This window comes from Nuphar pumila, chromosome 13, assembly GCF_984573655.1.
Source record: "Nuphar pumila chromosome 13, dmNupPumi1.hap1.1, whole genome shotgun sequence".
In the NCBI taxonomy this organism is placed as follows: domain Eukaryota; kingdom Viridiplantae; phylum Streptophyta; class Magnoliopsida; order Nymphaeales; family Nymphaeaceae; genus Nuphar; species Nuphar pumila.
Window position 1 is genome coordinate 68,760,509 of NC_143261.1, and position 72,089 is coordinate 68,832,597.

General features: G+C 38.4%; 1 protein-coding gene across 1 annotated transcript; it reads right to left on the reverse strand.

Moving 5' to 3' along the window:
• Positions 1-17,208: 17,208 nt before the first annotated feature.
• LOC149818614 (ricin B-like lectin R40G3) lies at positions 17,209-19,403 on the reverse strand. The gene is made up of 4 exons (XM_089984944.1): positions 18,795-19,403; positions 18,557-18,679; positions 17,790-18,018; positions 17,209-17,504 (listed from the first exon to the last, which is right to left on the reverse strand). Coding segments are annotated over exons 1-4 (861 nt in total). The 5' UTR covers positions 19,302-19,403; the 3' UTR covers positions 17,209-17,502.
• Between the last annotated feature and the right edge of the window lie 52,686 nt (positions 19,404-72,089).

Consider the following 72,089-nt stretch of genomic DNA (forward strand, 5'->3'; position numbering starts at 1 on the left):
TTAGGAACGTGGTAATAACTTTAACTAAAAAACTAAAACATTTTTCATGTCCTAGTTTTTAAAAAAAATGTGCATACATGTCTCGAACTCAGAGTCTGTGTCCGTGTCCTTGTGACATAACTTTAAGCTGTGGACACGTGACCATCAAAGGTTGAGATATCACAAGGATCAACAAAAAGTGATGTTAAACATCTGTCCGTAGCTTTGCAAAGTTTGCTAAAAAGCGTTTCTTGCTGATCCATGCTAAGCTCATTGACTGCACAAAACAATGATTATAATTCTCGACTTCAAATTACTTTTGAAGTTTGAAATAGTCCATCAGAGTAATCAATGTACTTTCTTTACAGTTTTTTTTTAATACTGAATGATTGATTTAGATTGGGTACCCTGTTTGAGTAGGAAATTTTGAACTCCTTGATTTCCCAACTAGGTCTTAAGTTGCTGCATGCTACTTCAACTACGGGCCCAACCATATCTGGAATAACTTTTCTAGCACTTCCAACAAATAAACCAAATATAATTGTCATGATAACAATGCTGGTGTATATTTCAACTGTTATCTATCTTCGTTTCAGGGGACAAATATGAAATGCTTAAGCGCATGAATCAAGTTAGCCCACCAACATATGTTTTTCTGCCTATGAAGGGAGGTGTTTACATGGCACAACAGGAATGTGAAACAAGTTTAGTAAAAGGCTCCACAAAGTGACTGCCATGAAATGAAAGATCTCAGTTCTTTCCAATTATGGAGTACAGTGGCATACAGGATGCATGTCTTAAAACTAAACGCAGGGGGAATCTGAAGAATGTTCAATTGATGGAAATTCTCAGGTTACAGAGAATGTGCTGCAAAATTAAACGAGTTATGTTACAAGCTGAAGGCACCATTGAATGTTGAATGCCATGCAGAACAAGAACTCTAGTGCATGCCCCTGCATGTGTGTGTGTCGAGGCTTTTAGGTATCAATTAAACTGTTGTTAACACTGGCGATGATTGAGTTGATCATGCATCCTTAGGATGATCACACACAGTGTTTCTCTTGAATGATGCTTGACACTTCTGTAGGCACTCTAAATTGCCTAAAAAAGCCATTACCAACTTGAAACTCCTATCATCATCAGCAAAGCACATGACAATATCATGCTTGGACCACATTAACATTCTAAGAAGACAGAGAATTGTGGGCCAAATTACCCCAAAATCACCAGTTTAGGCACCATTATGATACATCATAATCCAAAGGTCACTTCCCTATACTATCAGCACAATCCCCTTGGAAATTGTTAGAATGTCCACCATCCATATTGGTTTTATGTGAAAATCTGGAGCAAGTATGCTACTGAAAGAGTTTAGAATAGCAAAGATCCATTGTGGATCAATTACCAGGAGACCATATTTTCAATATTATCAGATAGTGGTCATAAATTTTAATCTACACTTATATAAGCATAAATACCTCATCATAAATAATTTCCTACAAGGTGTTGAATCATCCTTGATCAAGAGTTGAGACATGTTATGTTATCCCCAAGCAAATCTGCAACACCAGCTCTCTCTCTCTCTCTCTCTCTCTATATATATATATATATATATAATGATAAGGTGCTCCCGGAGTACCTGCCCCCACCTAATAGAAGCTTTGGATTTTCAAATTTCTAAAACGTTTTTTTGTTGATCAGACCCTATAGATATGATCTATAAGCATTATTTAGTAGAAAAGAAGTTTTGGATCATGTGATTATAGCATACATGTATGTTTTTTAAGACCTTTAAAAATCAATGGTTCACAATGTATCAAAATTTTATGACTTAAAAAATCCTATTTTTATGTTCAAAATACATGATCCAAAGCATGATTCCTATCAAATAAACTATGTTCAGTACATCCATAAAGTTTAATTGAGAAGATACAACCTACAACCAAGATTTCTAGTATGTGGAATTAGGTACTTCGCACCACCGTAGAATTACTCTCTCTCTCTCTCTCTCTCTCTCTCTCTCTCTATATATATATATATATATATATATATATATATATATATATACGTTTGAATGTTTTGGAAGAGACCAAAACTTCAAAGTGACCGAAGCCTTGTTCTCAACCAATAAGAAAAATAAACAAAGTTTTTAACTATTAAAAAATGACTACTTTTATAAACCCACAAAACACCTCATTTAAAGCACTCTCTCTCTCTCTCTCTCTCTCTCTCTCTCTCTCTATATATATATATATATATATATATATATATAGAGAGAGAGAGAGAGAGAGTTGGGTAGGTGCTTAATGAAATATACTGAACGATACATGCTTAATGGGGTTTTTTGCTCTTCTGGTGTTTTTTTTTGCAGTTCCGACCCCATAAATGTGGTGGGCATGATCGATTTACGAGGAATCCACACTTGGATCAGTGTTTTCGATGAAAAAAATGATATTTGGAGCCTCAAAATTTACAAAGATTTTGGACCATTGATTTTTCAAACCTTATAAAAACCTACCCATGTGTCAGAATCGAACACTTCACGAGCCGATCCCAATAAAATCAAGTACATAGATCACATCTGTAGGGTGAAAATTTAAAAATAAAACGAAAACACCTGAAAAACCCATTAAGCATGTATCATTAAGCACCTACCCCCTCACTTTATATATATATATATATATATATATATATATATATAAGTTTGAATGTTTTGGAAGAGACCCAAACTTCAAAGTGACCGAAGCCTTATTCTCAACCAATAAGAAAAATGCACAAAGTTTTTAACTATTAAAAAACAGCTACTTTTATAATCTCACGAAACACCTCATTTAAAGCACTCTCTCTCAATCTCTCTCTGAAAAACTGACGGTGCAATGCTCTCTCACCTCCCACTTTCCAATGAAATGACACACCACCCACCTCCCTCATACTTTCCTTAATTCCAACACATTCACGCTAACCCTTCCCTTCTTCCTTACCATTTAAACCTCTTTTCTTTTTCCTATTCCCAATGTGTGTATCCCTCTCTCTTATTTAATGCTCGCTCTTTCTCTCCTTTCCAACGAGCTGCCATTAACAGCATTTAATGCCTACTTTATTTTACGTTTTTATTTTATCTCTTCCGCTCATCACCATCATATCTCCTACCTCAAGTCTTCTCTCCATTTCTAAGACACCATCGTTAGCCTTTTCTATTTTCAATACATTCTTTATCTCTTTTTCATTATTCCTCACTCCCCCATGTAAACATCTCCTTATCTCATTTTCTTATGTTCCAAGAAATACTAATAACTCTCTCTCTCTCTCTCTCTCTCTCTCTCTCTCTCTCTCTCTCTCTCTCTTTTGAGAATTCGATGTAGCCTCTCTCTCACACATAAGCACCATGTAACCTCATTAGCCTTTCCTATTTTCGATACATTCTTTATCTCTTTTTTATTATTCCTCAAACCCCCGTGTAAAATTCTCCTTATCTCATTTTCTTATGTTCCAAGAAATACTGATAACTCTCTCTCTCTCTCTCATCCAATATTCTGTTGGATGTATTTTGGTAATGTTGAATGATGAATGCTCTCTCTCTCTCTCTCTCTCTCTCTTGAGAATTCGATGTAGCACCATGTATCCTGACTTATCCATGTTTTTCTTTCTTGTTGAGTGATGCATATACAAGAAGAAAAAGGAAAGAAAAAATGTTCGCTGACCAAATAAGCTTGATTTTGACCTTTGTTTGAAGCTTTAAGCATTAAGTACTGCCATAATTCAAAGGCAATCTATTCAAAATATTATCATTTTCTTTTAAAATCTTGTTATTATGATTGTATTTGTGTTAGCACTAACAAAAGTTTCCTCGGAAACTTGATTCATACTTGGTCTTTATTTTTTTATCTATAATCTATGTCACATACACTACAAGAAACCTGTGGATTAGCGACGACTTAAATCCGTCGCTAATTCATCGCTAAACGGTTTAGCGATGGATAACTTTCATCGCGAATTTTTCGACGCTAAGTAGTGACAGAACTTATTCGTCGCTACTTTCGTCGCTAATTTGCGATGGATTAGCGACGAACTGTGAAAGTATCTCCAATAAGATACTAATATCAAGACCTTAATATTCTTGATATTAAACCCACCACGAAAGCACAATAAGAACACTTTAGAACACTTGTGCACAAAAAGCACAACCCACAAATAACTCACAAATGCACAAAGGCATAAAAACAATGGAATCGATTTATTGAGAACTTGGGCTTTGACTCAAAGCCATGAGAAATACAAGGGGGTGAAACCCCTATTTATAACAATCACAAGAGGAGCCTTGGAGGGGCTCCACTCATAGACGTTGGAGCCCCTCCAACGGTCACAATTGTGACCGTTGGAGAGGGCCCAACGTCTATGCTAGTGGGCCCCCCAAGGTACCTTTTGGTACTTTACAAAAAGAAAAATAAAAATAAAGAAAAAGAAAAATAAAAAACAAATTACAATCACATTCATAAAATGAATGTGCGTAAAATAGAGGAAAAGACTAATCTACCCCTACGGCTAAACAAAACAGAAATATATATTTTATATATATAATAAGTAGATACATATACATATATATTAATATATGTATATGTATTACCTTATATATATATAAAATATATATATTACATTTGAATGTTTAGGTATATAATTTAACACCCCCCCTCAAACTTAGGGCAGGATGACCGAGAGTTTGCTAAGAAGAAAGTTGAAGCGCGGAGCACACAAGGCTTTAGTGAAGAAGTCCGCCAATTGATATTCGGATGTGACATATGGAAGGTCAATGATTCCTTTGAGGTATGCCTCCCGAACGTAGTGACAATCCATCTTTATGTGTTTGGTCCGCTCATGAAAAGTGTGATTTTTAGCAATATAAATTGTACTTTTGTTGTCACAGCAAAGCTTGGTAGGCCCTTCAATAGTGATCCCCATGTCTTCCAACAACTGATGAATCCAGACAATTTTCATAGTAGTAGTCGCCATGGCACGATATTCCGCTTCAGTTGATGATAGAGACACCTTTTGCTGCTTCTTACATCTCCATGAGATTAATGAGTCTCCTAAGAATACACAAAAATCAGTGGTGGAGTGACGGTTATTTGGGTCACCTCCCAATCAGAGTCAGTATAAGCAATCAATCTTAACTCAGAAGAAGAAGACAAAAAAACTCCCTTATTAATAGTGTGCTTTAGGTATCTTACGACACGTAAGATAGCACCCATGTGAACAGAAGTTGGTGCATGCTGAAATTGACTTGCCGTATGCACCGCATGTGAGATATCTGGTCTGGTGATACTTAGGTACATCAACGATCCTACTAGTTGCCTGTAGGGAGTAGGATCGGAGAGGGGAACACCATCATCAATCTTCATTTTAACTCCTACTATAGCAGGACTTTCACAAACTTTATCATCTGTAATATCTGACCTGTCAATAATCTCAGATGCAAGCTTAGTTTGAGATAGAAAATATCCTCTATGAGAGTAAGCTACCTCAATACCCAAAAAATAAGTTAAGAAGCCTAAGTCAGACATTTCAAACTTATCCTTTAAAATGGATTTTATGCTTTTAATCCCTTTAGAGTCGCTCCCAGTTATAAGCATGTCATCCACATAAAGTAGTAGAATGACAATCCCTGCATTAGATTTTCTAACAAACAAAGCAGTATCAGTAAAGCAGGATGAGAAATCATTTTCTAACATTATAGAGTTAAACCTATCATACCAAGCCTTGGGAGCTTGTTTTAAACCATAAAGTGTTTTCCGAAGACGAAGCACTTTCCCTTTAGGATACTCCATTCCAGGAGGAGCATCCATATATACTTCTTCGTTTAAATCTCCGTTTAAAAACGCATTCTTAATATCCATCTGATAGATGTTCCATTTATTTATTGAAGCAACAGTTATAAGACATCGGACGGTGACCATCCGAGCAATGAGGGCAAAAGTCTCCTCATAATCAATCCCATATTTTTGACCATATCCTTTTGCAACTAAGCGGGCCTCATATCTCTCAAGAGACCCATCACTCTTAGTTTTGACTTTAAATACCCATCTACACCCTATTGCTTTCTTATCTTTAGGAAGGTCTTGAAACTCCCAGGTTTTTGCTTTCTTCAGGGCTTCAAGTTCATTATTCATAGCGACTATCCATTCCGGGTATTTTCGTGCTTCCTCGAAATCCTTAGATTCTATGTACGAGTGAATGGCGCTTAGACATGCTCTATATTTTGGTGAAAAAGACTCATATGAGATGAACCTAGAAGGGGGTCTTCTTGATCTTTCGGTCCTACGAAGATTTTCTTCACTTGAAGGGGTAGACTCACTATCATATCTTTCGAGGGCACTTCTAAAAGTACTCCTATCTCTATGAGAGTAGGTTATAGGATCTCTACGTGGTTCTTCATTAATGTGTTGATCAGCATGAGTTTCATCATTTTGATTTGTTTCATCATCGCTAGTATCATCATCTTCAGTTAATAAATCAAACAGAAAAGAATAGTCTATATTCTCGTCATTAGTTTCAAGTTTTTCGAAACCACTAACATTTTCCAAGAAGCTTACATTTCTGGAAACATAAAGTTTATCACTCTTAACATCATAACAGCGAAAACCTTTATGAGTTTCAGAATAACCAAGAAAGGCACAAGGAATGGCCTTAGGGGAGAGTTTGTCATTTTTATCAGTAAGGACAAAACATTTACATCCAAAAACCCTTAACCTGCTATAATCAGGTTCTTTTTCGTATAATTTTTCAAACGGGGAAATCTTGTTCAAGTTTTTAGATGGAAGTCTATTTATGAGATAGACAGAAGTAAGAGCGGCCTCCGCCCAAAGTTTTTTCAGTATATTTTGGGAAATGAGCAAAGTTCGTGTGGTTTCAATAATATGCCTATGTTTCCGTTCAGCCAACCCATTTTGTTGGGGGGTTTTGGGACAAGACTTTTGATGGAGAATTCCATAGTTTTCAAGATAGCTTTTGAATTCATTGGAAAGGTATTCGCCACCCGAATCGGTTCTAAAAATTTTTAAATTTCCATTGAATTGATTTAAAACCATCATATGAAATGTTTTAAAGGTTGAAAAAACATCATGTTTATGTTTAAGAAAATATATCCAACTAAACCTAGTGAAATCGTCCACAAAGATAACATAGTAAGAGAAACCTCCCTTGGATATTACCGGAGCCGGACCCCATACATCGGAGTGAACGATTTCAAAAGGTTTTGTTGTAAACATGGATCTTTGAGGAAAAGGAAGACTTCTCATTTTTCCAAGAATACATTCATTACAAACAAAATTTTCATTACAAAGATGCTTAATAAAAGGCAAATAAGAGATTTTAACAATGTTGGGATGACCCAATCTCTTATGCCATACATGAATATCTTTGTTTTGAGCAACATTACAAAATTGATTCTTGGGAATTTTAAGAAAATCAACATAGTAGAGGTCTCTTCTCCTAGAGCCTTCCCCAATCAATTTCCCGGACTGGCGATCCTGTATCCAACATTTATTAGAAGAGAATTTTATATCGCAACCATAGTCCGAGAGTTGAGAAACGGAAAGTAAATTTAAGTTTAGTTTTGGTATAAGACGAATTTTTGAGATAAACAAGTCTTGTTTTTCAAAATTGCCCATTCCTTTAATTTCAAAAGGGGTTCTATCCGCCGTTGAGACAAAAGATGGAAGACGATTTTTAGAATAATCAGAAAGAAAACAATGGCTTGGAGTCATATGAAACGAAGCACCAGAATCAAGTAGCCAAGATGTCTTACCAAGAGAGGAAGAAGATGACATAGCGGCTCCAGAAATGCCTCCTTTGAGAAGAGGTTGAAGAGCATCCATAATTTGTTGAAGCGAAAGAGGTTCATTTGATGTTGAAGGTCGTTCCTCCGATTGGGATGCTAAAGCCGCGGCAAGGAATTTCTTCCATTTGGGACAATTGGGTTTGATATGTCCCGGTTCTTTACAAAAATGGCAAGTTAATTTGCTATAATCTCTCTTGCCATATCGATCATTTTGCCCTTGATTTTTGAAATGGGGCGGTTTGTAGGTCTTCAAATTATTTCCGGGTCTTGACACGGCATTAACCACTTCATAGTCACTTTGAGAAGGTGTAGCAAGGATGCTTGGGTTATTTTTACTAATCCCCATACGTGTTTCCTCACCACTTAGCTTGGTGATGACATCTTCAATAGATGGAGAGGTGAAAGCCGATAGAAGAGAGGACCGAATTTGCTCAAATTCGGGTCTAAGACCATTTAGGAAGTTGAAAAAACGATCTTCCTCTAGTTGTTTGTGCCTTAATTCAATAGCTTCTCCGCTCCATTTTGGTTCGAGCATGGCAAGCTCGTCCCAAATAGATGATAATTCGGCAAAATATTCCCGAATAGATAAATCATTTTGTTGAAGAGTCAAGGCTTTCTTTTGGAGATAGTATTTGTGAGACAAGTCCCTTGACATATACATTTTTTCAAGGTATAACCAAGCTTCGGAGGCCCTTTTAAACTTGATGATGTTGGCATTGATCTTGGTTTCTACGGACGAAAAAATCCAAGACAATATTTTGAAGTTCTTCATTTCTCACTCATCATGCCTTTTGGAATATTCTTCTAAGGCCTTTTGTCTATCTTCTCCTTCAAGAATTTTAATTTCCCCTTTCTCTATAATAGAAAGTTTGGGTTCGGGTTCCGATATGGAACCTTGAACGTAACCCCAAAGGCCTTTCCCTTTGATATGGGCTTCCATATTGCCGGCCCAAACATGGTAGTTCGAACCACTAAGTTTAAACCCAAGGGAGAAGTGGGAGTCTTTTTCACCCATTAGAGAGAGGAGAAGATGGAAAATAAAGCGTACCTTAACGGATTTTTAAACTTTTCTTGACAAAAGTTGCTTCTAAAATATTGCCCGAAGTAAATGCTTTACTCAAAAACTTCACTAGCTTGAGGGCACGTTTTTCGATGTGCTTCACAAGAGATGAGATGCACGATCCTCTTTCTTCCAACGAGGCTCTGATACCATGTGAAAGTATCTCCAATAAGATACTAATATCAAGACCTTAATATTCTTGATATTAAACCCACCACGAAAGCACAATAAGAACACTTTAGAACACTTGTGCACAAAAAGCACAACCCACAAATAACTCACAAATGCACAAAGGCATAAAAACAATGGAATCGATTTATTGAGAACTTGGGCTTTGACTCAAAGCCATAAGAAATACAAGGGGTGAAACCCCTATTTATACCAATCACAAGAGGAGCCTTGGAGGGGCTCCACTCATAGACGTTGGAGCCCCTCCAACGGTCACAATTGTGACTGTTGGAGAGGGCCCAACGTCTATGCTAGTGGGCCCCCCAAGGTACCTTTTGGTACTTTACAAAAAGAAAAAGAAAAATAAAAAACAAATTACAATCACATTCATAAAATGAATGTGCGTAAAATAGAGGAAAAGACTAATCTACCCCTACGGCTAAACAAAACAGAAATATATATTTTATATATATAATAAGTAGATACATATACATATATATTAATATATGTATATGTATTACCTTATATATATAAAATATATATATTACATTTGAATGTTTAGGTATATAATTTAACAACGAACATGATCCATCGCGAGTCCTTCGCTATTTTAAATTAGCGATGGATAATATCCGTCGCTAATTCGTCGTTAAATTTTAAAAAAAAAATTGCTCTCTGCCGGCGCGTTCTCTAGCAGGGAGCAATTTTTTTTGCACAGAACCGGCGCGTTCCGGCGTCGGGATGCTCTTCCACAGCGAGCCAGTCACGGCGGAAGAAGGGATGCGGGCAGCCGCAGGCAGCCTCTCGCGGCGGCCGATCGAGAGGGAGAACGACTCCCCCTAGAAGGAGACCGACAAGCTCCGTGTCGACGACCAGAGGACCTCTGACGCCCACTTCACGGAACAAACTACCGGCGAAGGAGTGGACGCGCGAGAGGGGGTAGAGGAGAGGCGTCGATCGGCCGACTGCGAGCTTCTCGGGGTCGTAGTGGAGACGAGATCCGGCGAGAGAGAGGTGGGACGGGCGGTGGAGACTAGCGAGGGGCACCGCCAGGAGGAGGAGGACGGCGCGAGGGAGAGGTAGCGGGAGGAGGAGGACGGTTCGGGGGTCGACGACATTGTCACGCTCGGAGGGCCTCAGGCGAGGGAGAGGCGGGATGGGTGGTGGAGACTGGCGAGGGGCACCGTCGGGAGGAGGAGGACGGCGCGGGGGAGAGGTAGCAGGAGGAGGACGCTCGGAGGGCTGACGCCCTTGTCACGGCTTGGGGGGCCGCTGCGCGTCGTCAAAGGAAGGGCGGTTTAAATCGAACGGGGGGAGGGAAAATTTAGCGCCTAAGGTGGGACTGTTTAAATCAAAAATTAGCGACGGATTAGCAAGGGAATTTTTCCGTCGCTGATCCGTCGCTCGCTAATTTCGTCACTAATTAGTATTTTTTTATAGCGTTTTGGCGACGAAAAAAATTTGTCGCTAATCCATCGCTAAGTAGCAAGGGATTTAGCGAGGAAAATATTTTCGTCGCTACTTTTGCAAATATTTCGAATGTTAGCAACAAATAGTTTTCTCTCGCTAATCTGTCGCAAATTTGCGACGGAAAAAATCCGTCGCAAATTTCCGTCGCTAATTAGCATTTTTCTTGTAGTGATAGCTGTGGGTGCGGGTGCAGCGATGCAGCACTTTAAAAAAACTTTGGTGCGAGAGGATATATATATAAGAGAGAGAGAGAGAGAGAGAGAGAGAGAGAGAGAGTTTGGGTCTAGATCAAATATGGATCTAGATTCAGACCCAAACCACTCTCTTCTCTCTCTTATTAACTCCACCCAGGGGTGTCAACGGGTGGGGTTTGGTTCAGACACAGGTGGAACCAAATTTCTAGGTATGATATCGGATCTGGATCCAGGTCTAATTGGGTCTACTATAAGAGAAACTATACCTGACTCAATAAAAACTACATGAACCAAACCCGGACCATACCTGGTAAAAGAATATTTTTTATCAGTTTTACATTGAAAATTTGTGGGTCTTAATCAGAACTCGGGTTGAGTCCAGTTCTGATATAAAATTTCAAAAAATATACCCAGGTCCATGTATTAATCGAACCTTTGGGTCCGGACCCGGGTCTTCTTATTTGTCACCATACCCGAACCATATAGGGTTTGGTCTGGGTCGAGTCCGGGTAAACCCGACCCATTAACACCCCTAACTCCATCCCACTGCCTCTCTCTCTCCCTCTCTTCGTAACCCTCACCCACTGCCCCTCTCTCCCTCTTTTCTTCTCTCTTTGTAACCCTCACCCCACCATCGTCTCTCTCTCTCTCTCTCTCTCTCTCTCTCTCTAAGTATGAGGAGAAGAAGAAGAATGTACCTCTCTCTATTCGTTTTTCCTCTTTTTCTTGTCTTTCTTTCTATCTCTCTCTTCTTACTCTCCTCCTCCCTGCCTTTCACTACAACAACAACTACGCCTTCATCCCAAAACAAATGGGGTCGCCGATATGAACCAAAAAAGAAAATCATTCTGGGTCCTCCACATGAATCCTTCTCTTCCAATCATTTCTATCCAATGCCATGTCCTCGGTGAGGTTCAAAGCATTCATATCCTTTCCTATCACCTCCATCCGTGTCTTCCTAGGCCTACCCCGACCTCTTTTAACTAATATATTTTTCCATTTCTCCATCCTTCTAACTGGAGCATCATTAGGCCTTCGCCGAATATGTCCAAACCACCATAAACGATTTTCTCTCATCTTATTTTCAATGGGTGCAACGCCTACCTTCTTACGTATCTCCTCGTTCTGAATCTTATCTTTTATTGTATTTCCACACATTCATCTCAGCATACGCATCTCAGCTACACTCATTTTTTGAATATGATGTCTCTTGGCAGCCCAACATTCCGTACCATATAGTAAAATGGGCCTAATAGTCGTCCTATAAAACTTTTCCTTCAACCGCAATGGCATTCTACGATCGCACAACACTCCAGTTGCACTTTTCCATTTCATTCACCCAACCTTTATCCTATGATTTACATCTCCATCAATTTCTCCATACTTTTGAATGATAGATCCCAAATATTTAAAACAATCATCCACCGGTATTTCTTGCTCACCAAGCTTCACTACACTCCCATCACTACTTCGTTGCTTACTAAACCGACATTCCATGTATTCTGTCTTACTCTTACTCAACTTAAAACCTCTTGCTTCCAATGTCTGTCTCCATAATTCTAACTTAGCATTAACCCTAGCTCTAGACTCATCAATTAAAATAATATCATCTGCAAACAACATACACCATGACACATTTTCTTGAATTGATCTCGTAAGCTCATCCATCACTATAGCAAATAGGAAAGGGCTTAAAGCAGATCCTTGATGTAACCCAACCGTTATAGGAAAATTGGTTGTCACCTCTGCACAAGTGCGGACATTGGTTACTACTCTTTCATACATATCTTTAATTATATTAATGTACTTGAGAGAAACACCTTTCTTCATCATTGTCCTCCCTGCCTTTCACTGACATAAAAAAATGAACAAAAATGACCCGCACCCAAGGTTTTTCTAACCGCACCCACATCGCATTGTGTCGACGCAGGTGCGGCAGCCTATTAGCCAAGTCCTATGACATAGTCTATAATTATTATTAACAACATCATGAGCAGATTTTATCTTCTATGGTTTAACATTTCATATGAGCATCTTAGAACGTCTCAATTATAATGCATGGTTCTTAGAATCTAGCACACTTATTGACCTCTTGCACTATAATTGTTTTCTATTTTTGCAATGAATGATATAGCATGATTGAAGTACTGAAAGTTATCATGTTGATTTCAAGCTATCGTACCCAAAACACTCCATTTTGCCCTTTGTACCCGTGTCGACATGCGTCAACACCCGGACACACCATTTTACCCTTTGTACATACAAGTTTATATTTAATTTATAATTATATTTTCAGTTTATAACTTTATATCTTCAGTATATAATATATATTTTAGATATAGCATATATATTTAGACTATATTCAGCTTATTTTGTATTTATGTGATATATGTATAGTCGTGTGCCCCTACCCACATTTTTTGAAATTGTCATGTAGTACCTGTACCCATACCCAAGTGACAGATTTCAAGTTAAAGCTAACCTATATTATAGCAATCATTTTATGTAATACTTCATTGATTTATTATGAAAGGAAGTGCGTGATTTTGAAATTGATAAGACTTAACTCACATTTTTAGCTCTCTCTCTCTATGGATTTGCTTAGGTTCTGTACTAGTATGTATGTATTAGTAATGATAGGGTGCCCCCAGAGTACCTACTCCAACCTAATAGAAGCTTTAGATTTTCAAATTTCTTGAACTTTTTTTGTTGATCAAACCCTATAGATATGATATACAAGCATTATTTAGTAGAAAACAAGTTTTGGATCATGTGATCAAAGCATCCATGTAGGTTTCTTAAGACCTTTAAAAATCAACAGCTTACAATGTATCAAAATTTCATGACTTAAAAAATCTTATGTTTATGTCCAAAAACATGATCTGAAGTGTGATTCCTATCAAATAAACTACGTTGAATACATCTATAAGGTCTGATTGAGAAGATACAACCTAAAACCATGATTTCTAGTATGTGGGAGTAGGTACTCCAGAAGCACCGTATTAGTAATGATAGGGTGCTCCTGGAGTACCTACTGCTAATAGAAGCTTTAGATTTTCAAATTTCTTGGACTTTTTTTGTTGATCAAACCCTATAGATATGATCTACATGCATTATTTAGTAGAAAACAAGTTTTGGGTCGTGATTATAGCATACATGTAGATTTTTTAAGAACTTTAAAAATCAACGGCTTACAGTGTATCAAAATTTCATGACTTAAAAAATCATACTTTTATGTCCAAAAAACATGATCTGAAGCTTGATCCTATCAAATAAACTATGTTGAATACATGTATAAGGTCTGATTGAGAAGATACAACCTACAGCTATGATTTCTAGTATGTAGGAGTAGGTACTCCGGGAGCACCGTAGCATTACTCTGTATGTATATATGTATACATATAAATATATATAAAAAGGAAGGCACAAAGATAGTTGATAACCAGTTTCTTAATGAACCAGCACTCTTTCCTTGCTCTAACATATATCCTTGGGCCAACAGCCACGTCATAAATATTGGTGATATTTTGAAAATATCACATTTTTATCATGATATTGTAGTGATAAAATATTTTTCCAGTTTTATGTTATTTACATTTTTTTATCTATCTATCTATCTATATATATATATATATATATTCTATTTCTATTATGACATTGTTCTATATACTAATACTTTCCTGAAATTTTCCTAGAAACCAGATTTTTCAAAATATCACAAGATTTTCCATCATGAAGATTTCACTAAGAAGAAAAATTCTAACACTGGCGGGCAAATACCACATTTCATGGGCTCCCCCTCAAAGCTGAAAGTTTATGCGTCAAACCTGCATCCTTATCTGATATTATAACACTAGCTAGCAAAACCAACATGCTTGCATTCGCAGAATATGACTCAGATGGCAACATCCTAGAGTCCTCAACTTTAAGCTGCCACTAGAGGGATTTGAAGTTCTCCAACCACACCCAGAACTTCTGAACCTCTTGACCAAACTAACTCATTATCAAAGTTCAAGTCAGGTTGGCTACTCTCTAAATGTCAGCTCTTGATCTTCCTATCTCAAAAACTTTTGTCTCTCTCTATCAGAAGTTCAAATGAGTGAAAATCCTCTTCCTTAAATCATTGTACCCATATCCAGCTATGCACTCAAAACATGTGGTGATCTTTTGGAAGACATTTCTTAAATGAAACTTCTCGATTCCCAAGGAACAATGGCTACAAGTATGAGCTAAGGCACTTTTTACAAATCAAAGATTATGAATATGAATTAAGTTGCCAAAGAGATTTTTGTTAGTGCTAACACAAATACAGCTACAATAGAAAAAATTTAAAAGAAAATGATAATATTTTGAATAGATTTGCCTTTGAACTATGCTCAAAGCCTCAAAGTTCAAAATCAAACTCATTCGGCCAGCAAACCTTTTTCTTTTTTTCTTGCAAATACATTACTTAACAAGGAAGCAGGAATAAATATATTGCCTAAAAAACCTCTAGAGTTTTGAAAGTGGTACGTGCATTTTGCACTAGAAAAGAAGAAGGAAATGGATAGGTGAGGGTGCATGGTGTTCATGAGAGAGAAGGAAGGGCTCCATCGAATTCCCAAAAAAATTATAGAGAGAGGAGGGAAAAAGATTTCTTAGGATGAGAGAGAGAGAGGGAGAGGGTTATTAGTATTCCTTGGAACATGAGAAAGTGAGATAAGCAGATGTTTACATGAGCGAGAGAGAGGGATGATGAGAAAAAGAGAAAGAATGTGTTGAAAATGAAAAAGGCTAATGATAGTGTCTTTGGAATAGCGATAAGAAAAAAGTAGGGGATGATGATGGGAGAGAGAGAGAGCACTTGGAGAAGAGATAAAATAAAAAAAGAAAAATAAATAGGCATTAAATGCCATTAATAACGGCTCGTTGGGAAGAGAGAGAAAGAGCATTAAATAAGAGAGAGATTGAGAAAAAGAAGGGAGAAGGAAAGGGTAACGTGAATGTGTTGGAAATTAGGAAAGTAGGAGAGAGAGAGGAGGGGGGAGGTGAGTGGCGTGTCATTTCATTGGGAAATGAGAGGAGAGAGAGAGAGAGAGCATTGCATTTAATGAAACATGTATTGTCATTTTTTCTTTTGTGAGAGAGAGAGAGAGGGAGGGGTGGGGGGGAATGTGTTTTTACTTGAGGTGTTCCGTGTCATCCCACAAAGTTGAGAGCTTATGCTTCAAACACGGATCCTTATTTGATGATATAACACTAGCTGGCAAAACCAACCTATGACTCAGATGGCACCATCCTAGTGTCATCAACTCTTTGAGCTGCCACTAGAGGGGCTTGAAGTTCTCCAACCACACCTAGAACTTTTGAACCACTTGACCAAACTAAATCATTATCAAAATCCAAGCCAGGTTGGATACTCCAAATGCCCGGTCCTGATCTTCCAATCTCAAAAACTTTTCATCTCTTTCTATCAGAAGCTATGTAACACACTCTTCTAACGGGGCACCACACCCGTGCCGCACCTGCACCCATGTGGGTGTGACACTTGGACACGACCTCCTTTGTGTCAGGTGAAGTCAACCACATGAAGTCCATTTCTGTCCAAAAGTAGATTCATTTAACCCTCACCAAGGCCAATTATATATATATACTCCCCGCAGCCCGCACCCAAGTTTTTTTAAAGTGCTGCATCCGCACCCGCACCTATGTGACATAGATCAGAAGTTGTTCAAATGAGTAATGATCCTCATCCCTCCATCACTGTACCCATATCCAGTTATGCACTCAAAACATATGGTGATCTTTTGGCAGGCCTTTCTGAAATGAAACATCTCTTCTCGATTCTGAAGGAACAATGGCTACAGGTATGGGGTAAGGCACCTGTTCCAAAGTCTTTCATATAGATCTGTCTTAAGTAGCTTATATGGGTTGAACTGGCTGTTAACCAAACCTTCCTTAATCAGGAACTTCCCATTCTTTTCAAATAAAATACTCATAATACTTCATCGGCCTGATTGAGATATGATTGAGAAATACACATAGGCCTGAATCAAACTTATGTTTTGATTCCACTGACATAACAAATATCTTATTGGGATTACCTAAGTGGGTTTTCAAGCTGTAGTGAAACCCGTTCAATTAGCAGCCTCATACTCAGGGTGCACCTTTTGTCAAGCCAGTGCCTACCTATCAAAAGAGGGCAGCTTAAGACAACTGAAGGAAAGTAAATAACGGCATTTCATGCACAATGTTGATTCACTACATATCCATGTGTCTTTGTGTTTATATAAATGGTATAAAGAACAAGCCCAATCTACAGTATAACATAAATCCATAACAGCTATATGACTGATACTTAGCATTCAGATCCACTGAAGCATAAATACAAAATGGTGTTTAACAGAATTCAATTTATTTCATTTGATAGATAGAGAAACCATTTACGCATAGACATGGTATAGAAATTGATCGCTGCAGTTCAATCCCACCATTCCTAACAGTTTTTGTTGTTACCATTGTAATTACTATAATATCATTATATTTATTAATATTTTCCAATAACATCAAGTTCACAACACTGACAGAAAGGCCAACAGTCTTCATACCTCCCAAATTGGCAGGCAAAAGGAGAAAACACAACTCCCAAGGGAACATAGCAATCAAAGTAGGAGTATCCAGTAAAACAGACACTCTTAACTTCTAAACACAAATGAAAATACCATCCAACACTCAATGTAAAGGGTGAAACTCCATCTCCTCCATGGTAGGCCATGTCAAGAGCTTCTGTTTAGGCAGCATCAGAAAAATATGTCCATTCCTGCAATGAATTGACAAACTATTAGAACAAGCAGACATTGTTGATCAACAGCATTCAGAAATGGTTGTGCTGATATCGATGCATATATACTTAAGTTGGTGATAAATGAAGTCATTCTGACATAGATGCCATGGTCATATAATTGAAAAAGTAGAAAAATTACTATCTAATTAACAACACAGAGGACAAGATTCAACAATTGTATGACGTAGAAAAAAAGAGATAAAAACCCAGTTGAAGATTCAGTTACATTCAGTACTAATCAAACTTTATGTAGAAACTTACAATAAGGCATGATCTTCCACATCTGATTATCTCCTTTGGCCCATTGCCACAGCACAAGGATTGTGCCATCCCTTACTCCTCCATGGTCTCTGTCCCCATGGAACGCATCCAAATTGAGCTTTATATCGTTCACCATCCTGATTGTCCTGAAACCCTGGCCTATGTCCTTACTTAATGTCCAAAGAACCGACTGATCTAGCTCGTTCGGATTATAGCGAGTCAACCGAACCTGCCAGCAGTAATTGACAATACGCCAAACCAATTCCTTATTAATTAATTGCAACTCTGCTATGTGAAATGTAAGAAAAATTTATTGAACACGAAGCTGTATACAGAGGCAAAAATGAGACAGAGCCGTGACCATGTTTTCCAATGCATACAGGTCAAATGAGATAACAGAATGAAAGAAGTTTTGGTCATCCATAACAGATAGAAGGTTGAAGAAGAGAAATGACCGACACCCACATATGGAGAGAGAGAGAGAGAGAGATTTCAAATCCCCACAACAAAAAATGAAGCTAATCAAATAATTTGCTGATACCCAAAACAGAGAGAGAGAGAGAGAATACCCACAAGACATAATTCTCTGATAAAACACACATACAGAGAGAGAGAGAGAGATTTCAAATCCCCACAACAAAAAATGAAGCTAATCAAATAATTTGCTGATACCCAAAACAGAGAGAGAGAGAGAGAATACCCACAAGACAATTCTCTGATAAAACACACATACAGAGAGAGAGAGAGAGAGAGAGAGAGAGAGAGACCGGCTGTGTATCTCCAATCGAGTGCTGCAAGGCTTGACCAGTTGCCTTATTCACAAGCGCAAAGCTGGGAAACCCCTCCTGATCCTTCACCCTCGTGCTGTACTTCTCATCCTTGATCCAGTGCTGAACACATTCACCCCCCAATTTACTCTCTCATTCCAAAAAAACAAAGGTAGAAAAAGCACCAACATATCACAAAAAAAAAAAGTACAAGAAGAAAAAGAATTGGGAAGCATGCCTGATAAGGATCATCAGGGTTGGTCGGTGCAAGAACCACAGAACCATCCCTTATGGTCATGGAATACTCAGTCTTAGCCTGGCAGAAGACCCTCACAGTTTGACCCTGAGAGATGCTCTGTGGAGCCTGTTCATGGCGGTGGAACGTGGGGAACCAGTGATGGCTCTCATGGTGGACAGCAGAAGGGTATGGCTCAGGTGGGGGAAGCCCCCCCTCATGACCAATATGTTCCACTCTTGAATAGCCCTCTGGATATGATTCATAGGAAGGTGGTGGTGGTGGTGGTGGGCACCCATAATCAAAGGAAAAAGGACCCTGTTGGGGGTAGAACTCTGGGTCTATGGGTGGGGGAAGAGGAGGACCGCCAAATGGAGGAGGGGGAGGTCCATCGTATAGTTCCTCACGGCGAGGATCTGCATAGGGACGGTATTGTTGTTCTTCTTCATCATCATCCCTCCTGTGATGATGATGGTGCTTACTGTGATGATGACCAAATGGGTAATCCATTGTTTCCTTCCCTGAATCTGTGCTAGACTGGGGGAGATTGTTTTCTTTCCTCTCTCTCTCTCTTCTTCTGATCCAGGTAGATGAAATAGCTTCCTTCTTTTGTCTGACAGGGTCAACGATACATATCTATGCAGTATACCTGTTGAAGCCACTGTTGAGGGCAATATTTTTCAAGGGGAGACTGCTTCGGATCTTTATGCTGATGGACAACAGTTGGCTTGATAGTCTGTTTGTCAATTTTCCTTTACTCTTGTGGTTTCAGTGGAAATCTTTTTGATAGATTTTGGTGGGGCCTAAAATTCTTCAATTAAACATTTATTGTGTTACCATGCGTTGTAGCTACAGCTCTGTCGTCTGTCGTCTCTCTCTCTCTCTCTCTTTATCATATGGTGTATCCTCTCAGTGGTGGGGAGAGTTTGTTCTTTAAAAGAACCCAAAAAGCTGTTTTTTGCTGGGGTTTCGCAGCACACCCATACGACTACGAGGCTTTTGTTTTTTACGCGGACCTAGCCGTGCTGGGCTCATAATATCCCGAGGACTTACCCCACTGCCGCAAGAAGTCACCAAGCTTCGGATTAAGGAGGGGGTGACGCTCATGGGATTTGAAGATAAGCTGTCCGTCAAACGGACTAGGTTCCATCCCACTACGCCAAACCCCCTGGGTCTAGTATTGTTTTCAAAATTTTGTACACTTCATAAAAAAATATATACAGAAAATGATGGTGCTATTCCTTAAAAATTATGATATTTCATAAAATAGTCAAAGATATTGCAATATTCTTGGCATATCCACTCACTTGATTTTCTCTAAATATAAAAATATTTTTGACAATTTTACCTTTCTCCACAGTTCTAACAAAACTTGTCATTTCAAGGAAACTGAGATTCACCAGTACATTAGTGAAACTTAGTTTAAACTAATCTCGATTATGAAATTTACATTTTTTTTTTTTACTATTTTCTTCCATTCCACCCTTATCATCCCAACGTCACTACCATCACTTCTCTCAACCATTATTATGACAATAGTTCAATTCTTCAACAATACAAAGTCTTTCCTCCTTAGGTGAACAGGGATCAGCCGGGGGTATAACTTTTAGCCTTACATTTTCCTAACATACGATCTGATAACTTAAAAAATGTGAGGTTGTTGGTGCGGGGCACCATCAGCACTCAAAAATATGAAAAAACAAATAAAATGTGAAAATTAGAAATTAAATACACTCTAATAAATAAACTAAAATAAAATAATAAAAATAAATGAAGACTGAGAGCTTACCATGAGCTTAGGTAGCCCTCTTATGACTCTCAAAAGCACAAGGTCAATTCAGCAAGGCTTTCACAATATTGAAACTTTAGAGGATTTGGGTGCAACTGGGTGGACCCAATGGAACATTAAATCTAGACCTAGAAGACAACCAAGATGAGGGCATAGGGCTAAGATGATCTCTCACAAAAGCAATACTTTCACACTTAGGTTCTAGATGCTAAGAGAGGTAGAGGTTCCTTATTTATAGGTTTTTTTACTTTACTTTAGACCCTAATTGATGAGATTTTGGATCTAGGTATTCAGAGTCAAATGCTGCATAACAACCTTATTCTTATTCTTATTGGCTAATGGTTTGAGGTGATAGGCTTGAAGATGAGAAATGAGGTTTTAGTAAGACTTACTAGGTTTATCCTAAGGTTTTGAAAGGTCTAATCACTAGGCCTTAGGTTTTTGAAAAGTAAGATAAAGCTTAGAGAGTGGATCCTGGCAAATGCTGGGTGAGATTAGCAATCTGTCCCAGCGCTTACAACCACAAACCCCACCCTTTTGTGTGTCCCACTTGTATTGAGCTACATACAGTACATAGGGATGGGGTTTGTGGTTGTAAACTCTGTGTGAGATTAGGTTTGTGAGATTAGGTTTGACAGGATCTGCTCACTAAGGCTTATCTATCCTAAAGGTTTGAGAGACTCAAACTTGAAATTTCATGATTTAAGTAGGTTAGTTTTGGGTCAAAATACATTTCTTTAGGCAAAATTGGTCCAAAATGACAGTTTTGGATAGCTCTTTTTATTTTTATCATAACTCCCAAAATATAACTCATTTTAACATGAATCATTTTTTGTTTGGAAAATAATAAATTTATCTCCAACTTTTATTTTAGGTAAGACTTAAAAACATAATTTGATTGGTAAAAGACATGTTTTAAGTGAAGCCTAGCTAAAAATCAGAGTTTGTCTTAGATAGACTTGGCTATTTTTGCAATAAATCGGTCCCTAACATCCAATTCGACCCAAATTTATTTTGTTTGGAAGGTAAGACACTCTAAAATGTTTGACCTTTTATGAAAAAAATAAAAAAATACAATTTTGTGGGTCAAAAATCTCGTTGTAAGTCAAATTTTCTCTATTTTGGATCTAAAACAACCTTTTTGAAAAATCCAATGTTACCCAAAATCCAAATACATCAAACTGTTTTATTTTTCAATTATTTGTTCAATTGAATTAGGGTGTCTACCCTTATGCACTCTAAAAAAATAGAAACAATTCAAATGTCTATATGAAAAGTGGTTAACGTGACAACATAAAACAAAATTTGAGGATCCAATGTCCATCACTGATTAAGAGGTTGGGACTTTTGAGCACTCTGAAGATCTTAAAGGAAGCCTTTGTAATCCTTGCAGAAAAACACAAACCCATATTCTTACACCTTCCTCATATGTCTTCCCTGAATCATCATACAACAACAACAACTACGCCTTAATCCCAAAACAATTGGGGTCGGCGATATGAACCAAAAAAAAAAATCATTCTGGGTCTTCCATATGAATCCTTCTCCTCCAATCATTTCTATCCAATGTCATGTCCTCGGTGAGGTTCAAAGCATTCATATCCTTTCCTATCACCTTCATCCGTGTCTTCCTAGGCCTACCCCGACCTCTTTTAACTAATATATTTTTTCATTTCTCCATCCTTCTAACTGGAGCATCATTAGGCCTTCGCCGAATATGTCCAAACCACCATAAACGATTTTCTCTCATCTTATTTTCAATGGGTGCAACGCCTACCTTCTTACGTATCTCCTCGTTCTGAATCTTATCTTTTATTGTATTTCCACACATTCATCTCAGCATACGCATCTCAGCTACACTCATTTTTTGAATATGATGTCTCTTGGCAGCCCAACATTCCATATCATATAGTAAAGCGGGCCTAATAGTCGTCCTATAAAACTTTTTCTTCAACCACAATGGCATTCTACGATCGCACAACACTCCGGTTGCACTTTTCCATTTCATCCACCCAACCTTTATCCTATGATTTACATCTCCATCAATTTCCCCATACTTTTGAATGATAGATCCCAAATATTTGAAACAATCATCCACCGGTATTTCTTGCTCACCAAGCTTCACTACACTCTCATCATTACTTCGTTGCTTACTAAACCGACATTCCATGTATTATGTCTTACTCTTACTCAACTTAAAACCTCTTGCTTCCAATGTCTGTCTCCATAATTCTAACTTAGCATTAACCCCAGCTCTAGACTCATCAATCAAAACAATATCATTTGCAAACAACATACACCATGGCACATTTTCTTGAATTGATCTTGTAAGCTCATCCATCACTATAGCAAATAGGAAAGGGCTTAAAGCATATCCTTGATGTAACCCAACCGTTATAGAAAAATTGGTTGTCACCTCTGCACAAGTGCGAACATTGGTTACTACTCTTTTATACATATATTTAATTATACTAATGTACTTGAGAGAAACACCTTTCTTCATCATTGTTCACCAGAGAATGTCCCTAGGTACTCTATCGTATGCCTTCTCCAAATCAATAAAAACCATATGCAAATCTTTGTTCCTCTCTCTATTTCTCTCAATAAGTTGTCTAAGAAGATGTATAGCTTCCATAGTTGATCTTCCAGGCATAAAACCAAATTGATTCTCCGATATCATGACAACCTTCCTTAACCTAGACTCAATCACCCTCTCCCAAAGTTTCATAGTATGACTCATGAGTTTTATACCACGATAGTTTGTGCAATCTTGTATATCACCCTTATTCTTATATAGAGGTACCAAAGTACTCTTCCTCCACTCATTAGGCATCTTATTTGTCCGCCAAATCTTGTTAAAAAGATTTGTCAACCATTCTAAACCTTTCTCTCCCAAGCACTTCCAAGCCTCGATAGGTATACCATCTAGGCCAACTGCCCTTCTTGATTTCATTTTCTTCAAAGCCTCTGCAATTTCTTTATTTTAAATCTCTTGTGCATGAAGTCACGATTCATCTCATGAAAAGGAATGGAGAAGTCTCCAAGATCCTGAGCATGACTCTCATTAAATAGCTTATCAAAATAATCTTTCCCTGATTCATCATACAATTTGCAAAAGATGTATCCACCACTCTCAAGCAGTGAAATTTCTATTTGAACTCCTCTTCCTCGATCCATTCCCAAAGGAGATATAGCCTGCATCCTTTGGATAATGGATACCCATATGAAACTCCAAAATAACACACAAAGGCTTGTAGAAACTGAAATTATATTCTTGGTTCCTATTGTGATTTTAGCCTTCCGTGGGTCAACTGCAACTTCAGGTATACAAATTAGGGGAGAAGTAGAGCCTTAAGAAGTTTGGCAGATTGGTCACCAAAACTTTGATCAAAGGCCTCTACTTACACATTTATATGAACTTTATGTTTTTTTATATAGTGACTATAACAGCTTGGGTATTTCCCACAAAGGCTCCACGCACCAATGTTGCCCTTTGAACACACCCACGCTGCATAATCCATAGGTGCTTAATGAAAATGCACCTATGCTGAGCATCCATTTTTTTTTGTGCAAAAGAACACTTTTAGGGGTGCTTTTGAAGCACTGCAAAAGGTCCTAGTTCGGCTGGAACCTTTAGTGATGCATCAAAGAGCCGTTAAAACACAAAAATAAGATGCTGCGCACGCCTTTGCTGAGCCATTTAGTGGTGTTTGTGCACACAAGCCGAGCTCAAGTTCAAAAAGCTCAGTTGGATTCAAGCTAAGCTTGAAAAGTTGTGTAGGAACTCCCCTTAAAAAAGAAAAAAAAATCAATTTTGTAAAGGTTTGGATTTGGAGCCAGGATCAGGTGCCATCACATGGCACACTTTGAATGGGCCTTTGCACCTGGCTGCCCTCCATCTGCTTTTGGGCTTCGCAACTGACCGATTGTCAGCCAAAGATGAATTGGGCAGCCAGGTGCAAAGTCACTCAAAGTGTGCCATGTGGATGGCACCTGATCCTGGCTCTTGGATTTGAACCCACAACCTCACACATACTCACAAAGACATTACCCACTTAGCTAAAGGTAAGTTTAAGAATAGTAGTCAATAAAAATAATACATATCATAAAAGTAATCCCCATATGACTCTATTAGTCGAGCTAAATTGGGCTAATCAAGCTCGAATGCCTGATCAAGCGCGACTCATTTATTTACTTGGATGAGTTTTATTCAAGTTTAAACGAGCTCGACTCGTTGTGCAGCCTTTGTCTCTGCGGAATTGGAATCTTTAATGGCCTTGAAGCCTCTTTTTTTGCATTTTAAGACTCTTTTGCGTGTTGGCCATCCATCATGCAGTGCATGTGTGTTTAGACAGCTATGGATTAAGCAGTTACCATTATATATATATATATATATATATATATATATATATATATATATATATATATATATATATATATATATATATATATATATGCACTGCATGATGGATGTATTTGATATTGCTGGTTTACCTTCTGCATTTAAAGTTTATGGGTGTACTTGTCAGCTATATGGAACATGTGGCACTAGTTTGGAAGGCAAACATGGTTCGATGCTTCTAAGGGGTAAGAAATTTGTTGGTTTTTTATTGATGTTAATATCTTTTACTTTCCTGAATTGTGTATAAAATTTGGTAGATAAGGTTCTTATGCTTGTTGGTTTTGAATTGGAGATGCAATAGATGGTCAGCTTAGTCTTTTATTATAATGGTAAAAGCCCTGGAGATGAGAAAATTGATCATGGCTTGGGAGGAGGACATGATAGGAGCACCGATCAAGTGATTTGATAAAACATAATTTTTTTTTTAATTTTTTTTACCAACGGAGGCTCCGCGTGGTTGGAAGGAGCTGCCAGTACACTTCTCCTTGTGAAACTTTGCAGTTTCAAACCCCATAAGTTGAATAATAACCGGTGGGTCAGACTAACCTCAGTTTGCCTTTAAAAAAACACAAATTTTTATCACTTCAAGCACCACCATTCGAGAGGGTGGTGTATGTTCTCCCCCGATGATTCACTGAATCCCACGTCTGTGTTCGGGGGTCTGAATGAGCACCACGTATACAAGCACATGGGGCTCGTATTTCCGTGTATGTTGACATCACTTAGCATTGGAGTCTGGTATGGTTGCAAAGACTAAAGTACCCTTTCTTGCTATTCTTCTCATAAAGCGATTTTTTGAGAAAATGACAAAAATGCCTTTCATTCAAAAAAGAAAAAACAAACAGTTCAAAAAAAGGAGAAACATGTCCTCTATCCAGAAAGTCGAGGATGATGTTGACCTGAGCCATAAAAAATGTCTGTTTGAACTTTTCATCGTCATCTTCTTCTTCTTTCTTCTCCGTAAAATACTGTAAAACCCCCTCTCTCTCTCTAGAGAAGAAATCAAGGGAGGCAAAGAGTTCTCCCTGGAGAAGGCCATGAACATCAACCCTCTCACTTTCTCTCCCTTCTCTCTCTACTTCTGTACACATCCAATAGACGATCCTACATTGCTCCATCAAACACCGACTGACATGCACACTGACTGTAGCATCATTCAACTTGATGAGTTGTGGAGCCCGATTCATAGTTTTTGCCCTTACAGGAGGGGGTCCGGGGGCTCCCCCTGGCGTGGATCCCAACAATGATTTATAGTATTATCGGGCTTTCCTACAGCGATTTGTAGTATTTTTGGGCTTTCCTACAGCGATTTGTAATATTTTCGGGTCTCCAACGAGCCTCACAACGATTTATAGTGTTATACGGCTTTTCAACAACGATTTGTAGTGTATTACGCAAATCACTATAGCAATTTATAGTGTTTTTGGGTCTCCAACGAGCCCCACAGCGATTTATAGTGTTGTTGGATCTCACTATAGCGATTTGTAATGTCTTCCGCAAATCACTATAGCGATTTGTAGTATTATTCAGTAAGCAAATCGCTACCCGAATTAGGACCAACTTGTCAGGGTCATATCTCCCTAACCGGAGGTCATATTCCAAATTCGTAAAAAGTGGTGTCTTCGTTATTGAGTCTAGTTTATTCTTGTAAATTTTCAGCGATTTCTATTATCATTTTATTCCTCATTTTAACTAAAAACCAGAACCCTATTATTCTGTGTTATTTGAGTTGCACAACACCATTCTCGCTTGGCATCCACATATTGATTTTGGCATGCTCCTTGTTGGGTTTTCCATTGATTTCTTCCAACCTTGCTTGGAACAAACATATGTCTTTCTCACCACGACACCCTGTGCATTTTTTTACCACGACACCCGGGAACCGTGCCGGGGGGGAGCCCTCGGACCCCCCTCCTGTAAGGGCAAAAACTCTAAATCAGGCTCCACAACGAATCAAGTTGAACGATGCTACCCACGCTGAGAGGAGCCCCCAAACTCTCTTTCTATAAGGGTAAAAACTCTTAATCAGGCTCCACAACGAATCAAGTTGAACGATGCTATCCGCGCTGGGAGGAGCCCCCAAACCCTGCTCCTATAAGGGAAAAAACTCTAAATCAAGCTCCACAACTCATCAAGTTGAATGATGCTACTCACGCTAGGAGGATGTGAACACCCCAAAATTTTCAAAAAATTATAAAAATGACCTTTTTGCCCCCGGTTTTATTTTTTGAGAAAACCAAAGCTAAATTTCAGTCTTTCTTTAGATCTCTGGATTAAATTCTACATTGATATATTCAAAATTCAACTCCGGGTCTGAACTCAGTATTTTAAGTCCAAATCTGAGCCCCGTTGTCCGATTTCCAAAATAAAATCACAAAAGTACCAAAAAATAATTTTTGAAAGGCTCAGGCGGCTCATCCGACACTCTGTTGGATCCTCGACCCTCTATTTCTCAGTTCGAAGTTTTAAACCTTGAATATTTCTCAAAAATTCAGACACAAATCCATTTTCTGAAGAAATTTCCTCAAAATAGCTCAGAAAAACTCCCTTTTGTAAATATTTTACAAAAACACAAAAAATTAGTTTTAAATCTTTGATTTCTTGTAAAGCTTTAGGATTTTATTCTAAAAATACAAAAATAAAATAGAAAAATAACATAAAAAACCAAAAAATTGAGAAAAGCTACAAGGAAAACAGATGATTTTCAAGCTTTTGAAGTCATTTTTACCTAAAACCTCATTCTTTAACCATTTTTCAGAAATTTCTTAAAAGGGGAACCACCTTTTTGAAATATCGAAAAGTTGCAACGGACTCCTCCCGCGCATGCTCTCCCTTGATTCACCACCATCGATCTTCAACAGTCGTCATTGTTCTTTACCTTCCATCCGCAACGGACTTCCTCTCGAATCCTCTACTTTCCCTTAAAGAAGGGGTCTCTGAGACTCTGAAAAGCATCCATCAACTTCATCACTTCCCTGAAAATCGCTCTGACTTCCTCCTTCCCCTTTCCTTCCTGAACATTTTTTTGCGAACTGTTGAAGAACAACATCTCCTCTGCAAGAGACCATATCGCCACTCTCCCACATCGACTTCCATCCATTGCAAACATCATCCATTAGTGCTTTCCACCCCCCATTATTTTCATTAAGATCAGTTTTTTTTTTTACTTAAAGCATCCATTGTAATCCACCTTCATCGATTTCCCTTCATCAAGCATCCGTTCCCTGACGAGTACAGATCCATCACTGAGTTCCACCATCATCGCACTCTCTACCAAGGAGTTCTCTCTAAGAAAAGCCTCCTTTCCATCCGGCAGTGCAGAGCAATCCACAGCAAGAGGCCTCCACGGCAGCAAAAGTGAGACTTCCTCCTTCAAAATTCTGGAAAACAAGGTAAGAATCCTTCCTTTCATCTCTCTGATTCTTTCTTTCGATCAAGGCCCCCATTGATGCACTTCTGGTGGTATTGGTTTGCTTATGCAATACCAACCCACCCCTGTGCAAAATAAATGGAACAATAGTTCTAACATTTCCTTATCTTCTTTTGTTTTTTTTTTTTGTTTTTTTCTCTATCCCATTCGTGCGGTGATATTGGGCTCAGGCTGTCGGGTTCACTAGTCCGACAGGGTTCATCTGAACCCCAACCCAACTTTACCGCTAAAATCCATCTTCATTTTGGGTTTATTTCAGATTTCCTGTACTGTATCTCTTTTGACGTCTGATTTCTCACTCCTGTTGATTATGATATGTCAATTTTCATTGATGTTACTACTGTTGGGTAATTGCTTAGCTCCGATATTCATTGCGATTCATTTAAGCATTTGGTGTTGCACTCTGTGTGATGATGCACGGTCATTCCCTTCGTTTATGCGCGAGCATCTACCAATCTGGGTTTCCATTTTTTTTTTTTGAAATGGCTCCTGAAATAATGACTGATCTGATCCAATGTCAGATCAGGCTCATCCCATAGGAGGATTTAATCGAGTTCATACCCTTCATCCTTCTTCTGATTATAATTACCTAGTCTGTCGATCTCATGATACGAATTTCCTTAATATGATGAGCTTTTTGCTTCACCATCTACGATCCATGAGGGTCATTTGTTTTGGCACCACCATGAAATTCCTTCCACGACAAACTTGTTTGGGAAGTCGGTTTTATCCTAAGTTTGTTGTCGATTAAGATGCCTTTGGTCACTGTAAAACTCTTGTTCACTGTGAAAATCTCGCATCTGAGCATTTGATAGCATCACTGGTCTGTTTCTAAAAGAATTTACAGGAAGACTTTCTTGTGTTGTGAGTTAAAGTATTGATTATAATAATACCTGTTTGTTCTATGTTGTTGTTTCCATTTTGGTTACGGTACCTCTGATTACTTCATTCCATTTAGAATCTCTTAGTGTAGTTGATGCTTCTTGATTTCCTCATTTTTTTTACCATGGTTAACCCCTGTGTGTCATCACATATACCTGTTCGATTTAATCTTTTCCCTGTAATGCTTCTTACAATTTCCTTATTACATCATCATTTCAAGAAAATATTGAGTCTAATGGATTCTCAAATGATACCAAGTCAAGTGCAATAATAAAGCCTCTACTTAGTCAATAAGCCATCATTCTTGGATTACCTGTTAATAATACAATTATCTAATTTTCAAGTGGTCAGTAAGCTCTAACGAGTATAAATTCTGAGTTGATTGACTGAATGAACCTCGTTGCATTCATGAAAGTTTAGGCGGTTCCTTCCCATATCGGAGACTCTCATTGTGATGTGAATGGGGACTTCTGCTGGAGTACTGCTAACAGATTCATATATTATTTTGTTGCTAAGCATTATCATTTTTTTTATGCCCTGCTTGCAAAATAGAGTGACAGGCTCAAAGGAATTTTCCCATAAGGCAAAATACTCTCATGAATCTAATCAAACTTCAGGGATTTATGAATCAATTAAGCAAGCTGTGAACATTTTTTGATCTAATGTTTATGTTCTTGGAAGGAATACTTCTTTTGTTCAGCTGGTGTGTGACATTCCTACTCCTTCCAAGCTTTGGGTTTTATAGGTATAGGAACTCTGCTAAATGTTCATTTCTTATTTTCAGCCATGATTGACAATTTTCTGTAACTTATGTGATCGTGCTTTTCTACTATCATTTTTGGATATTGTCATTGCCAAAAAAAAAGGGGAATAAAGGTGAAAATGCCATATTCAGCCTGTGGAGGTATTGTTTGTTTTGTAATTAGTTTGAACAAGGCACTTGGGGTTTTACTGGCCAGGAAACACCCATGGAACTTCCAACTAGTCCAACATTTGGGCTCTCCAGAAATGCGATCTCAGCCCATGTTGGAGAAGGAATATTGTAAATCGTCTCAAAGACCTTCCATAGTGTTTGGGGATTACACTAGTCAGGAAACATGCGCAGGTTCACATTGGATCATCTTTTGATGTGCTAGTTTTTTTTTTAGCTTTCCAACATTCATAAAATTGTGTTTTAAATGCTTGGAAGATTTTTTTTATTTTTTTATTTTTTTTTATTATTTGGACTGGCCAAGAGAAATCCTACGTCAGTTCCACGTTGTTCAACTCTTGTTACTTGGTTCTGCAGAAAGGCCGTTCTTGATTTGGTGGGAATTTGCATTGAAACGATATATTGAAGTTCTGCTCATTGGTACAACATTTTTCCTTTGCCCACTATGGCACAATCACTACATATATTCACACCACCAGGCTTCACCATTTCATTGTCTTCATCACCACCATAAAAACACGTTATCTTCACATTCGTTGTAGCATCATGTGTGGTTTCATTACTTCCTGTACCTTGTTGCAAGAGTACATGTTAGGCCATGTCATTCTTCACATGTTGGAAATTTCTATCACACCTTCTTCATTACCACACCTACATAGTCAGTTGTACTGTCACCTGTATACAACCCCTGGTGCACCTCCCACTCATAACAGTCACTCCTTGTTGCACTCACCGTGGCTTCCTGTGCTTCAGCAGCACAACAACCCTAGGGTTGTGTTATCATCGCAAAATTTTTACTTTTGCAAATCAAACTGACCTTTGAAAGAGTTTTTGAAAATAACTCGCCTCCGTTTTAAAATGCGGGAAAATTCAGTAGAATGGGACTCGCCTGTCGGTACGAGGTTCAATCGTTCCTGCCACCTTTAACAGGGGTAATTGAACCAAGGATCAATCTTATGCTCTACTCTATTCAATTTGTCTAAATCATATTCTAATTTCTAAATGCACATAGAATCAGGCATGTGCTATGAATTTTCAGAAAATGCACATTTTGAAAACATGATGTTTACTTTGAAAGATTGAAATATTTAGAATAGGTAAATCTTGGAAATGATATCACATGGAAAATCGTGAATTAGGACTTGGAAAATATTTCTGAGAAAAGTAAAAATCGATTTCTGGGGAAATCTTGAGATTTTATGAAAATCAATTCTGAGAGAACTTGGTTTCTCTGAATTCCAACTTTGAACTTGAAATTTCGAATTTTGAACTTGAGAAATACTTGAAACATACTTTGAGATTTTCATATTCTGAGAAAATCGATTTCTCCATATGACTTAGAAAACTTTGAGAAAATGAACTTCTTTGAATTAAAATTTAAATTGGAATTGGCAAATGCATGAAATGAATGAATATAATTTTGAGGAATTGAGAAATACTTTTTGTATTTTTTAGAAATGCAATGCATTTTGAAGTTAGCCTAAGAGTGTAGGCTGAATGTGACTAATGTGAAGATCATAAATCTAAGTATCATTCATATTCTGACTATGGCCATAAATACAAATTCCACCAAGTTTATAAACTTCATAGAAGCTAGTGCATGTGCCATTCGTGTAGACCATGGTGAATTTGTAAAAATATGCATGAATCATCATCCATCACACATTAAAATTATAAAAATAAACTATATGCAATGCAACCTAAGCTAAGCAGGAAATGTAAATTCTTATTCCAAAGTTTAATTACAAATTACATCACTATTAAAATTTAAATACATGAAAAATAAAGTCTTTAATGTACCTGCAAAACTAGAAAACTTGGTTAATGAAAATATGTTGGCTTTTCTAGATTTATCCAGTAATATCTAGAAATTACTGGATTTTGCTAGATATAAGCCTTTTTGCCATGATTCTCTTAAATCAAAATGATAAAGTATGAAATAAAATGGAATAAATAAGGAAGATAATATATGAAATTTCGAAATTGGGGTCCAAATGACCAAAATACCCCTAATAACAAGACTATGGCCTTGAAATTAGGGTTTTCAGAAAGATATTTTGATAAAATGCAAGTTTTGAAATTTGAATGTAATAAACTAAGCTAAATATGATGTGACATGCTTAAAAATATGAAAATTAGGGTTAGGGATTTCGAAATTTAGGTCAAATGACCAAATTGCCCCCGATAGCAAGACTATGGCCTTGAAATCAGGGTTTTTAGAAATAAATTTTGGTAAAAACTTAGGTTTTATGCACTAAATGAAATCAAATGAGCACAAAATTAAACCTAAAGCATCCTAATATGATTATGAACATGATTAAACCCTAAAAATATATGCTTATGCACGAAAATCCAACAATATCACAAATTTTGTGATTTTTAGCAGTGTTTTTGGATCTTTCAGGAACCCAGTTTTGCAATTTGCTTGATTCAGCCATCAAATGGATTCCAAAATCCATAAAAATTGGTACCTGCATTTGTTATAACCCTAATGTCGAATTGGAATTATAAAAATAATTTTTTGACATTAAATTAATCCGAAAATGGCATTAAACCCTAAAATATGCTATTTTTGACCTAATTCACCAACCAGTTTCAATCCAAGACCTGAATCAGGAGTCAAATCTCCATGGAAATTTATGAGATTTTACAGAGACTAACTAGAAAAAAAAACAAAGATTTCCCAATTTACAGATTGGAAAATCATCTCCGGTTAGGGAGAAACCCTTCCGGCAATCTGAGCTAAAATATATCATTCTTAACAGGGATTAAAACAGCTATTCCAGATTGAAAATACAGACATAAATAGCAATTCTAAACAAAAATATCTAAAATTTTAGTGGTGAACAGTAGACAGAAAAATAACAATACTCACTTTTTACATATCTAAAATCGGATCTGTGGTTTGGGATTTATGACTAACACAAGTCTGATTAGGGTTTTGGTAAACCCTAACGAGCTTTAAATTTAAAAACAGATTCTCTGAAAGAGGAAAAATAATAAACAGTGATCAAAAAATCTGAAAATTTCACAGAAGACAGATATACTCAATGTGAATCCATAGCACTTTACAGATCTAAAATCGGATATAAGATGAGAGAAATATTATCATAGCAAGTTACCTTCTTGATTTTAACAACGATTTTAAAGCTTTAAAAACCCGAATTGATGTCTGATTTTTTTGACAAGGTTCCCGAGATCCAAAACCTTTGATTTTTCTACAGTAACTCAATAACTCATGCATGCATCACATATAAAAAAATCAGAAATAAACAATGAGTGCTTCAATCCGAACTAACATCATCTTTACTGTTCTAAACCTAAAACACACAGAAATTTAAGAAACTTGACAAACCATGCATTAACTAATGTAAATCAATAAAATAAACCATAAAACAGTAAATAAAAATTATTTTTATGCTGTAAAACGTAAAACAAACATGAATAAACCATGAAAATAAATTAAAAACAGGGAATCAATGGCTGGAATTCGATATCACCTTTAAAACATAGATTTAACCCATTAAAAAGGGTAAATCATATATTTTATTGGTTAATCATGCAAAGAATCATGTTAAAATCAAATCTAATGGATTAAAATCTCTGTAAATCATCCAAAACAGGGTTAGATCACCTTCTTGGATTGTTCTTGCTGATTCTTGATGTTTCTTGAGGTTGAATCCATGGTTTAATCCATGAAGATGATGGAGCCAATGGCTAAATCATGCTTAAAACAATGAAAAACATTAAAGAAAAACTAAAAATTAAAGAAAAACATTACCTTGAGGTTGCTGCAATGGAGGAAGGGCTGGAGAGGAGAGATAAGCTCCAAGAATTCAATTGGAGAGAGATTGGGAAATCGACCCCCCTTATGCCTCTATTTATAATAAAAAAATTAGGTTTAAAAATTGACAATTTTGAAAATTTTGGACTCTAAAGGGGGGGGGGGGCGATTTTGGGGTGGAGTTACCTAACTACCCCTAGTCTAAATTATCCTAAATAGTTCCTAATTAACCCCTAGCTAAACCTAAGAATCCCCCAAATGTGGTGCCACTTGGCATTCTCTCACATTGGGTTTTTAAAACACTTTTAAAAACCTTTAAAAACACTAGTTTTAAAAACTAACTTTCAAAAAAATGAGTTTTTCAAAATGGTTTTGACTCTTCTAAACCTCTAACACTAACCAAGACATCAACTAACCCTAGTCTAGCCCTGACTTACTCGAATATGGCGCCACCCCGAGTGGGCCCTACTTGAGTTTTTCAAAAAGCGATTTTAAACTTGAAATTGAAGGAATTTTCAAAAGATTTTCAAAAGTAAACTTAGAATTAGGATTTTTGAAATGGCATAAGGTCCTAACTGAGTTAGAATTCCTCTGGATATGGTACCAACTGAGTGGGCCCACATCGAATTTTGAACATTTTTGAAATAAACACTGAAAATGGCTTTGAAAAGGGGTTAAAATCAGTATTTGAAATTCAAGATCTTTGAAAATAGGGTCTCAAGCGAACTGGAACTCCGGGTTAGAGTCCTGAACTCTTAGGACTCTGAGATTTTAGATTTTAAAAGCCAAATGAAAGAATTTTCAAAAGATTTTATCAAGAAATGATGAAATAAGTCAGAAAACACAGTCAGGGTTAGACTCCCAACTCGACCGAACTCTAAAATAGAGTCCTGAACTAACTGAACTCTGTGAAATGACCTAAATTTCGAAAACAAGCGAAAAGATTGAGAATGGAAGTAAAATAGACTTAAAAACCAGACTTCTGACCGGATTAGGACTCTGAGACAGAGTCCTGATCGGACTGAAACTTTCAAAAATTTGAGAAATTTGATGAATAGAGGCATTCAGAAGCGACACCATCTAAATGGGTCTCATCTGTGAATTGAAATCGATTAAAGTTTGAATTTGAAAGGAATCCAGATTGTTTTCTGAGAAAATATTTCGAAATATAAAGTCCTGGGGTTGGAAAATGACAAAGTATTGAATAAAAACCCAGGTTTTGAAATTGATTTTGAAATAAAGCTTTAAAATTCAAATCTGGATTGAATGTTTTGAAATAGGAGTGCTGGATCTCGAAGATGAGATGTAATGACATGCAATGCTATGCAGAATACTTGCAATGACATGCAATGATCTGTAATGACTTATGAAATGGACAAACACTGGATGAGGGTAAAAATTTGGGGTGTTTACAGATGCCCCTCTTTGCTGCTAAGCCGGTTGAAAGCCGAGCTTAGTGGCAAAGAAAACACACCAAATTTGGACTATAAAAATGCCCCAGTTAGATGAATCTGACTGGGTATGAAAGAATTAGTTCAAATGATGATGATAGATATGAAATGAAGAATAAGGAGAAAATTTTATTTCGAAAAGAAGTGAGATTCAGGTTTTGCCCTTAACCTGGATGGGACAGGAAATACCTCGTATGGAACGAAGCTCAGGCTTAACCCTTAACCTGAAAGGGGACGATACCTCATGGAAAAACGAGGCTCAGGCTTAACCCTCAACCTGAAAGGGGATGATACCTCGTGGAAAAACGAGGCTCAGGCTTAACCCTTAACCTGAAAGGGGACGATACCTCGTGGAAAAACGAGGCTCAGGCTTAACCCTTAACCTGAAAGGGGACGATACCTCGTGGAAAAATGAGGCTCAGGCTTAACCCTTAACCTGAAAGGGGACGATATACGGAATCCTCAAATGAAGAAACCATGATGGGACCTTCGAATTCTGCACAATAAATCCGAGAGGGGTTTGTAAAAGGAAGAAAGGGGGTTCCCTAAAGCTTGAAAAGGGATTGATCTTGGACGTCTCATTGCTAAGACTGAATGGCTTTTAAGACAGATGACCTTTTGCAGAAAATTCAGGTTTAACCCTTAACCTAAACGGGAACTGTCTATAGTGGGACAGTGGGGAGCACAGGGAAGTGTGTGAATCTGAGAGCCCAGGCACTCAGATCAAAACAAGAAGGGAAGGATCTTGGACAACTCCCATCATCCGATCCTAAAAGGGATAACAACAACGCCTGGATACATCAAAATAAACATCAAGTTCTCACTTCATGTCAGGATAACTTAAAAAGATTGCCAATAAGATAAAAATTTGTAGTTAATTCAAGAATGATAAGCACATATATATATGAAAAATATTCTCTCTTTTCTACCTGAAGTATTACCTTCGACTGGGCTTAACTCTGTAGAATCAAGATTCGAATTCAAATTACTTGCAATTGACTTTCCTTCAAGGAGGCTATCAATTTCATTGATATGGACGGAAAAGAATGTATTCTTGATATTGCGAGAGCTATTAGCGAAAGGATATTGATAAAAGAATTTTACAAAATTAAAGAAGATTCTTGATAGATTCGGCAGTCTGATATCCTGGGATTCTTTTCTCATGATGATCTTTCTGCACTCTTTTTTTTTTGACAGAATTGGATCTCTCTTGGATTTTTCGGGAATTACATCATCCTTCATTTTGGAGATGTCCTAGCTTTTTCTCTCTTTATTTTTTTGGAAGGGTACGTCACAAACTCCTTCATCTCAGAGATGTTCTGATCCTTCTTTTCTCTCAGGGATTATATTGACGGTTATTGGCTCATTGGTTGGAAGTCTCTTGATGATAACCGAAATTAAATACCTTTTAGGGATTGTCGGGAGGTCCATCACACTCGCCTTCATCTCGACGGTGATCTGGACTTTCCCTGGAAGGATCCGTCACAAACTCCGTCATCTTGGAGATGATCCAAATCTTCTTTGGCCCTGGGGGTCGACTCGTCTAATTCGCCTTCATCTTGACGACAGTTGAGAGATCCCTTTTGCAGATATTTGATTGCAGCTTAGATGATTGAGGGAACATGGAGATTGAGTGGATTTTTCTGTATCACCCAGGATATTTCGACTGCTTATTTTCCAAGAATGATCTTTAAAAATATGCCATTGACTGTGATCAATATTAATCACTTCTGGCTTTGCAACAACATTGAATTTTCTTTGCTGGCCATATCGCGGATTTATTCTTCATCCTTTTGGTTGGCCAATAGAAAGATTTTGAATTTTGAATCCTTTTTCGCAAAAGCTTTGTCACTTCGGAAGTAATACTGAAGGTATTCTGAGGTACAATTTTATGCGATAAAGATTTTGAAATCAACAATTATTTTTTTATGGCAAATTGGCAAAATATTCTTGGAATCCTTGGTGAAGGAAATCATTTGAGATCTATATGACACATCCGTGGCTAGATTCTCCTCTCCTTTCCCCAAAGGAGAGACTCAGGCTTGACCCTTACCTGAACGAGTAACAAAAGATACTCCTCTCTTCCCTGAAGAGGAGGTGTTTGCAAAACGAACTTTCGAAGAGAAATAGAGTTTTCGTCAAAACTCTCTATTTCTAGGCTTCTCTTATGGAAAGGGGGCCGCTAACAGAGATTGAAAGGATATCATAGAGGAACGAGTCCATCACACTCTCCCTGGAAAAAGGGTCCTCGACGACGGGGGTGGCCTAACAAATGACATTTGAGGCTACAAGGAGGACGAGCTTCCGTCGAAACTCTCCCTAGAAAAAGGGTTCCTTGTGTTACAACAAAGATTATTTTGCAAACTGTTCGTGAATCACGAGTCCCTTCAAACTCTCCCTAGAAAAAAGGGGTTCAACGAACGAACAATAAAGACATGCGAAAAGAAACGAGCTCCCTCGAACTCTCCCTGGAAAAAGGGTCCCTCGCAAGAGAGATACTTGGCGATTGATTTTGATAGCTTTTGATAACTCAAAGAACTGCTTGATAACACGAATGACTAGAGGTCTTGAAAAAATCGGCAACCCGAATGTCAGATTAACAGAATGGAACGACCCAAGAGTCTGATACAGATTGCTTGGTTCGCAGGTCTAAAGATTGAGCCTGAACCTCAATGTGAGAGTTATGTTGCGACCAGTATGAAGACCGAACTTTTGCAAAGTACCAATACGAGCACTGTATTTTAAAAGATTACCAGTACGAGCACTGGATTTTTAAAGGATACCAGTACTAGCACTGGACTTTAAAAGGCTACCAGTACGAGCACTGGATTTTAAAAGATTACCAGTACGAGCACTGGACTTTAAAAGGTTACCAGTACGAGCACTGGATTTTAAAAGGTCATCAGTACGAGCACTGAATTTTAAAAAGTTATCAGTATGAGCACTGAATTTTAAAAGATTACCAGTACGAGCACTGGATTTTTAAAGGATACCAGTACGAGCACTGGAATTTAAAAGCCTACCAGTACGAGCACTGGATTTTAAAAGGTTATCAGTACGAGCACTGAATTTTAAAAAGTTATCAGTACGAGCACTGAATTTTAAAAGATTACCAGTACGAGCACTGGATTTTTAAAGGATACCAGTACGAGCACTGGACTTTAAAAGGTTACCAGTATGAGCACTGGATTTTAAAAGGTTATCAGTACGAGCACTGAATTTTAAAAGATTACCAGTACGAGCACTGATTTTTTTTTTAAAAGATTACCAGTACGAGCACTGGGTTTTGAAAGATTACCAGTATGAGCACTGGGTTTTGAAGAGTCATCAATTGGCGATGACTTGGACGACTTGCCGGGGTCTCAGGATTTATCCCTTATCCTGAATGGGAAATTCAATGCAAATTGATGCAGATGAATGCGTGCAAATGCAAATGGATGCAACTGAGTGCACATGCGTGCAAAATGAGAGATTTATTAGATCCTGCCTGCGCACAAATTGTTTTGGATAAAAGGCAACTTTAACAAGAATGCCCCAGTATATTCTGGGGAAGAGGGGTATTTTGACCAAAGAATAATTGATCATTTATTGAGGAGAATTTTTGAAGAATACAAAAGATAGAATAGAGATTTTCTAGGTATAGAATTTCTTCAGATGTCGAGCATTAATGGGGTCGGATAGTTCTACCCCGTCTGCATTAATCAGACGATATGAATTACGGGGCAACGCTTCTTTCACCACGTAGGGACCTTCCCAGTTTGGTGACCATTTGCCACGTGGACGATGCTTGAGATGAGCCGTTGATCTAAGGACCAAGTCATTAACTTGGAATCTCCTTTCGATGACTGACTTGGCATATTGCCTTGCTATCCTCTGACGATAAGACTGAGCGTGTTCTGCTGCTTTGAGTCTTTTTTCATCGAGTAAATCTAACTGTACCAATCTCTGTTGCTGATACTGATCGAGTGGTAGCTCTAAAAGAGATGCAAACTTAAGGGCGGGTTTCTGAACATGAAGAGGTAACACCACCTCAGTCCCATAAACAAGTTCTGAAGGAGTCGCATTGGTTGGGGTTCGAATGGTAGTTTGATATGCCCAAAGTGCATCATGAATTTTCTCGTGCCAATCACGACCCGTCTCAACGGTTCTTTCCAAGATGCGAATCAAACTTTTGTTGGTTGCTTCTGCCTGACCATTTCCTTGTGGATAATAAGGAGCTGGAAAATGATGATGAATTCTGAATTTTGAACAAAAGATCTTCATTCTCTTATTCTTGAAATAAGTACCAATATCTGACACGATGTCGTGTGGTATACCGAAACGACAAAAAATGTTCTTATGAATGAACGAGACTACATGTCGACCTTCCACTGTACGCAGAGTGACGGCTTCAACCCATTTGGTGAAATACTCTGTTGTGGCAAGGAAATATTTATGACCATTAGAAGTTGAAGGAGAGATGGGTTCTACGACGTCGAAGGCCCACATAGAAAATGGCCATGGAGACACGACTGATTGCAAGTACGTGGCTGGCGCATGAATGGAAGGTGCGTGTATCTGACACTAAACGCACTTCTTCACAAAACGATAGCAGTCTTGCTGCATGGTTCTCCAATAGTATCCTGCCTGAATGATTTGTTTAACAAGGGTTTGGTAGCCGACATGACCACCGCAAATACCTTCATGCGCTTCTCGTATGATTTCTTTAGCTTCTTCTTCGTCTAAGCACCTGGAATACTCAAAACTGAACCCACGACGATAAAGAACATTGGCAAGGATAAAATAGCGGGCGGACATATGCTGAATTGCTTTTTGCTCCTTCTTTGATAGTTCTGGTGGAAGCTCACCAGTTTCAATAAAGTTTTTGATATCTTGATACCAAGGCTTCTTTTTCTGTTCCGCCTGGTTGACTTGCATTACCGGAACGAAGGCAGGTTGGTCAAGTCTACCGATTTCAAAGGAGCGAAAGGATTCTCCATTTCTGAAAGTCATAATGGAGCCCAGGCTGGCCAAACCATCAGCTATTTGATTAAACTCTCTTTTGATATGGAAAAGCTGAAATTCATCGAAATTGTTAATAAGGGATAAAATGATCTTTTGGTAAGGGAGCAGCTTCTGATCTTTTACCTGCCATTCAGCTTTGACTTGGCTAACGACGAGCAATGAATCGCCGAAAGCGTGTACCCTCTGAACATTGAAGTCTTGCAAAATTCTCATACCTTGTATTAAAGCTTCATACTCAGCCATATTATGGGTACATTGAAAATCCAGTTTCAGAGAAAAGGGGATCATCTCTTTCTCTGGTGTGATCAGCAAGATTCCGACTCCTATGCCGGCCATGTTCTTGGATCTGTCGAAAAACAGATTCCAAACTGGGGATTGTTGAACATTACAGATCCGCTCATCGGGAAAGCTATCCTCGATTCTAACATCTTCTGCTAAAGGAAAATCTGCCAATTGGTCTGCAATTGCTTGACCTTTGATAGATTGCTGAGAAACATACCCCAGATCATACTGCATTAACAGGACTTGCCACTTAGCAATCTGTCCACTAAGAAATGGTTGTTCGAGAATATACTTGAGAGGATTAAGTTTTGAGAGAATCTTGACTTCTGATGCTAACAAGTAATGTCTCAGCTTCTGACACATCCATACCAGTGCTAGGCATGTCTTCTCTATTTGAGAATATTTCTTCTCGTAGTCAATGAAAGTCTTGCTTACATAGTAAATGGCATGTTCAACCAAACTGCCTTCTTCATATTGTACCAAGAATCCGCCACAAGCGGCTTGGTTAACTGAAACGTATAGCAAGAGAGGCTTTCCCAATTCTGGTGGCTTTAGAACGGGCGGATTAAGAAGATATTTCTTGATACGCTCAAACGATTGCTGACACTCTGGTCCCCATTCAAATTTCACTCCTTTTCTGAGTAGATGATTGAAAGGTTCACATCTCATGGCAAGGTTGGATATGAATCTCCGAATTGATTGCATACGTCCCTGAAGACTACGCAATTCCTTAAGAGTAGTTGGAGGTGGCATGCCAATGATGGCCTTTGCTTTAGCGGGATCCATTTCTATCCCCTTTTTGCTGACCAAGAAGCCTAGCAATTTGCCTGATTCAACTCCGAAGACACACTTCTGAGGGTTGAGTCTTAGCTTATAAAGAATAAGCCGCTTAAAGACTTGACTTAAGGCATCGTATGGTCTCCTTCCTCCTTGGATTTGACCAAGATGTCATCAACGTATGCATCCATGGTCTTGTGCATCTGATCATGGAAAATGGCAGCCATTGCACGCTGATAAGTTGCCCCAGCATTTTTGAGCCCAAACGGCATGACTGTATAACAGAAAGTGCCCCATGGCGTAGTGAATGATGTTTTGGATTAGTCATGAGCGGCTAACTTGATCTGATTATATCCGGAGTATCCGTCCATGAAGGAAAACATGGCATGCCCAGCCGTGCTATCAACTGGGAGGTCAATATTTGGGAGGGGATAGTCATCCTTCGGAGTAGCTTTATTGAGATTGCGAAAGTCGATACAAATTCGCACTTTGCCATTTTTCTTGGGAACTGCAACGATATTCGCCAACCAGTCTGGATAATCTATTGCTCGAATGAATCCTGCTTTAAGCAAGTCCTCAAGTCCTTCCTTGATCTGTTGCTCGATTCGAGGATCCATTTTCCTTAACTTCTGTTTAACAGGTTTCGCATCAGGCTTCAGAACGAGTCGATGTTCCACCAATTTAGGATCTAAACCAGGCATATCTTCATAAGTCCATGAGAATACTTCTTGGTGCTGCTTGAGAAAGTCAATGAGCCTTTCCTTCTCATCTGTACTTAGGCTGGTGCCGATCTTGAGAATTTTCAGACTATCTTCTGAACCAATATTGATGTGCTCAGTCGGATCTTGGACTAGGGTCGATGGTTCATCTTGTTTCTGAATCGCTGCAAATTCTGGCAACTCTGGAAGCGACGAATCGAATTCTGCCATTTCTTCTGACTGCTTTGTGACCTTACTATCCCCTGCTCTTGCTCGGACCCGATATATCTTTGCCGGTTTCGATAGGATTGAAGGATTAATGACTAACCTTTTTATCGGTTGAGAAGACATTCTGAAATTTTGAAAAGGAATAGCTTTTAGAGAAAGCTCCTTTACTATGACATAAATTGCATGGGAATAAAAAAGATAAGAACAAATGAATTTTGAAGACAAATTGCAGAGGAATAAGAGAAAGATGACATCCAAATAGACGAGAAACTTGATAACTTTATTGAAGACTTGAAATGAAATAAGGACATTTAAAATGAACTGAAATGGGACATTGTCCCTACAAACTGCAAAAATCAAATGAATGAAATAGAAAAGACAGATGGTAGAAAAATTTTAATGGATCCCTTTAATGAAGACAGTATTTTTGTGGGATCTTTTGCCCATGAATCCTAGTTCTGCCCTGCGCGGATGATGATCAGGGATCACTGGCTCTAGCCGGCCATCTTCGTTCTTGCCCAATCCTTTGAAAGGCTGATAACCATGCTTCAGTAACAGGTCAAATCCTTTCTTGGTCCTAACAAACTGCGGGAAAAGAGGATGGTCCTTGAAAGTAATGTAATCGAGACGACCTCCAATCTTAAAGAAATGTGGTCCTTGCCATTGGACCATCGTTGCTGTGTGATTTGTCTCTGATGTTGCTCCTAACTTTAGCATTTCAAGGCTTTCACTGAGAACAATTTCTTCACTTTCCCTAATGCTAGGGATATCAGCAGTATAAGTTGGCCTAGGGATCATAGGCTGAGGTAGCCTCTCTTCAGGATCTTCCCCCAAAACAGTAGTTATCATGCCACCTTTAGACCACTTGATGCACTGATGCAGAGTGGATGGCACAACGTTGGCATTATGAATCCATGTTCTTCCCAGTAGAAGATTATACGTTGGCGACACGTTAACGACATGGAAAAGCACTGTATGAACAGAGTAGTTGATAAATATTTCCAAGAAGATCTTTCCCTTTGCTGTCTGTCCATGATTATCAAACCCATAAATGGTGATTGGATCCGGTGTATACTCTTCTTCTTTTATACCCAGAGCCTTGGCAGTCATTTCAGGACAAATGTTGAGGCTACTGCCTCCATCTACAAGCACGTGGGGTACAGTCATTCCCCGGGTTCGCACCACAATGTACAAGGCATTGTTATGAAATGCGTGAGGTTTTGGCAGATCCTCATCTGAGAAGGTTATGGGAGCATTGGTCATGGCCTGATTAACGATCTGAGCCATGTCTTCAGGTGTGGTGTCTGACTTGACTTTGATCTTTCGCAGTAAATCGTCCAGAACTTGCTGATGCTTAGGAGAGGCACGTGCCAACTCAAGGATAGGGATATTAGAGAGGGCAGTGATTGGTCTTTGCACCGTGTCAACCTTTTCTTCTGGTTTTCTCCCTTTTTCCGAAGTAGATTTGACAAGGTTCTTGGGTAACCATGGCATTCTTTTGGCTACCTCTGGAGATATTCTAGCAGGTTCTCTCGAACCTTTCAGCTTACTGAATGCTGAAACGAGGTCCATCTTTTGAGAACTGGACTGGGCCTTATGCAATACTAATACCTGATGCTGCACCTTGATATCACTGCTAGGACATGGTCGGATATGATCTTGTGGCTGAAAGGGATGATCAGATATCATTGCTGTGGAGTGCTGCAAGAAAGGCTGTTTTAGAATCTCCATTTTCTCATCTTCAGCCCCTTCTACTAACAGATTTTTGTCAATATAATCTTGTATGATGTTTTTGAGAACGAAACAGTTCTCGGTATCATGTCCCACAGTTCGGTGGAACTTACAGAATCTGTCCTTCATTTTTCCCATAACCACTGGCGGGTCAGCTACCCTTGGAAGCTTAATCATATCACTGCCGAGCATATATTCTAATACTGTCTCGAGGGACTGGTCTAGAGGAGTAAACTTGCGGTTGTAACTCCATCCTTCCCGCTTCGGCTTTTCTTGTGGTCTTGATCTTTGTTCGAGGGTTTGCTGTGGATGCTTATCATATTGAATAATCGACTTGCCTTTCTGATCACTTTTGTTGGGATTTGACCCTCCTGAAGCATAACTATGATTTTTTCCATTTCCTTTGTTCTGATTCTTACTGTTATTGGCAGAGTAGGTAAAATGGGCTTTCTTCTTTGATTCTTGTTGACTGTTATTCTTTGTAAACATAAAACCTTCATAAGACTCGTTCTCCATACTCAACTCGAGCCATTCGGCTCGTTCTGTTAGTTCTATGAAGCTCTTTGATGGAGATGTAGAAATTAGTCCCCTCAGGGGTTGCGAGAAGTTACTCAGGATCAAAGATAGTGCGTGTCTTTCTACTATTGGCTCGCACATCTTATTGCAAACGGATCTCCATCTATGAATAAAATCCATGGCCTTCTCATTTTCCTTCTGCCTCAGACTGCAGAGATGACTGAGAGTCGGGAGTGCTTCAGCGTTGAATAGAAAGCGCTCAATAAATAAATTGACCACTTTGTCGAATTCTTTCAGTTCTATCGGATTAATGTGCTCTGAGTACCACTTTGCTGCGACACCTTCCAAACTGCGAGGGAAGCAGAGAAATAAGGCACGATTGTTCCTCTTGAACCTGGAACATTCTGCGAAGAATAGGGCGAGATGTGCTTTTGGGTCACCCAAACCATCAAACTTGATAAATTTCTTGGGGAGATTATCAAGATCATCATCCCCATCCAGTCCATCATAGAAGTCTTCACTTGTAAAGACTCTTTTGCCCTTGTCACGAGTTTGAAGATCCTTAACTATTTTCATCACATCTTTGAGTTGTGACTGCGTAGGGTCGTCAACAGACTGATTCTTGGATTTGTAGGCCGACCCCTGCCCCTAAGTCTACCTTTTGAATTCTTGCTTGTTTTCATACTCTTTGTCAGTATCATCTGTTGATTCTGACTCATCAGACATTTCCTCATGACGATTTTGCTTTTTACTGATCTTCACATTCTTGATGGCATAACCCTTATCTTTCTGTTTGATCTGAGTCTGTTCAGCACTGGCTTCAGCTTGCTCTGCCAGCATCTTGGTCATCATTTTCTTAAACATGACGTACATCTGGGGATCCACGTCATCCTCTGCTTGCTGACCTTGACTACGGGGTGAGTCCATTTCCTCTTCTGAAGCGACTGAGTACGCGACGCCTTCAACTGATGCGGTTTTTTTTTCTGGATCTTGTATCAACCATCGGGTATCGCAAATGTTCTCTTGGGTGTTGTTGATGCTCTCTGCAGGGCAGAACTGATGGTTAGGCTTCTGAAGGAAATTTGGTTTGGAGGAAAATATTTGTTGAGAATTTTGGTAGACAATTGAAATAATATCCCATTACTAGGAATTGAGTCGCCGCTGGGATTACGACAATTGCGTTGCTATTCTTTGCAAGATAAACAACTGAAAATATGCCTTGTTACCTAGGCGAGGTCGTCAAACCAATGTAAAATAAAGGAATTTTTATAGAGAGGAAAAACATGATTTTATCAATAATACACTTGACAGAGGGGAGGGGGACAGACAATTTTCCACCACTCCAGATAATCAGAAGATACACGAGGACCAGGAAAAATAGTAAGACTGACAAAAGAATCCCAGCCATGTCTGGCAGAATGGTATGCTCCGGACCACTGATCTGATGTGAGATCGAATTCGGGCAGAACCCCAGCTAGTGGACGAATCTCTACGCGCTTCTGCCTCTGAGAGAACTGCCTGACACACCGCTCTGGATGATAGTATGCACAGAAAAATGGGCCAAGTATCCTGAATCGCTTGCCGTATGCATAAGTATATCTGGGAGGTGATTCCTGGCGATCAAAGTAGTCCCATACGACCTCTTACTCCTGAAGGTTGTCGATCAAGAACTGGTATCGTGCAACTGTAAGAAGCTTCTCTCCATTGTATCTGAATGAACTGGCTCGGACTGGCACATGCCGGAGGAACCAAGACTACAAGGCATAGGTGCATCCTTTAACTAGGATCGACTCTCCGAGTGCGAAACGAGTCAACCCTCGGTATAGAAAGGCAAGTGCGGCCATGGCTATTGAGAGGCGACTGGTCTGTCGACTTCCCCATCTCCTTAGAAGCTGAACTATTCTGATATCCATGTAATTTCGTCCGTCGGAAAAGAAAGCCAATCCCACCGTGCACAGAACCATCGCGTGCTGAATTCTCTCTCGAGCTGTCCTGGACAACGAGCTGATTTCCACAAATGTCCCATGCTGTCTGTAGATTTCGAGCAGGTCCACGTATTCATTCCCATCTTCTTCAATCAATGGCCAAGACTTGCGTCCTGTCATGCGAGCTAAGGCATCCTTAGGGTCCAGACCCTTAACATTAATCAGAAACTGTTTCTCCAATGGATCTCCAGGCTGACCGGCTGGCTCGGGCAATCCCATAATCTCTGAAAATTCATCCATCAGTATTGTCATCTCGCCCCATGGGAACCAGAAGGTAGAAGTGCTCGGATTCCACCGCTCTGCTAGTGCATGGATCAAGTTGCCGTTGACTGTCTGCTTTCCCACTGCGGACGCCAGTTCCAATCCACACTCGTCCAGATGGTCCGGAAACATACGAGAGAAGTTTTTAAACCATGAATAATACCACCGGGGAAAGAAGGATCCGGTGCTGAGGACTCGATGTTCGGGAAGACGTTGTCGCACCTCGTAGGAGATGTGACCCTCAGGGAAGACTGAATCAAGCTGACTGGATGCCATCAGAATAGACTGGAAAACATGGAAAATTTGGAATAAGACTTGAAAAATACAGGAATTTTGAGGAAAATGCAGGCAGGATAAAAATAAAGCAGGAAATTCGAGATCCAGAAGACAGGAAAGATGGGAAATCACCTGGAGTTTTGAAGGAAATGAAGGGAAATTTGGAAAATCGTCCAGGGTTTGATGAAATATGAAGAAATAAATGGAAAATGAAGTATTTTGGAAAATCGTCCAAGATTTAAAACATGGATAGTACATGGACATAGATTGGGGAATTTTGAGAAAATCGTCCAGTATTTTAGAAAATTGAGGAAAATATGGAAAATAAAAGGAAATGGCTATAACATATTCAATCACATTCTGCACAAACAAGTATGCACATACATCATTCCCTAAAAGCTGACTCTAGATGCACAAATTTTGAAATAGCTGTAGGACCTTAATCCTAACTCTAAGGTTCAGATCAACTGTATCCAATCCAGTTATGCCTATATACTCAAGCCAAGGCTCGATGTACGTGGCATAAAATCAATTTCTCCGGTTCTAGGTTCAAGTTTTCCAACATCCTTGAGCATCTGCCGATATACGTTGGACTATGGCCCTTGGTACGTGGCAGGGGGGGTTTTCACCCAAATAGGTGGCCCAGTTGTGAGGCTCTGTCCCGAACTATGGTTCTGGAAGAGAGCCCAGCAACGTGAAGACCGGGACAATATAGGTGGGGTGGTTTTTGAAAAACATAAGCACATGCAATCAAACAGAAGGCTCTAAGTCCTAAAGAGATAGATTTTTGAAATATTTGAAGAAGCAAACATTGTTTTCATACAATTCCTAAATTGAGGAGTGTTGTATTAGACCTAAGTCTATGTGAGCATGAATAATTCTCCTCAATATGGTCCTACCAAACCATACCTAGTCTATATGCATTCCATGTCAGCTGGGTTCAAGTCTAGGCTCCTAGGTTCACATGATATCATAAAGCTGACATTCCATGGAAATCGATTTTGACAATATGAACTAAGTAGAGCATTAGATTGATCAGGCGAAGACAGGTCCCATCACGGTCGCCAAACCTGTTATCATCGCAAAATTTTTACTTTTGCAAATCAAACTGACCTTTGAAAGAGTTTTTGAAAATAACTCGCCTCCGTTTTAAAATGCGGGAAAATTCCGTAGAATGGGACTCGCCTGTCGGTACGAGGTTCAATCGTTCTTGCCACCTTTAACAGGGGTAATTGAACCAAGGATCAATCTTATGCTCTACTCTATTCAATTTGTCTAAATCATATTCTAATTTCTAAATGCACATAGAATCAGGCATGTGCTATGAATTTTCAGAAAATGCACATTTTGAAAACATGATGTTTACTTTGAAAGATTGAAATATTTAGAATAGGTAAATCTTGGAAATGATATCACATGGAAAATCGTGAATTAGGACTTGGAAAATATTTCTGAGAAAAGTAAAAATCGATTTCTGGGGAAATCTTGAGATTTTATGAAAATCAATTCTGAGAGAACTTGGTTTCTCTGAATTCCAACTTTGAACTTGAAATTTCGAATTTTGAACTTGAGAAATACTTGAAACATACTTTGAGATTTTCATATTCTGAGAAAATCGATTTCTCCATATGACTTAGAAAACTTTGAGAAAATGAACTTCTTTGAATTAAAATTTAAATTGGAATTGGCAAATGCATGAAATGAATGAATATAATTTTGAGGAATTGAGAAATACTTTTTGTATTTTTTAGAAATGCAATGCATTTTGAAGTTAGCCTAAGAGTGTAGGCTGAATGTGACTAATGTGAAGATCATAAATCTAAGTATCATTCATATTCTGACTATGGCCATAAATACAAATTCCACCAAGTTTATAAACTTCATAGAAGCTAGTGCATGTGCCATTCGTGTAGACCATGGTGAATTTGTAAAAATATGCATGAATCATCATCCATCACACATTAAAATTATAAAAATAAACTATATGCAATGCAACCTAAGCTAAGCAGGAAATGTAAATTCTTATTCCAAAGTTTAATTACAAATTACATCACTATTAAAATTTAAATACATGAAAAATAAAGTCTTTAATGTACCTGCAAAACTAGAAAACTTGGTTAATGAAAATATGTTGGCTTTTCTAGATTTATCCAGTAATATCTAGAAATTACTGGATTTTGCTAGATATAAGCCTTTTTGCCATGATTCTCTTAAATCAAAATGATAAAGTATGAAATAAAATGGAATAAATAAGGAAGATAATATATGAAATTTCGAAATTGGGGTCCAAATGACCAAAATACCCCTAATAACAAGACTATGGCCTTGAAATTAGGGTTTTCAGAAAGATATTTTGATAAAATGCAAGTTTTGAAATTTGAATGTAATAAACTAAGCTAAATATGATGTGACATGCTTAAAAATATGAAAATTAGGGTTAGGGATTTCGAAATTTAGGTCAAATGACCAAATTGCCCCCGATAGCAAGACTATGGCCTTGAAATCAGGGTTTTTAGAAATAAATTTTGGTAAAAACTTAGGTTTTATGCACTAAATGAAATCAAATGAGCACAAAATTAAACCTAAAGCATCCTAATATGATTATGAACATGATTAAACCCTAAAAATATATGCTTATGCACGAAAATCCAACAATATCACAAATTTTGTGATTTTTAGCAGTGTTTTTGGATCTTTCAGGAACCCAGTTTTGCAATTTGCTTGATTCAGCCATCAAATGGATTCCAAAATCCATAAAAATTGGTACCTGCATTTGTTATAACCCTAATGTCGAATTGGAATTATAAAAATAATTTTTTGACATTAAATTAATCCGAAAATGGCATTAAACCCTAAAATATGCTATTTTTGACCTAATTCACCAACCAGTTTCAATCCAAGACCTGAATCAGGAGTCAAATCTCCATGGAAATTTATGAGATTTTACAGAGACTAACTAGAAAAAAAAACAAAGATTTCCCAATTTACAGATTGGAAAATCATCTCCGGTTAGGGAGAAACCCTTCCGGCAATCTGAGCTAAAATATATCATTCTTAACAGGGATTAAAACAGCTATTCCAGATTGAAAATACAGACATAAATAGCAATTCTAAACAAAAATATCTAAAATTTTAGTGGTGAACAGTAGACAGAAAAATAACAATACTCACTTTTTACATATCTAAAATCAGATCTGTGGTTTGGGATTTATGACTAACACAAGTCTGATTAGGGTTTTGGTAAACCCTAACGAGCTTTAAATTTAAAAACAGATTCTCTGAAAGAGGAAAAATAATAAACAGTGATCAAAAAATCTGAAAATTTCACAGAAGACAGATATACTCAATGTGAATCCATAGCACTTTACAGATCTAAAATCGGATATAAGATGAGAGAAATATTATCATAGCAAGTTACCTTCTTGATTTTAACAACGATTTTAAAGCTTTAAAAACCCGAATTGATGTCTGATTTTTTTGACAAGGTTCCCGAGATCCAAAACCTTTGATTTTTCTACAGTAACTCAATAACTCATGCATGCATCACATATAAAAAAATCAGAAATAAACAATGAGTGCTTCAATCCGAACTAACATCATCTTTACTGTTCTAAACCTAAAACACACAGAAATTTAAGAAACTTGACAAACCATGCATTAACTAATGTAAATCAATAAAATAAACCATAAAACAGTAAATAAAAATTATTTTTATGCTGTAAAACGTAAAACAAACATGAATAAACCATGAAAATAAATTAAAAACAGGGAATCAATGGCTGGAATTTGATATCACCTTTAAAACATAGATTTAACCCATTAAAAAGGGTAAATCATATATTTTATTGGTTAATCATGCAAAGAATCATGTTAAAATCAATTCTAATGGATTAAAATCTCTGTAAATCATCCAAAACAGGGTTAGATCACCTTCTTGGATTGTTCTTGTTGATTCTTGATGTTTCTTGAGGTTGAATCCATGGTTTAATCCATGAAGATGATGGAGCCAATGGCTAAATCATGCTTAAAACAATGAAAAACATTAAATAAAAACTAAAAATTAAAGAAAAACATTACCTTGAGGTTGCTGCAATGGAGGAAGGGCTGGAGAGGAGAGATAAGCTCCAAGAATTCAATAGGAGAGAGATTGGGAAATCGACCCCCCTTATGCCTCTATTTATAATAAAAAAATTAGGTTTAAAAATTGACAATTTTGAAAATTTTGGACTCTAAAGGGGGGGGGGGGGCGATTTTGGGGTGGAGTTACCTAACTACCCCTAGTCTAAATTATCCTAAATAGTTCCTAATTAACCCCTAGCTAAACCTAAGAATCCCCCAAATGTGGTGCCACTTGGCATTCTCTCACATTGGGTTTTTAAAACACTTTTAAAAACCTTTAAAAACACTAGTTTTAAAAACTAACTTTCAAAAAAATGAGTTTTTCAAAATGGTTTTGACTCTTCTAAACCTCTAACACTAACCAAGACATCAACTAACCCTAGTCTAGCCCTGACTTACTCGAATATGGCGCCACCCCGAGTGGGCCCTACTTGAGTTTTTCAAAAAGCGATTTTAAACTTGAAATTGAAGGAATTTTCAAAAGATTTTCAAAAGTAAACTTAGAATTAGGATTTTTGAAATGGCATAAGGTCCTAACTGAGTTAGAATTCCTCTGGATATGGTACCAACTGAGTGGGCCCACATCGAATTTTGAATATTTTTGAAATAAACACTGAAAATGGCTTTGAAAAGGGGTTAAAATCAGTATTTGAAATTCAAGATCTTTGAAAATAGGGTCTCAAGCGAACTGGAACTCCGGGTTAGAGTCCTGAACTCTTAGGACTCTGAGATTTTAGATTTTAAAAGCCAAATGAAAGAATTTTCAAAAGATTTTATCAAGAAATGATGAAATAAGTCAGAAAACACAGTTAGGGTTAGACTCCCAACTCGACCGAACTCTAAAATAGAGTCCTGAACTAACTGGACTCTGTGAAATGACCTAAATTTCGAAAACAAGCGAAAAAGATTGAGAATGGAAGTAAAACAGACTTAAAAACCAGACTTCTGACCAGATTAAGACTCTGAGACAGAGTCCTGATCGGACTGAAACTTTCAAAAATTTGAGAAATTTGATGAATAGAGGCATTCAGAAGCGACACCATCTAAATGGGTCTCATCTGTGAATTGAAATCGATTAAAGTTTGAATTTGAAAGGAATCCAACTTGTTTTCTGAGAAAATATTTCGAAATATAAAGTCCTGGGTTGGAAAATGACAAAGTATTGAATAAAAACCCAGGTTTTGAAGTTGATTTTGAAATAAAGCTTTAAAATTCAAATCTGGATTGAATGTTTTGAAATAGGAGTGCTGGATCTCGAAGATGAGATGTAATGACATGCAATGCTATGCAGAATACTTGCAATGACATGCAATGATCTGTAATGACTTATGAAATGGACAAACACTGGATGAGGGTGAAAATTTGGGGTGTTTACAGGTTGCCATAGCCTTCTATGCTTTGTTGCGTATGTTGCGCCTACCTCACACCAAATTCCTGCTGCAATTTAGTGTAACACATCATAAACCTACCCATTTACTGCAACCTCATTTTCCCACTTACCTTATCTCCACTGCACTTCCCCACCCTTCACTGCAGCCACCCCATGCATCTAGGCATATTGCACACCCATAGTGTCCATGCATTATGTGCTGACAAAACCAAATACACATTTGGCATACAACATTTGCACGCCATTCTGCACATTCTCATTACTACAGCATAGCATCTGTTTCGCTATCATTTCCTACATTCCAAGATAGCACGCCATAAAACACAGAATCACTATGTGAACAATGAAATGATTGTTGTATTATGTGCTCCATACTTATGCATTTATCTTGCAAAACTGATCAATGGACTTGTCACTCATGCATGTATCTTATTTGTCGTTTGTTGCTCATCATCGACATTGGTTTTTTTTAGGCACAAGCCTTACATATTGTATAATACACATACATTAAGCTTTGCATAGCTCTTTAGTTATAGAAGCATATATACATATACCTTCATGCATGCCTTCTCATATACATCCTCATACACATTAAGGCAGATACATTCATGACCGTATGCACTTAGTCATATGCATCCCCTGTGTATGTTAAATCCATTTCATCATCCCACATGACATTACCACCTCCCTTTGCATTTATACTTAGCTCACTTTTTACGAGATGCATGGAAAAATGCTATCTTTTCTCCCTAAACTCGGGGATTTTTGTAATTTCAAGTTCAACTTCAAATTCAAGACTGTAATAGCTAGATATAATGAAAATTTACATTTTCCAGTCTTAGATAGAATAAATGAGCATTTCATGAATTGCCTGTCTTCATATATTTTTTCTTTATTTCTCAAAATTCTCACAATGGTGAAACACGAATGGCACGTGCACCGTTTCGTAAGAGGTAATTGATACTAAGTTGATGATCCACATCAATGGCCATAGTCAGGATGTGGACAAAACTTAGCATTTTTACCTTTTACAAAATAACACTGGATCCGCACTGGATCCACTTTCAAAATCATCATATTTTCTTTAAATATTTTCCTCTTTTATTAGAATTTAACCTAAAATTAATTCAACATATATACCAATGGCCATAGTCAGGGTATATTGAGAACTAATTTCATTTTAAATTCTATAAAAGCACAAAAATGTATTGCATTCTTCACTTGAATTTAAATGTGGTTATTATATAATATATTCAATGACCATAGTCAGGGATATATTATATCTTCAACCCCATTCTTAATTCACTTAAAGAATGAAATAACTTTTCAAAAACCAATTTCAAAGGTTTAAATTCATTCATCATATAGGATAGAATTGCATCATATTTTCAAAAATTTCCTTTTCAAAATTCCAAGTGATTCTCCCTCTTCATTTCCCTGATCAAATCTTATTCAAATCTAATTCTATTTCATTTCAATATTCAAAAATTCAATTTCAAAGTCCAATTTGACTTTGAAATTCCAAAATCGTTTTATATTCAAACTTCAAATTTCCAACTCAAATCAAAATTCAAATTCAAAGTTCAATTTAACTTTGAAGTTATCTTCTGATTTCAAAATCAAGTTCATCCCCTTATCTTCAATCAAGGTTTGGATTTGAATCTCAAGTTTAAATTTGGGTTTCTAAAACCCAGATCCATCTTTAAAGGTCCTATTTGGACTCTTCATAATCCGAATCCAAAGTCAAATCCTAGTCTCAACTTGGATCCAGATTTCCAAGTATAAACTCCATTCCACTTTGGATCTCAGATTACAGATTCAAACTCTATTTAGGATCCAGATCCTCATTCCATTTTGGATCTCCAATTACAGATCCAAATTCCATTTAGGATCCAGATCCTCATTGTACCATTGGATCTCAGATTCAGATCCAAATTCCAATTCTTAGGATCCAGAATCCAACTCTACTTTGGATCTCAGACTTCAGATCCAAATCCATTCTAGGATCCAGAACCCAATTCATTTTGGATCTTAGACTTTAGATACAAATCTGTTTTAGGATCCAGAATCCAATTCTACCTTGGATCTCAGATTTCAGATCCAATTCCATCTTAAGGTCCAGAGTCCAGCTCTATCTTGGATCTCAGATTTCAGATTCGAATACCATCTTGGATTCCAAATCTTGAATCCAATTCCATTTAAGATGCCAAAACCCAAATTCCACTTTGATTTCAATTCTTAAAACCAATTCCATTTCATTCCGAATTTCAAATCAAGTTTCCATTTCAGATCCTAAATTCAACTTTGAACCCTATTTAGAATCCAGATCTTGGATTCAGATTTCATCTTGAAATTCCAACTCTATTCTATTTCTCGAATCTATTTTTCCCCATTTTTTTCCTAAAATTTCAAAGATAGAATTCAATTCCATTCCAAATATTCATCCAAGTTCAAATTTCTAATTCAAAGTCCATTTATGACTTTGAAATTCCTTTCTTCTCTTTTCTCTCAGTTTCAAAATCATTTTCCAAATTCAGATTCATATTCCCAAGCTCTTGATTATTCTAAAAACTTAAGAACTTTAATCTTAAGTTCTAAGTTAAAAAGCATTTCTTCACTTTATCAGATTCATCTCAAATACTTGGGAATTCTTTAAAATATTTTCAAAAAGAGCATACATTTTTGCATTTGCACAAGCATGATTCTTTGTGCATTTAGATTTAGGATAGATTCTTAGATAATTTCTTAGCTAAGCAAAAGGCATAAATTTGACCCTTGGTTCGATTACCCTTGGTAAAGGCGCCAGAAACGGTCGAACCTCGTACCGACGAGCGGATCCCGTCTCCCAGTTTTTCCGCAAAATATTTCAAAACGGAGGCGAGTTATTTCAAAAATTTTCAAAATTAAGGTCAAGTGAAACCCGCAAAAGAATTCCTCTTCTATTCTCTTCTCTTCTTTCTTTTCTCTTCTCTCTTTCTTTCTGTCCTTTATCTTTCTCCCTTCAAAAAGGAGGAAAATAAGAGGTTAGAAAGGAAAAGAGAAGGAAGAGAGAGAATATTACGAGAGGAAAATTTTTGCGATGATCACAGGTTTGGCGACCGAGATGGGACTCGTCTCCGTCCGGTCGAATTATGCCTTTTCTTTTGCTTTGATATTATCTAAGTCTTTATTCTACATATGTCAGCTTCATTTCCATGCAAACTTTAGGAGCCTAGATTTTGTCCTAAGCTGACATCATTGCATATAGGATTTAAGTATGGTTTGGTAGGACCATATTGAGAAGATTATATCCATGTTCACATTAGACTTAGGTCTGAAATACAACTCTCCTCAATTTTTAGGGATTGAATGCAAAACAATGTATGCAAGTGTATGCTTCTCTTCATTTTTAATCTATCTCTTTAGGACTTGCATTAGAGCATTCTGATTTCTTGCATGTTGCACATATTTTGAAAACCTCCTTACCTATATTGTCCTGGTCTTCACGTTGCTGGGCTGTCTCACTGAACCATAGTTCGGGAGAGAGCCTCACAACTGGACCACTTATTTGGGTTCGCGCCCCCCTACCACGTACCTAAGGGCCATAGTCTGAGGTATATCGGTAGGTGCTCAAGGATGTTGGGAAGCCATTACCTTAGAACCAGAGAAATATTTCTATGCCACGTACTTCAAGCTTCGGCTTGGGTATATCGACGTATCTTGATCGGAATCAGATGATCTGAACCTTAGAGTTAGGATTAAGGTCCTACAAGCCATTTCAATTATTGCATTTAGAGTCAGCCTTTAGGGAGTGCTATATGCGCATCCTTGTTTGTGCAACTTTAGTCGTGTGATATTTCAGACCCTTTTCAAAAACCTTGGGTGTATTATTCAAAAAACTTATCCTTATTTTCAAAAACCCCAGGTGTATATTTCTATCTACCTATATTTCTTTTTCTCTTTTAGATTAAATTTTCTTCAAAAACCCTGCATTTTTTTTTTAAAATTCCCTTAACCTTTTCGAAATATTCTAGGATTTGGTTCTTCAAAGAGTCTATCCGTAAGTCCTGCATTCTATCTAATTCTCCTTATTTCTTCTTTGCCCCAGTATCATTTCAATGGCATCCAATTCTCTCGATGCTGTCTTTCCCCGAGATCATGTCTTCTATCAGATTCAGGATGGATCCTCGGATCTGCGGGTCATCCAGTCTCGTCCTTTCTTCCCTCAGTGGTATTATTCTTGGTTTGCCACCTTCTCACGTATGTTCCCAGACCACTTGGATGACTGTGGGTTGGAGATGGCATCAGCGGTAGGCAAGCGAACCATCAATGGAGCTTTGATTCAGGCCATGGCAGAACAGTGGAATCCACGTACCTGCACATTCTGGTTTCCTTGGGGAGAGATGACTCTACTGATGGATGAGTTCAATGATATTATGGGATTGCCCGAACCAGCTGGTCAGCCAGATGATCCTGTCGAGCAACAGTTTTTTATCAACATCAAAGGAGTGGATGTTCGAGAAGCCTTAGCAAAAGCAACGGGGAGCAGATCATGGCCTCTCACTGAGATTGGTGGGAATCAGTTCATCGACCTATTCGAACTATATCAAAAGTACGGAGCCTACAAAGAGGTTGACACTCTGTCTCGAGCAGCGAGAGATAGAATTCAGCATGCCATGATTCTGTGCACAGTGGGGTTAGCTTTCTTCCAAGATGGTCAGAATTTCATAGATATCAGAGTCGCCCAGCTCTTTCGAAGATGGGGAAGCAAGCAGACCCGTCAGCTTTCAGTTTCCATGGCCGCGTTAGCCTTCCTTTACAGAGGTTTGGCTCGATTTGCCCTCGGAGAGACCATTCTGGTAGAAGGGTGCACTTACGCCCTACAGTCATGGTTTCTGCGACACGTTCCCTCGAAGGCCAGTTCTTTCAGATTCAACAGTAAGCAGCCAAAGACAGCCATTCAGTGCCGAGCTTTGATCGAGAAACTGCATCAGGAAGAGATCACTTGGGACTTCTTTGACAGAAAAGAGATTGTTCCTCGATACACTTATGCACGTGACAAGCGCTACAAGTTGATGGGCCCTTTCTTTTGTGTTGATTATCAGCCGAAACGATGTCTGAGGCAGTTTTCGCAGTGGCAGATTCGTGCCAACACCCGTTTCCCAACAGGCAACGTGCCAGAATTCAACCTGCAGTCGGATCAGTGGTCTGGAGCATATCATGTCACCAAATATACCTGGGATTCCTTTATTTCTCTGTCTATATTTCCTGGGCCAAATGTATCATCTGAATATCAAGAGTGGTGGCAAACTGTCTGCCCACCCTCTCTTTGTCTTTGAAAGTTAAAAATATCAATAAAATTTTACTTTTTGGCCAAAAATGTTGTTTTCTGTATTTTGTTTATAGCGCAAATAAAAGTCACAAATTTTGAGTGACGACCTAATTCTGGGTAAAAGGGATATTCCTTCCATATTTCTTCAATATATTTTATCATGGTTGACGACCTCGCCTAGGTAACAAGGCATATTTCTCTGTTATCATCAAAATGGTAACACAATTATCACGAAGCATGTGATGACCCAATCCCGGGTAATGGGATAATCCCTTGAAATTGTCCACCAAATCTCTTCATTTCTCACTTTTTCTCAAAGAAATTATGATTTTCAAAAAGCTTCTCCATACTCTAACCATTCCCATATTCTACAGGAAAGCTTTGGCATCTGAAAATGGTTCAGACGAGGGCTGATAAGAGGGCCGCTCAACAACACAGTGACAGCGGGCCAGAGGAAATGAATTCTCCTAGAGTATCCAAAAAGCATGACTCAGGGGATGAAAGCGACGTTGATCCGGCCATGTACCGGGTCTTTCAAAAAATGATGACCAAGATGATGGCCGAGCAGGTTAAGGCTGTTCCCAAGAAGGCAGCTTCTAAGACCAAGGCTAAGAAGAAGCCCATAAAAAAGCCAGTCAAGATCAGCAAGCAGAAAGTACAGCGTGACAGTACTTTTGAAGGCTCTGAGTCAGCAAAAGAGATCTCCGAGGAAGAAGAACAACTGATCTACATCCCAAAACATCTGCAGCAATCCAAGAAGTCAGTGGAAGAGCCAGTGTCAGTGAACAAGCCCAAATATGGGACCCCTGCAGAGGACTCGATCCAGGCACTGACCAAGATAGTCAAAGACCTGCAAGTCCGGGATAAAGGAAAAAGGTCATACACTAGACATGATTTTTACCTCGGCTTAGAAGGGAACATCAATCTGGAGAACCTCCCCAGAAAGTTCATTAAGTTTGATGGATCTGGGGATCCTAAGGCTCACCTTGCCATGTTTTTTGCGGAATGCGCCCGATTCAGCGAAGACAACCGTGCTCTTTTTCTCTGTTTTCCTCGAAGTCTGGAGGGGATAGCTGCCAAATGGTACGCTGAGCATGTCAATCCCATCGAATTGAGGGATTTTGACAAAGTAGTCTACATGTTTGTTGAACGCTTCCTGTTCAACACGGAAGCTCTGCCCACCCTGAACCACCTGTGCAACTTGAAATAGGAGCCCAATGAGAAGGTCAGGGACTTCATTCACAAATGGAGGAGCCTTTGCAACAAAATGAGAAACCCTATTTCTGAGGAGCATGCCCTCCAAGTCATTCTCAACAACTTCTCTCAGCCCCTAAAAAGCCTCCTCTTCCCATATCCCTTCAAATCATTTATTGAACTAACAGAGCGAGTGGAATGGCTCGAGATGGGGGTGGAAAACGGGATGTATGAGGGTGTTGCTTTGGCCAAGAACATCCCGGACACATAGAAGAAGGCACACTTCACTTATTCTGTTGATGTTTCCGAAGATAATCAGGGCACTAGCAGCAAGCATGGCAGTGGCACGAAGCCTGAGCAGAATAGAAGCAGAAAGGGCAAATTCTTCAAGAACAATGATAAACCTCTCCCGACCGGTCCTCAACAAAAAGGGGACCTTCAAGACAAACTTAAGCATATAAACTGGAGCAGAGATCAGAAATTCACTCCCCTCGACCAGCCACCGGAGAAAATTATGGAATACTTGCTGTCTCACGGGATGGTGAAACTTCCCAAAGTTGCAGATCCGCCAGTGCTCATGGGAAGATTTAAGGAACAATACTGCAAGTTCCACAGAGCTATGGGCCATGACACTGAATACTGCTTCGTCCTGAAGCATCTGATTCAAGACTGCATTGATAAAAGCATCCTTATTGACGATGAAGAAGAAGGCAAAATGGACATCCTGTCCACCCCATTCCCAAAGCATTCAGCATCAACCATTTCGGAAGATTCTTTTCTCCCACAGAGTCACATACATCCTTGTTCCAGCGAGGAGATAAGTTTGCAGCATCAGGTGATGGTTCTACATCAGAATCAACCTGCATTTCAAAGAGGGGATATCCTCTCATTTTTAAATATTAGAAACATGTCAGTTGAAAATGGAAAAACCCAAGTTTTTCCAAAGAGATTTCTGAGAAAGGAGACCTGCACAGAGGAAGCAGAAACCTCAGAAGCAGCAGAAGAGCGGGTCAAAAGCCTTCAAAAGCCTATTACAGCGCTCTCCAATATCTCTATTTTTGAATTAACCCACGATTCTCCCCAGCATCAGGAAAAGCTAAATGATCTACTAAGGAAGATCAAAGTGAAGTCGGGCACCACGCCCGAAGACATGGCACAAATAGTGAATCAGGCGATGACAAATGCGCATATTACCTTTTCAGATGAGGACCTGCCAAAGCCTCACTCATTCCATAATAACGCACTATATATTGTGGTCAGGACCAGGGGCATGACTGTCCCGCATGTACTTGTCGATGGGGGTAGCAGTTTAAATATTTGCCCAGAAATGACAGCAAAAGCCTTGGGATTGAAGGAAGAGGAATACGAGCCTGACCCCATTACTATCTATGGCTCCGATAATCATGGGCAAACTGCCAAAGGCAAAATCTTTTTAGAGATTTTCATTAACTACTCAGTACATACGGTTCTATTCCATGTCGTTAATGTGCCGCCAACTTACAATCTGTTGTTGGGACGAACATGGATCCACAATGCCAATGCAGTTCCATCGACCCTCCACCAGTGCATAAAGTGGTCCAAGGGCGGAATGATTACTACCGTTTTGGGCGAAGACCCTGAAGAAAGGCTGCCACAGCCGATGATTCCTCGACCAACATTTACAACAGATATTCCCAGCATCCGGGAGGCAGAGGAAATCAATCTCAGTTACAGTCTAGAGATGTTAAAACTAAAAGATGTCATGGAAGAAGAGAGCGTTGCAGCCACGGTCCAATGGCAGGGACCTTGTTTCTTCAAGCTAGGAGGACACATTAATTACACCTCCTTCAAAGATCATCCTTTATTCCCTCAGTTTTCCAAAGCAAGAAAGGGATTTGATCTGCTGATAAAACATGGATATCAGCCATTCCGGGGCATGGGAAAGAATGAAGATGGTATAGTGGAGCCAATTGTTCCTGCTCAGCATTCAGACAGTTCAGGGTTGGAGTTCACCGGCCAGGATTCCAGCAAAAGGACAGTTTTCGTCAGGGAAAACAAGTAAAGATGATGCCTTAGTTTTCCTGCTTTCTTGTCTTATCTTTTGTTAATCTTGTAGGGACGACGCAGTCCCATTTCTTTTGTCAATATCTTGTAAATACTTATTTTCCAATCAATGAAAGACCAAATTTTCTCTTCGAGTATCCATCATTTCTTTCTTATATCTTGTCTATGTCATTCTCTTTACTTTGTACAAAACTTGTTTTTGACTTTTACTTTCTTCTAAAAACCCTTCTTACATTTTTAGGACCATTAACTCCTGAATCAATGACAAGAGTCATTATTAATCTCAAATATCTAAAATTGGCAAGGTTTCCTGAGATGAAAGAAAGAGCAGAGGTCAGTCAGGCAGTAGAACAGACCGAAGAGCCAGCCGAGTTTGATTCCACCATTCAGGAATTGCCAGAATTTGCTCATATTCAGAAGCAGGATGAACCCTCATCTTTGGTCCAAGATCCAACCGAGGATAGCAACATTGGGTCGGAAGATGATCCGAAAATTCTCAAAATCGGGTCGAGTCTAAGCGAAATTAAAAAAGCTAGACTCATCCAATTCCTCAAAAAGCATCAGGAAGTATTTGCCTGGACTTACGAAGATATGCCAAAAATGGATATCAAGCTGGTTGAGCATCGACTCAAGTTGAAACCAGAAGCCAGACCAATCAAGCAGAAACTGAGGAAGTTAGACCCTCGAATTGAGCAACAAGTCAAGGAAGGACTTGAAGATTTATTGAAGGCATGTTTCATCCGGGCCATCGATTATCCAGACTGGTTAGCAAATATCGTGGTAGTCCCTAAAAAGAACGGAAAAGTCTGGATCTGCATTGATTTCAGGGACCTCAATAAGGCCACCCCAAAAGATGATTATCCACTTCCTAATATTGACCTGTTGATCGATAGCACAGCAGGTCATGCCATGTTTTCTTTCATGGACGGATATTAAGGCTATAATCAGATCAAGTTGGTCGTTCGTGATCAGTCAAAAACTTTATTTACTACCCCATGGGGAACCTTTTGCTATACTGTGATTCCATTTGGACTCAAAAATGCCGAGGCAACCTATCAAAGGGCGATGGCCGTCATTTTCCACGATCAAATGCATAAAAATATGGATGCATATGTGGATGACATTTTGGTTAAGTCTAAAGAAGAAGAGAATCATCTCGATGCTGTTAGCCAAGTTTTTGAAAGACTTATTCTTTACAAATTAAGACTTAACCCTCAAAAATGTGTTTTTGGAGTGGAGTCCGGCAAATTACTCGGCTTCATTATCAGCAAGAAAGGAATCGAGGTCGACCCAGCCAAGACAAAAGTCATTATTGATATGCCGCCTCCAACTAATCTCAGAGAATTGTGAAGCCTTCAAGGGCGTATTCAGTCTATTCGCAGGTTCATTTCAAATTTGGCAATGAGATGTGAACCCTTCAATCATTTACTAAGAAAAGGAGTTAAATTTGAATGGGGATCAGAATGTCAGCTCTTGTTTGAGCGCATCAAGCAATATCTCCTCAATCCACCAGTGTTGAAGCCGCCAAAGCTGGGGAAACCTCTCTTGCTATATATTTCAGTCAATCAGAATGCCTATGGTGGATTCCTCGCGCAGTATGAAGAAGGCAGCCTGATAGAGCACGCCATCTACTATGTGACCAAAACATTCATTGATTATGAAAAGAAGTATTCTCAAATGGAGAAAACTTGTCTAGCTCTGGTTTGGATGTGCCAGAAATTGAGACATTACTTGTTGGCTTTTGAAATCAAGTTTCTATCGAAGCTTAATCCTCTCAGATACATTTTGGAACAACCATTTCTCACTCGACGGATTGCAAAGTGGCAGGTCCTCCTAATGCAATATGACTTAGAGTATGTTTCTCAAAAGTCGATTAAAGGCCAAGCGATCATAGATCAGTTGGCAGATTTCCCTTTGACGGAAGAAATTAAAGCAGAAGATGATTTTCCTGATGAGCACATCTGTAATATCCAACAGCCTCCAGTTTGGAATATGTTCTTCGATGGCTCTAAAAACATGTCTGGCATAGGGATTGGAGTTTTGCTAATCACTCCAGAAAAAGAAATGATCCCTTATTCCCTCAAGCTTGGTTTCCAATGCACTCATAATATGGCCGAGTATGAAGCTTTAATACAAGGCCTCAAAATTCTGCAAAATTTCAATGTCAAGAGAGTGCATGCCTTTGGCGATTCACTACTTGTTGTCAGTCAAGTTAACACTGAATGGCAAGTGAAAGATTCCAAATTGGTTCCGTATCAGAAGATCGTCCTAACTCTTGTAGACAGCTTCGAAGAATTTCAGCTCAGTCACATAAAAAGAGAGCACAATCAGATAGCTGATGGTTTAGCCAGTCTGGGCTCCATTCTATCCTTTAAAGGTGGTGAGTCATGTCGTTCTTTCGAAGTTGGCAGACTTGAGCAACCTGCTTTCGATTCAATTATGCAAGTAAACCAGGTTAATCAGAAGGAGAAGCCTTGGTATCAAGATATCAAAAATTTTATTGAGACTGGTGAATTTCTACCAGAAATGTCAAAAAGGGAGCAACGTGCGATTCAACATATGTCTACCTGCTATTTCATTCTTGCCAATGTCCTCTACCGCCGTGGGTTCAGTTCTGAGTATTCAAGGTGCTTAGACAAAGAAGAAGCTATGAAAGTTATCCAAGAGGCGCATGAAGGGATTTGCGGTGGCCATGCTGGCTATCAAACTCTCGTCAAACAGATCGTTCGAGCAGGGTACTATTGGAATACCATACAGCAGGACTGTCATAGATTTGTGAAGAGGTGCGTCAAGTGCCAATTGCACGCGCCTTACATTCATGCTCCGGCTGCATATCTACAATCAGTTGTTTCTCCTTGGCCGTTTTCTATGTGGGCTTTCGACGTTGTAGGCCCAATTACCCCTTCTGCTTCTAACGGCCACAAATACTTTCTGGCTGCGACAGAGTATTTCACAAAATGGGTTGAAGCTGTTACTCTACGCACTGTAGAAGGCCGCCATGTGGTTTCCTTCATTTACAAGAACATTCTTTGCCGCTTCGGCATACCACATGAAATTGTTTCAGACAATGGAACCCATTTCAAAAATGAGAGGATGAAAACCTTCTGTTCTAAATTCAGAATTTCCCATCATTTCTCAGCTCCCTATTATCATCAAGGGAATGGCCAAGTAGAGGCTACCAATAAAATCTTGATTTGTATTCTGGAAAGGACTGTGAAAACAGGTCGAGACTGGCATGAGAAAATTCATGACGCACTTTGGGCATACCAGACCACCATTCAGACCCCGACTAATGCCACTCCTTCGGAACTTGTTTACGGGACTGAAGTAGTATTGTCTCTCCATGTCCAAAAGCCCGCTCTCAAATTTGCTTCCCTTATAGAATTGTCACTCGATCAGTATCAGCAGCAGAGATTGGTGCAGCTGGATCTGCTAGATGAAAAAAAGGGTCAAGGCAGCTGAGCATGCTCAAGCTTATCGACAGAGGATAGCTCGACACTATGCCAAGTCTGTCATTGAGAGAAAATTTTGAGTTAACGATTTGGTACTCAGATCGACAACTCATCTCAAGCATCGACCACGAGGCAAGTGGTCACCCAATTGGGAAGGCCCTTATGTGGTTAAGGAGGCTTTGCCTCGCAATTCATATCGTCTAATCAACGCAGACGGAGTGGAAATGTCAGATCCCATCAATGCTCTGCATTTGAAGAAATTTTATACTTAGAATTTTCCTTCTAAAGCCTTTTGTACTGTTCAAAGAGTCATTTCAATAAAACAATGATCTTCTATCAATTCTTACATTCTTCTCCATGATAGTGGGGCATTTTATTGATCTATAATCATTTTTCTTCATCATATGCAGGCAGAATTAGACGAACGCTCTTTTCCTCAAATTTTGTTAATTCTCAATTGATCTTGTGATCTTTATTTTCATTTCATTTTCTTTTGGGTTTTGATCAAATTTTTATCAAGCTATTGCTCATTTATGTCAAGTTTTAACAAAATTTTCAATCTTATTAAAATTTCGTCTACCTTTATCTTTAAAATCTATCCCTTTCAGGTTAAGGGATAAACCTGATGCCTCCTTTCAATGAGGTATTCTTTTTTCCCCCGTTCAGGATAAGGGGATAAATCCTGAATTATTTTCTAAAAACTCATTTTGAAAATATAGCTCATCTTCAAAACCCAGTTCTCGCACTGGTTATTTCTCAAACTTTTTCAATCATATATTGAGCTCATTTGAAAAACTCGGTCTTCACACCGGTAACCTTTAAAATCAGTCTTCTGACCAAAGACCTTTCTCCTTCTAAATTCAAGTTATGACTTAAAGTTTCCCAAAACTTCACATATTTTCAAAAAGATCCAACACTCGTTGGTCATGTATTTCTAAAGGATCCAGCATCTCGCTGGTCATATATTTCCAAAAGGATCCATCATCTCGCTGGTCATGTATTTCCAAAAGATCCAGCATCTCGCTGGTCATGTATTTCCAAAGGATCCAGCATCTCGTTGGTCATGTATTTCAAAAGATCCAACACTCGTTGGTCATTTCTTTCCAAAAGATCCAGCATCTCGCTGGTCATGTATTTCCAAAAGATCCAACACTCGTCGGTCATGTATTTCTAAAGGATCCAGCATCTTTTTGGTCATGTATTTCCAAAAGGATCCAACACTCGTTGGTCATGTATTCCCAAAAGATCCAGCATCTCGTTGGTCATGTATTTCCAAAGGATCCAACATCTCGTTGGTCCTGTATTCCAAAAGATCCAGCTCCCGCTGGTCGTTATTCCAAAAGATCAAACCCTTAGGGTGCGACTCCTCAATTCTATCATTTCCAAAACCTTTAAGTTCTCCAATCTCACAATTCTATCAGTTCCCCAACCTTTGGTTACAATATCTTCAGAATCTCATCAACCCTCGGGTTATAATTTCTCAAGTTCAATCACTTTCAAACCATCAGATTAAATCCTTCATATTTAAAATTCAGTTTTCATAACTGGTCGGGATTTGAAATCCAATATTTTTCACTGGTCGGGATTTGAAATCCAGTATTTTTCACTGGTCGGGATTTGAAATCCAGTATTTTTCACTGGTCAGGATTTAAAATCCAGTGTTTTCACTGGTCGGGATTTGAAATCTAGTGTTTTCACTGGTCGGGATTTGAAATCCAGTTGTCATAACTGGTCGGGATTTGAAATCCAATTTTTATAACTGGTCGGGATTTGAAATCCAGTATTTTTCACTGATCGGGATTTAAAATCCAGTGTTTTCACTGGTCGGGATTTGAAATCCAGTTGTCATAACTGGTCGGGATTTGAAATCCAGTATTTTTCACTGGTCGGGATTTGAAATCCAGTTTTCATAACTGGTCGGGATTTGAAATCCAGTATTTTTCACTGGTCAAGATTTAAAATCCAGTGTTTTCACTGGTCGGGATTTGAAATCCAGTTTTCATAACTGGTCGAGATTTGAAATCCAGTTGTCATAACTGGTCGGGATTTGAAATCCAGTATTTTTCACTGGTCGGGATTTGAAATCCAGTATTTTTCACTGGTCGGGATTTAAAATCCAGTGTTTTCACTGGTCAGGATTTGAAATCCAGTTTTCAGAACTGGTCGAGATTTGAAATCCAATATTTTTCACTGGTCGGGATTTGAAATCCAGTATTTTTCACTAGTCGGGATTTGAAATCCAGTATTTTCACTGGTCGGGATTATAAAAAATCCAGTTGTCATAACTGGTCGGGATTTGAAATCCACTATTTTCACTGATCGGGATTTGAAATCCAGTATTTTTCACTGGTCGGGATTTGAAATCCAGTATTTTTCACTGGTCGGGATTTGAAATCCAGTATTTTCACTGGTCGGGATTATCAAAAATCCAGTTTCTCATAAACTGGTCGGGATTTCCAAAAACCTAATACATTTCATCAGTCCAGTTTTCTAAAGTCTGATTCTTACACCATTTCTTTAAATTACAACTAAATGTCTCATCAAAATCTATATTGAGTGATTGTTTCACAAGAAATTCGTGAAAACTTTGCCAATTTGCTAAAAGCATTAGTTGATTCTAAAAGTCAGACTACACAAAAAGAATTCCCTCAGATTACCTCTACTATTTCCTTCCAAAAGGTGAAACCTTTTGCGAAAAAGAGGTAAAATTCAAATCTTTTCCTGATTGATCAACCAAAAGGATGTAAGAAACGCCCTCGATATGATCAATAAAAGAAATCTTCAATGATGTTGAAAAGCCAGAAGCGAATTGATATTGATCTTGGCTATGACACATGTTTTAAATAATTTTCTGGCAATCAGGCAGTGGAAATATCTTGAGCTATAAAAAAGGAATCCACTCAACCCATCTCTTCTCATTTTCGTTTAAAAGTTGCAATCAAATATCCGCAAAAGGGATCTCTCAATTGTCGTCAAGATGAAGGCGAATTAAGCGAGTAGATCCCCGGGGCCAAAGAAGATTTAGATAATCTCTGAGATGAAGGAGTTTGTGAAGGATCCTTCCAGGGAAAGTTCAGATCACCGTCAAGATGAATGCGAGTGTGATGAGCCTACCGAAAACCCTAAAAGATATTTGATTTCGGCTACATCCAAAAGACCTTTTGAGCCAATATCATATATATAATCCCTGAGATAAAAGAAGGATCGAAACATCTCCAAGATGAAGGAGTTTGTGACGTACCCTTCCCTGAAAAAGAGAGAAAAGTCAGAACCCATCCAAATGAAGGATGATGAGAAAAACCGAGAAAGCCCAATGACTCAAAAAGAGTGCAAAAAGATCATTGTGGAAAAACACCCAGATATCAAACTGCCAAAGTTGCCAGAAGTCATCTTTTCTCATGCAAAATTCTTTTATCAATGTCTCTTCATTTCCTGCTTTTATGAAATTAAGAATATTTCTTTTATTCTCATATCAGAGAAATGGATAGTTTCCTTGAAGAAAATCATCAGCGCTAAATTTTTGAATTTGACTCTTAAAACCGAGGAGTTAACCTCATTGGAGGAAATACTCTAGGTAAAAGAGGGAATATCTTTGCACATACCTGCACATTTAGAAGCATTTGAATCTACTATGATTTTATCTTATTGGCAAAATTTTCTAGCTATTCCAAGAATGAAATAAACATTCAATATCCATTTTGATGCAACCCAACGTTGTTTATATCTTCCAAAAGAGTTGCCTCATTCAGTTGAAGTATCTCTTCCTGTCCCATCACGGTTTTCTTCAGTCAAGGATTCCGTATGGCGCCCCCACTCAGGATCAGGGTCAAACCTGAATTTTCTGCGAGAGGTCATTTACTTTAAAAAGCTATTTTCAGTCTCAACAATGAGACGCTCAATTTCTTCCCCTTTTCAAAGCTTTAGGGAACCCTATATTTTCTTCCTCACGTAAAACCCCTTTCGGATTTGTTCGTCCAAATTCCGAAGGTCCCATTATGATTTCTTCGTTTGAGAAATCCGTATGGTAGATTTCTTATCCAGGTTAAAAGTTAACCCGGAACCTCGCTTCGCGAGGTATCTTTCTTGCAGATTTGGGTTAAACCTGAGTCTTGTTCCTACAAAATTCCTCGTTTTAACAAGATAATTTCTTCCAGTCCCATCATGGCTCTTCCCACCAAGGAATCCATGCTTTGTATATCCATCCAGGATAGGATCCTACTTGAGCTTCATTTCACGAGGCATTTTTCAAAATGTCCCATCAAGGTTCTCATGTGTTCCTTTCTTCATTTAAAACACTTTTTGATATATCTTCGTCCCATCCAGGATAAGGGCTAAACCTGAATCATTCCAATAAGAGTATCTTGTCTCACCCACGAGACCTGATCAAAATTCTCATTTCCCACCATTTCGGGATTTTCACCCAAAGTCCCATCACGATTTCCTCATTTCTATCATTTGATCACACTATCTTCGAGGATTTCGTCTCCCCAAAACCATTCAGGATAAGGTTCAAAGCCTGAGAAGCCATGTTTCCCAAATAAATTCTTCCACACCCAGTTCCGATCTGTTGACTGGGGCATTTTTCAAAATTTGGAGTGTTATCTTTGCCACTAAGCTCGGCTTTCAACCGGCTTAGTAGCAAAGAGGGGAATCTGTGAACACCCCAATTTTTTCAAAAATTTGTAAAAATGACCTTTTTGCCCCCGGTTTTATTTTTTGAGAAAACTAAAGCTAAATTTCAGTCTTTCTTTAGATCTCTGGATTAAATTCCATATTGATATATTCAAAATTCAACTCCGGGTCTGAACTCAGTATTTTAAGTCCAAATCTGAGCCCCGTTGTCCGATTTCCAAAATAAAATCACAAAAGTACCAAAAAATAATTTTTGAAAGGCTCGGGCGGCTCATCTGGCACTCTGTTGGATCCTCGACCCTCTATTTCTCAGTTCGAAGTTTTAAACCTTGAATATTTCTCAAAAATTCGGACACAAATCCATTTTCTGAAGAAATTTCCTCAAAATAGCTCAGAAAAACTCCCTTTTGTAAATATTTTACAAAAACACAAAAAAAATAGTTTTAAATCTTTGATTTCTTGTAAAGCTTTAGGATTTTATTCTAAAAAAAAAAAATAGAAAAATAACATAAAAAACCAAAAAATTGAGAAAAGCTACAAGGAAAACGGATGATTTTCAAGCTTTTGAAGCCATTTTTACCTAAAACCTCATTCCTTAACCATTTTTCAGAAATTTCTTAAAAGGGGAACCACCTTTTTGAAATATCGAAAAGTTGCAACGGACTCTTCCCGCGCATGCTCTCCCTTGATTCACCACCGTCGATCTTCAGCAGTCGTCATTGTTCTTCACCTTCCATCCGCAGCGGACTTCCTCTCGAATCCTCTACTTTCCCTTTAAGAAGGGGTCTCTGAGACTCTGAAAAGCATCCATCAACTTCATCACTTCCCTGAAAATCGCTCTGACTTCCTCCTTCCCCTTTCCTTCCTGAACATTTTTTTGCGAACTGTTGAAGAACAACATCTCCTCTGCAAGAGACCATATCGCCACTCTCCCACATCGACTTCCATCCATTGCAAACATCATCCATTAGTGCTTTCCACACCCCATTATTTTCATTAAGATCAGTTTTTTTTTACTTAAAGCATCCATTGTAATCCACCTTCATCGATTTCCCTTCATCAAGCATCCGTTCCCTGACGAGTACAGATCCATCACCGAGTTCCACCATCATCGCACTCTCTACCAAGGAGTTCTCTCTAAGAAAAGCCTCCTTTCCATCCGGCAGTGCAGAGCAATCCACAGCAAGAGGCCTCCACGGCAGCAAAAGGGAGACTTCCTCCTTCAAAATTCTGGAAAACAAGGTAAGAATCCTTCCTTTCATCTCTCTGATTCTTTCTTTTGATCAAGGCCCCCATTGATGCACTTCTGGTGGTATTGGTTTGCTTATGCAATACCAACCCACCCCTGTGCAAAATAAATGGAACAATAGTTCCAACATTTCCTTATCTTCTTTTGTTTTTTTTTTTGTTTTTTCTCTATCCCATTCGTGCGGTGATATTGGGCTCAGGCTGTCGGGTTCACTAGTCCGACAGGGTTCATCTGAACCCCAGCCCAACTTTACCGCTAAAATCCATCTTCATTTTGGGTTTATTTCAGATTTCCTGTACTGTATCTCTTTTGACGTCTGATTTCTCACTCCTGTTGATTATGATATGTCAATTTTCATTGATGTTACTACTGCTGGGTAATTGCTTAGCTCCGATATTCATTGTGATTCATTTAAGCATTTGGTGTTGCACTCTGTGTGATGATGCACGGTCATTCCCTTCGTTTATGCGCGAGCATCTACCAATCTGGGTTTCCATTTTTTTTTTTTTTGAAATGGCTCCTGAAATAATGACTGATCTGATCCAATGTCAGATCAGGCTCATCCCATAGGAGGATTTAATCGAGTTCATACCCTTCATCCTTCTTCTGATTATAATTACCTAGTCTGTCGATCTCATGATACGAATTTCCTTAATATGATGAGCTTTTTGCTTCACCATCTACGATCCATGAGGGTCATTTGTTCTGGCACCACCATGAAATTCCTTCCACGACAAACTTGTTTGGGAAGTCGGTTTTATCCTAAGTTTGTTGTCGATTAAGATGCCTTTGGTCACTATAAAACTCTTGTTCACTGTGAAAATCTCGCATCTGAGCATTTGATAGCATCACTGGTCTATTTCTAAAAGAATTTACAGGAAGACTTTCTTGTGTTGTGAGTTAAAGTATTGATTATAATAATACCTGCTTGTTCTATGTTGTTTCCATTTTGGTTACGGTACCTCTGATTACTTCATTCCATTTAGAATCTCTTAGTGTAGTTGATGCTTCTTGATTTCCTTATTTTTTTTACCATGGTTAACCCCTGTATGTCATCACATATACCTGTTCAATTTAATCTTTTCCCTGTAATGCTTCTTACAATTTCCTTATTACATCATCATTTCAAGAAAATATTGAGTCTAATGGATTCTCAAATGATACCAAGTCAAGTGCAATAATAAAGCCTCTACTTAGTCAATAAGCCATCATTCTTGAATTACCTGTTAATAATACAATTATCTAATTTTCAAGTGGTCAGTAAGCTCTAACGAGTATAAATTCTGAGTTGATTGACTGAATGAACCTCGTTGCATTCATGAAACTTTAGGCGGTTCCTTCCCATATCAGAGACTCTCATTGTGATGTGAATGGGGACTTCTGCTGGAGTACTGCTAACAGATTCATATATTATTTTGTTGCTAAGCATTATCATTTTTTTTATGCCCTGCTTGCAAAATAGAGTGACAGGCTCAAAGGAA

What these genes read in the sequence shown, in the direction of transcription:
- LOC149818614 (XM_089984944.1), bottom strand. Translation starts at nt 19,301, where the DNA reads ATGGATTACCCATTTGGTCATCATCACAGTAAGCACCATCATCATCAC. An exon ending in ACCCTGATGATCCTTATCAG is followed by an intron (nt 18,680 to 18,794) that starts GCATGCTTCCCA and finishes GAATGTGTTCAG; the next exon opens with CACTGGATCAAGGATGAGAA. An exon ending in CGATTGGAGATACACAGCCG is followed by an intron (nt 18,019 to 18,556) that starts GTCTCTCTCTCT and finishes TACTGCTGGCAG; the next exon opens with GTTCGGTTGACTCGCTATAA.